This window comes from Carcharhinus amblyrhynchos, chromosome 10, assembly GCF_965287045.1.
Source record: "Carcharhinus amblyrhynchos chromosome 10, sCarAmb.v2.hapA, whole genome shotgun sequence".
Taxonomy (NCBI): Eukaryota; Metazoa; Chordata; class Chondrichthyes; order Carcharhiniformes; family Carcharhinidae; genus Carcharhinus; species Carcharhinus amblyrhynchos.
Window position 1 is genome coordinate 104488958 of NC_137333.1, and position 72089 is coordinate 104561046.

The window sequence follows — 72089 nt, forward strand, 5'->3', positions numbered from 1 at the left end:
CTCCAACCCACTCATGTGCCTGTCTAAGTTACTCTTAAACAACTCTAGCGTGTTTGCCTCCACCACCTTACTTGGCAGAGCATTCCATACCCCCACTACACTCCGTGTGAAAAACCTCCCTCTAATATCTGTGTTGTACCTCTCCCCCCTCACCTTAAGCCCATGGCCCCTCGTACTGTGTGTCTCTAACATAGGAAATAGCTTACCTCTGTTTACTCTATCTATACCCTTCATAATCTTATATACCTCTATTAGATCCCCTCTCAGTCACCGTCTTTCAAGGGAAAAGAGCCCCAATTTGCTCAATCTTTCCTCATAACCCAGTCCTTCCATACCAGGCAACATCCTGGTAAACCTCCTCTGCACTCTCTCCAGAGTCTCCACGTCCTTCCGGTAGTAAGGCGACCAGAACTGGACACAGTACTCTAAATGCGGCCTAATTTTACTTCTCTGTTTGACTGCCTTGAGGATGTATCCTTCTCTGAAAACTGCTGTTTGGATTTCTGTCTATAGGTGTTAAAATCTAGTATCACATGAGCATACTTGTTGTAATGCTAAATAATTCTGAAGAAGAGTGTATGTCTATGGGGTATTGCTTTTAAATTGGAACAACAGAATTGTACTGTCATTTTTAAGTCTTGTAATTGGTAAAAGTTATGTTAATTCTTTTTGATATATTGTAACCGTGTTTTTAAACACCTCCTAGTGAAACACCTTATGCTCACCAATGCCAGAATCAAATGTAGAACTTAGAGTCTGGGCTAATTTCACAAAACACCTCAGAGTTTCTGGCTTAGGTGTCAATATATACTTGCATAAGATTCATTACAAAGCATTGAACAAGCACATAAGAGGATACAAGCTAACGTCTAGGGCAATTATTTCATTTTGCCTTCAAATTGCATTGAAAGCATCACATACAGAATACCTTCCACTGCTTTCTGAAGGAGATTGTTAAATTAATTATTTCAAACAGGTTTAAAAAGATCCGGGGGTAACCAGATTGTAGACCAAAGATTCAGAATGAGATGTGATTTCAAAGTTTAATGACTTAAGTCCTCCAGAAATACTGTAGATGTTGGCATACATGTCAACCATTGATCCTTCAGAATTAATTGTTTATTTACTAGTGTCACAAATAGGCTAACATTAACACTGCAATGAAGCTACTGTGAAAATCCCCTAGTCACCACACTCGAGCGCCTGTTCGGGTACACTGAAGGAGAATTTAGCATGGCCAATGTGCCTCACCAGCATGTCTTTCAGACTGTGGAAGGAAACCAGAGCACCCGGAGGAAACCCACGCAGACACAGGGAGAACATGCAGTCTCCACACAGGCAGCAACCCGAGCCGGGGATCGAACCCGGCTCCCTGGCGCTGTGAAGCAGCAGTGCTAACCACTGTGCCACCGTGCTGCCCTAATTAGGGGTCCACATGAAATTGAACCTCCGGTTTGGTGTGGTTATTTAGCATTTTGAAAGGCCATCAGCATCTAGTATAAAGAGTGAGCCTGTGTTTAAACTCCCACGTATATTTGCTAGACCATCATTATCTCCTACTGGATCCTTTGTGCCCAGTTATAAGAGGTACTAATCAGTAAAACATGCAGTTGCGGGAAGAGAAATTGAGACTGACCACTGTTATGAGTACAGCATGTTGTAGCTGTAAAGGGGGTGTTGACTTGCATACCCCCGATATGACAAAAATGGGTCGACCTATATGTTGGGTTGACCCATTTGCCACAATTTACAGTAATAAAGCTTTTGATTGATAAACTATCAAACTAAGGTCTAAAATACATTTTAATGGGTCGGTGCGCATTAATAAACCTTTTGTTGAGTCAATCTGAGATGTGGACGTTTAATCCAGTTTTAATTCATTCCTGCTTCTGTGTTTGAGAGGTGCATTAAAATGTTAAAGCCCCTTCGCGTGTGTCGAACAGTTCCATTGCAAACACATTGGCCTCAGAAACAAATGGATTTAATGTTCTTTTACACTGAACAATCACTTTATTTGCACTTTTCATATTTCACAAGCAATGTTGCAATTTCAATTCTGTAACACTTTCTGCTTCTGACAAATATTCCATAGATGCTTACAAATAATTTGCAAAGGCCTTTACGGGGATGAACACACGCACAATCCTTTACATGTTGGATTTTCTTTTATCTATGGCAGTATGTTCAGTTCACTGCTACCAGGCTCTGCTGCTGCCTCTTGTTCTCAAACACAATTACATATTGAAGGATACGAGGCTCCTATATGGGTGCCAGTGAGAGGTAAGGTGAGGGTTCTGTCACATTGCTGTCCCAACACACATTACTGTACAGTATCTTTAATATATTTACACTAACACATCTGCATACAGGTAGTGTGCTTGACTGAAAAATAGCAAAATCACACAGCTGTTACAGCACCTACAGAGGCCATTCAGCCCTTTGTGTCTACACTCTCTCTCTGAATGCTGCTTCCCCACCTTCTCCTCATTACTCTGCACATACTTTCTATTCAAATAACAGTCCAATTCTCTTCTGAATGCCTCGATTGAACCTGTCTCCATCACACTCCCAGACAGTACATTCCAGATCCTAACCACTCGCTGTGTGAATCTGTCTCCACCACACTCTCAGACAGTACATTCCAGATCCTAACCACTCACTGTGTGAACCTGTCTCCATCACACTCCCAGACAGTACATTCCAGATCCTAACCACTCGCTGTGTGAATCTGTCTCCACCACACTCTCAGACAGTACATTCCAGATCCTAACCACTCGCTGTGTGAATCTGTCTCCACTACACTCTCATAAGAACATAAGAACATAAGAAATAGGAGCAGGAGTAGGCCATCTAGCCCTTCGAGCCTGCCCCGCCATTCAATAAGATCATGGTTGATCTGTCGTGGCTCAGTTCCACATTCCCGCCCTCTCCCCATAACCCTTAATCCCCTCTCTTATCAAAAACCCATCAACCCGCGTCTTAAAAATATTTAGCGAGGTAGCCTCCACCACTTCAACGGGCAGAGAATTCCAGAGATTCACCACCCTTTGAGTGAAGAAGTTCCTCCTCAACTCCGTTCTAAACTGTCCCCCCTTTATCTTGAGGCTGTGCCCCCTAGTCCTACTGTCCTTTCTGAGCGGGAAGAGTCTCTCCACCTCTATCCTATCCATCCCATTCATCATCTTATACGTCTCAATGAGATCTCCCCTCATTCTTCTAAACTCTAACGAGTACAAGCCTAATTTATTCAGCCTCTCCTCATAGCTCAATCCCCTCAACTCCGGCATCAGCCTAGTAAACCTCCTCTGCACTCCCTCCAAGGCCAAAATATCCTTGCGTAAGTACGGCGCCCAAAACTGCACACAGTACTCCAGCTGCGGCCTCACCAATGCCCTATACAGCCGCAGCAAGACCTCCCTACTTGTATATTCAATCCCCCTCGCTATGAAGGCCAGCATCCCATTTGCCTTCCTGACCACCTGCTGCACCTGCAGGCTGGGTTTTTGCGACTCATGCACAAGGACCCCGAGGTCCCTCTGCACCGTCGCCTGCTGCAGTTTTTCGCCACTTAAGTAATAGTCCTTCCTACCATTATTCCTACCAAAGTGGACCACCTCGCACTTGCCAACATTAAATTCCATTTGCCATTTCCTGGCCCATTCGCCCAGCCTATCTAGATCCTTCTGCAGACTCTCCACACCCTCCGCACAATTTGCCGTTCCACCAATCTTGGTGTCATCAGCAAGTTTCGACACCGTACACTCGGTTCCCTCCTCCAGATCATCTATACAAATGGTAACAGTACATTCCAGATCCTAACCACTCACTGTGTGAATCTGTCTCCGCCACACTCTCAGACAGTACATTCCAGATCCTAACCACTCGCTGTGTGAATCTGTCTCCACCACACTCTCAGACAGTACATTCCAGATCCTAACCACTCACAGTGTGAATCTGTCTCCACCACACTCTCAGACAGTACATTCCAGATCCTAACCACTTGCTGTGTGAAAACGGTTTTTCTCTTGTCACCATTGCTTCTTACACTATCTTAAATCTGTGTCCTCTCATTCTCGATCCTTCCACCAAAGAGAACATAACTTTATCTAATCTGTCTGCTCCTCTCATGATTTTGAACACCTCTATCAAATCTTCATCATTTCCCCAAAGTCCCATCACCTCCATTCTATCTACGTAGCTGAAGTTCCTCATTCCTGGAACTATTCCCCTGAATCTTTCCATGGATGTAATATGTGGTCAGCAAAATAATATACAAAGGGTGAAATCCAAGGAAAATCCTTGTGGGATGTATAAATGGATGCATAAGTAATATCTGCTATTTTCACTTTCATAGGATCATAGAATCCCTATAGTGCAGAAGGAGGCCATTCAGCCCATCAAGTCTGCACCAACTACAATCCCACCCAGGCCCGACCCCCGTAACCCCACGTATTTACCCTGACACTCAGGGTCAATTTAGCATGGCCAATCAATCTAACCTGCACATCTTTGGAGTGTGGGAGGAATCCAGAGGAAACCCACGCAGACATGGGGAGAATGTGCAAACTCCACACATTCAGTCACCCAAGGTGGGAATTGAACCAGGGTCCCTGGTGCTGTGATGCAGCAGTGCTAACCACTGTGCCACCATGCTGCCTGTTTGGTTTGTACGCAGGGCCCAGTCAGCTGGCTTCAATGACCTTCTGACCTCCCACCAGGAAGCTGCCTCCAGTCGCTGGATTCCCGGTTCAGTGGGGAACCCGTCCACCTCTGGGTAAGTTCCAACCTAGTGGTATAACGGTCTTGGTGTGGCCAAAATGGCTATGGTGTGTTGCTGATCCCCACAGAGCAGGGGGTGGATTCCTGTGGCATCCTGCCCCCAGGAAACCCATCTGGACGATGGCACAACACCAGAGAGCCTTTCTGCCCATCCAATGTGCCAGTAAAATCCCACTGCCCAAATTAACTGTCATGCCCATTGCCCTCAGTATCGTGATAGTGTGGGAATCACTCTATAGGTTTGTCCATTTGGAGCCAGGCCAATTCTCATAATTTTTACATGGAATCATAGAATCCCTACAGTGCAGAAAAAGGCCATTCGGCTCATCAAGCCTGTGCTGACAACAGTCCCACCCAAGCCCTACGATGTCGGCATCATTTGCAGAGTCTGACTCCGCTTAATGTGAAGACCTGAATTGGCCAGTGCCTGAGGTCACTGCAGGCAGATTGCTTTTGAGGCAACTTGGGCAGCAGTTGAACGGATTCACGATCTATCCGCCACTCTCCTCCTGCCCAGCCGTTTGAGGAAGCTATTCCTGATCTCCTTGGTCCGCACACCGTAAATGATGGGATTGAAGATGGGTTGAAAAATAGCGAAGGTGACAGCCACCACAAAGTGGAGCTCGGAGGAGAAGATGCTGGGGACCAGGTACATGGTGAACTCAAAGAGTGCGCTGGTGTAGAACAAGATCAGGACGCAGAAGTGGCTGGTGCAGGTGTTGAGGGCTTTGCTTCGGGCCTCCCCATGGCCGGTGTGGAAGGCCACCTTGAAAATCTTGAAGTAGGAGATGATAATGAGGGAACTGTCTGGCAAGGTGATGAGGAAGGACAGCGGGTAGGTGATGGCGTCGCTCACAGTCACGCCGTCACAAGCCAGCTTGGACAGGGAGCCATAATTGCAATAACAATTCTGGATGAAGTTGGAGCCGCAGTAAGTGGCTTGGGTCAGTAACGTCGCCACGGCAACGAAGCACATGGCCCGGAGGAAAATAATCACGGCCACGACCAGGAGAACGTAATGTAGTTTGAGTTTATGGTAATTAAAAGGCTGGCAGATAGCCACGTAACGATCGTAGGCCATGGCTACCAGGAGTGTCGATTCACTCAAAGCCGTGCAATAGACAAAAAACATCTGGGTGACACACGCCTTCAGGGAAATGACCTTGGATTGCGATGAATACATGGCTAAAATCTTGGGGATGGTCACATTGCTGAGGATGATGTCGATGCCAGCAAGCAGGCAGAGGAGGTAATACATGGGACAGCGCAGATTGGTCTCAGTCTTAACCAGGCACATAATGGTGAGGTTGGCTGCGATGATGACCACGTACACCAGCAGAAAGGAGGTGAATATCAGCAGATCGTGACCGTCGCCATTGGGGACACCTTGCAGGAGGAACTCAGTGTGGCTCTGAGCGCTGCCATTCATTTTCACCTTGCTCCAGGGAGACCTGGAAATGGGGATGAACAAGAGGTTGGTTCATTAGTGCGGGTGCACTTCAGCGACCCACTGTGCTGCATCCAGTGGAGAGAAGGTTTGCGCATGTATTTACATGAATGTAGCCGAAACTTCCCAATGTCCTCCCAGGATGATATGGTGACACAGCGGTTGGCATTGCTGCCTCACAGTGCCAGGGACCCAGAGGGTTTGATTCTCGGCTTGGGTCACTGTGTGGAGTTTACACATTCTCCCCATGTCTGCGTGGGTTTCCTGCGGGTGCTCTGGTTTCCTCCCACTGTCTGAAATACGTGCTGGTTAGGTGCATTGGCCATTCCAAATTCTCCCTCAGCGTACCCGCACAGACACCGGAGTGTGGTGTCATAGAGTCTTAGAGGTTTACAGTATGGAAACAAATCAACTTGTCCATGCCGCCCTTTTGTTTTAAAAGCCCTAAGCTAATCCCAATTGCCCACATTTGGCCCATATCCCTCTATACCCATCTTACCTATGTAACTGTCTAAATGCTTTTTAAAAGACAAAATTGTACCCACCTCTACTACTGCCTCTGGCAGTTTGTTCCAGACACTCACCACCCTCTGTGAGAAAAAATTGCCCCTCTGGACCCTTTTGTATCTCTCCTCTCTCACCTTAAACCTACGCCCTCTAGTTTTAGACTCCCCTACCTTTGGGAAAAGATATTGACTATCTAGCTGATCTGTGCCCCTCATTATTTTATAGACCTCTATAAGATCACCCCTCAGCCTCCTACGCTCCAGAGAAAAAAGTTCCAGTCTATCCAGCCTCTCCTTATAACTCTATCCATCAAGTCCCGGTAGCATCCGAGTAAATCTTTCTAGTTTAATAATATCCTTTCTATAATAGGGTGACCAGAACTGTGCACAGTGCAATGGTGTTAATGTAAGCCTAATTGTGACTAATAAATAATCTTTATGTGATTTGGTCTCAATTCCCAAATCAATCTACCAATTCTTCCTTCAGTCTTCGCTATTTTCACACACCATTTATTTTGTTTTAAATTTTTTTTATTAGTATCATAAATAGGCTTACATTACCACTGCAATGACGTTATTGTGAAAATCCCCTAGTCATAGAATCCCTACAGTACAGAAGGAGGCCATTCGGCCCATCAAGTCTGCACCGACCACAATCCCACCCAGCCCCTATTCCCATAACCCCACTTATTCACCCTGATAATCCCCCTGACACTAGGATCAATTTAGCATGGCCAACTAACCTAACCCAAAACATTTTTAGACTGTGGGAGGAAACCAGAGCACCTGGAGGAAACCCACGCAGATACGAGAAGAATTTGCAAACTCCAAACAGTCACCCGAGGTTGGAACTGAACTCTGGTCCCTGGAGTGATTTGATTTTGATTTGATTTATTATTGTCACATGCATTAACATACAGTGAAAAGTATTATTTCTTGCGTGCTATACAGACAAAACACACCATTCGTAGAGAAGGAGAGAGTGCGTAATGTAGTGTTACAGTCATAGCTGGGGTGTAGTGAAAGATCAACTTAATGCAAGGTAAGTCCATTCAAAAATCTAACAGCACCAGGGAAGAAGCTGTTCTTGAGTCAGTTTGTACGTGACTTCAGACTTTTGTATCTTTTTCCTGAAGGAAGAAGGTGGAAGAGAGAATGTTCGGGGTGCGTGGGGTCCTTAATTAAGCTGGCTGCTTTGCCGAGGCAGCAGGAAGTGTAGACAGAGTCAATGGATTGGAGGCTGGTTTGCGTGATGGATTGGGCTACATTCATGACCTTTTGTAGTTCCTTGCAGTCTCGGGCAGAGCAGGAGCCATACCAAGCTGTGATGTAGCCAGAAAGAATGCTTTCTACGGTGCATCTGTAAAAGTTGGTGAGAGTTGTAGCTGACATGCCAAATTTCCTTAGTCTTGTGAAAAAGTAGAAGTGTTGGTGGGCTTCCTCAACTATAGTGTTAGTGTGGGGGGCGGGGATCAGGACAGGTTGTTGGTGATCTAGACATCTAAAAACTTGAAGCTCTTGATTCTTTCTACTTCATCCCCATTGATGTAGACAGAGCTAATCACTGTGCACCGTGCCACACTCTAGCGCCTGTTCGGGTACACTGAGGGAGAATTTAGCATGGCCAATGCGCCTAACCAGCATGTCTTTCAGACTGTGGGAGGAAACTGGAGCACCAGGAGGAAACCCACGCAGACACGGGGAGAATGTGCAGACTTCACACAGATAATGACCCAAGCCAGGAATCAAACCCTGGCACTGTGAGGCAGCAGTGCTGAACACTGTGCCACTCTGCTGTGTTTTGCATTTATATCATGCTTAAAGCTAGGAAAATGTGCCAAGGCATTTTACAAGAGTGTAAATGAAGAAAAATTTGAGCACTGGTTGGTTATCCACTTTGGTAGAAATAATAGTAGGAGGGATTATTATTTAAAAGGCGAAAAGCTGCAGCATGCTACGGTGCAGAGGGACCTGGGGGTCCTTGTGCATGAGTCGCAAAAACCCAGTCTGCAGGTGCAGCAGGTGATCAAGAAGGTGAATGGGATGCCGGCCTTTATAGCGAGGGGGATAGAATATAAAAGCAGGGAAGTCTTGCTGCAACTGTACAGGGTACTGGTGAGGCCGCAGCTGGAGTACTGTGTGCAGTTTTGGTCGCCACACTTGTGAAAGGACCTTTTGGCCTTGGAGGGAGTGCAGAGGAGGTTCACTAGGCTGATACCGGAGATGACGGGGTTGGACTGTGAAGAGAGACTAAATAGACTGGGTCTGTACTCGTTGGAGTTTAGAAGGATGAGGGGGGGATCTTATAGAGACGTACAAGATAATGAAAGGGATGGATAGGATAGAGGTAGAGAGATTCTTCCTGCTCAGAAAGGACAGTAGGACTAGAGGGCACAGCCTCAAGATAAGGGGGGCGGGGGGGCGGGGGGCGCAGTTTAGAACAGAGTTGAGGAGGAACTTCTTCACTCAAAGGGTGGTGAATCTCTGGAATTCTCTGCCTGTTGAAGTGGTGGAGGCTACCTCGCTGAATATATTTAAGACACGGGTAGATAGGTTTCTGATAGACAGGGGAATTAAGGGTTATGGGGAGAAGGCGGGAAAGTGGAACTGATCCACTTCAGATCAGCCATGATCTTATTGAATGGCGGGGCAGGCTCGAAGGGCTAGATGGCCGACTCCTGCTCCTATTTCTTATGTTCTTATGTTCACTGAGCCACAGACAGACATTAAGATAGCTAATTAAAATCTTAGTCAAAACAAAGCTTTAAGGAGCATTCTAAAGGTGGAGAGGGAATTGGAGAGGTGAGAGATTTAGGCAGAAAGTTCTAGAGCTTCTGGGCGAGAGACCAGAAACGGAGCAGCCTCTCAGAGGGTTGCAAGATTTACAGCTCCTCTGCATTCTCAAACCTCATGAAAGTTCTTTTAAGCCTTAATTACCAGAAGACCACCAGATATAGGAGCAGAATTAGGCCACTCAGCCCATTGCTTCTGCTCCACCATTCAATCGTGGCTGATATTATTCTCACCCCCATTCTCCTACCTTCTTCCCTTAATCCTCGATCCCCTTATTGATCAAGAACCTATCTATCTCCGTCTTAAAGACACTCAATGTCTTGACCTCCACAGCCTTCTGTGGCAATGAGTTCCACAGATTCACCACCCTCTGGCTGAAGAGATGCTTCCTCATCTCTGCTTTAAAGGAGCGCCCCTTCACTCTGAGGTTGTGCCCTCGAGTTTTAGTCTCTCTCACAAGTGTTTTTCACTTTAAAACCAGCTTTAAGGGCCAGGAATTTACCACCCCACCTGCCAAGGGAATCGGAGTGGACGAGGGCTGACAATGGTCAGGTCCTTTGATCTTGGGCGGGATTTTATGGTTTTAGGATGAGCAAGGCCGTAAAATCCCACCCAATGAGTAACGATCACGTGGTCTGGACAACCAACCAATACCTCATACGGAGAATGCCTTTAAGGGAGATTCTAGTTAGAAAGAGTGTACAATGGACTCACTCGAAACATGCAGCTAATGAAGCGACCTTGTAAATAAAGCTCATTTGCTCAACTTAAGAAATTTCTGATTGTAAATCTTCACAATGGGTGTTTAAGAAGGCATGAGGAATCCCATCACTTATTAGCTAAAGCAGAGAATAGGGAAATGATGCTGGAAATATATAAAACATTAACTAGATCACCACATAGGAAATGAGGGATGCTTCCAGCAGCCCAGATGACCACGTCTATACAATGTGTGTCCAAATGCAGCTTCTAGCTGCCCACATTTTGGAGCTGAAGCTGCAGGTGGACTCACTGTGGGGCATCTGCAATACTAGCATGTTTCGCGAATTGGTCACACCATAGATGAGGATTACACAGGCAGAAAGGGGAATGGATGAACATCAGGAACAATTAAAGACTCAGGAAAGTAGCACAGGGGTCCCCTGTCTCCTATCATAGTAGCCCCGCCATTCATTTTCCTCCTGCCCTTCCTTCTGAGCAGCGGAGCCACCCGTGGTGCTGTGGGTTTGCCTGATGCTGCTTTCCGCCGAGATGTCATCCCCCCAATAGTATCCAAAGTGGTCCATCATTTGTGAGGGGGATGACATCTCAGGGGAGGATGGCGGTGGCCAGGTTCGCGGCGCCGTGAGTGGTTCTGCTGCTCAGAGGGGTGAGAGGGGGGTGATTGGCAGGGCTACAGAAATAGGGGATTCAATAGTTAGGGGCACAGACGGATGAATTCAAGGCTGACAATGTTGCCTCCCTGGGGCTAGGGTCTGAGAATTGCATGGGGCCTCTTTCGTTGCACTAAATGTTGAAGTTGCAGTGCACAGCAAGCCAGAAAGTATAGAGGACTCCTTTCTTCTCACTGTGATAACAAATTTGTTTGGGAAAATTCCACCCTATATGTTGGAATTAAGCTTGTGTCTCGCTCTCCTAAACTCATGTTGCATCTTTATTGAACCTTAGTGAGGCCGCACTTGGAATATAATGCTCAATTCTGGTCGCCACACGACCAGAAGGGTGTGGAGGCTTTGGAGAGGGTACAGAAAAGACTTACCAGGATGTCGCCTGATACGGAGGGCATTAGCTATGAGGAGAGGTTGGAGAAACTTGGTTTGTTCTCACTGGAACGAGGGAGGTTGAGGGGTGACCTGATAGAAGTCTACAAGATTATGAGAGGCATGGACAGAGTGGATAGCCAGAAGCTTTTTCCCAGGGTGGAAGAGTCAATTACTGGGGGCGTAGGTTTAAGGTGTGAGGGGCTAGGTTTAAAGTAGATGTACGAGGCAGATTTTTTACACAGAGGGTAGGGGTGCCTGGAACTCGTTGCCTGAGTAGGTAGTGGAAGCAGATACGGTAGTAACTTTTAAGGGACGTCTTAACAAATACATGAATAGGATGGGAATAGAGGGATATTGTCCTCGGAAGGGTAGGGGGTTTTAGTTCAGTTGGGCAGCATGGTTGGTGCAGGCTTGGAGGGCCGAAGGGCCTGTTCCTGTGCTGTAATTTTCTTTGTTCTTTGAAACATCCTCTCCCATTACATCCCATCACCCTTCAGGGAGGAGCAGTGGTGTGTCCCTACCTCTGGATCATGGGCTCCAGGTTCGAGTCCAATATCAGGGCTTGTTGGCCATGAAAAGAGCATTCAGAACACGGCTCACCGGGGAGGTCAGAATCCTTTCCCCCACTCGCCCTCGCCCCCCGCCCCATTATTCCCCAAAGGGTAAAAGAACAGTATGGATGGTGAAGATACTGAATGCATGGGACCAATTAAATAGCTCCCTCAAAAATGAAATACTGTGGATGCAGCAGTACCAAAAGAGAACGCTGGAAATATTCCATATCCCCTCAGAGAAACAAAGTTAACGTTTCCGGTTTTAACCTTTCATCTCAGGAGCTGGGAAACATTTGAGATGTGGCAGGTTTGATTTGATTTATTATTGTCACGTGTACTAGTGCACAGTGAAAAGTATTGTTTCTTGCGCGCTATCCAGACAAAGCATACTGCTCATAAAGAAGGAGAGGGTGCAGAATGTAGTGTTACAGTCATAGCTAGGGTGTAGAGAAAGATCAACTTAATGTGAGGTAGGTCCATTCAAAAGTCTGACAGCAGCAGGGAAGAAGCTGTTCTTGAGAGAGGAATTGGCGAATGTTGATTGGGGGAGCGCGTTGGAAGGTAGGTCTGCTGAGGAGCAGTGGAGGATCTTTAAGGAGATCTTTCTTGGTGCTCAGCAGAAATTTATTCCGATGGTTAAAAAGGACCGTAGGAGGAGAGGTAATAAGCCGTGGATAACGAAGGAGGTGAAGGAAAGTGTTAAATTAAAAGCGGATGCGTTTAGAGTAGCTAAGAGTAGTGGGCGAGGAGAGGATTGGGAGAGGTTTAAATGTCAACAAAGATTGACAAAGAAGTTGATAAAGAAGGGTAGGATAAACTATGAAGCTGGGCTAGCACTTAATATAAAAATGGATAGCAAGAGTTTTTATAAATACATAAAAAGGAAGAGGCTGGCTAGGGTGAATGTTGGGCCCTTAGAGGATGAGAGGGAGGACTTAGTGGTAGGGGATGGGGAAATGGCTGAGGCCCTGAATAACTTTTTTGTTTCGGTCTTCACGGAGGAGGACGTGAATAATTTGCCGGGTGTTAGTGATGGAAAGATGGTAGGAGTGGAGGGCCTGAATGACATTGTTGTTACTAGAGAGGTGGTGCGCGACAGACTGGAGGGGCTGATAGTGGACAAGTCCCCAGGACCGGATGGAATGCATCCAAGGGTTCTGAAGGAAATGGCGGAGGTGATAGTGGATGCCTTGGTGATTATTTTCCAAACGTCGCTGGATTCCGGGGAAGTGCCGGAAGATTGGAAAATGGCTAATGTTACGCCATTGTTTAAGAAGGGTGCCAGGCAAAAGGCGGGGAATTATAGGCCAGTTAGTTTAACGTCTGTTGTAGGAAAAATGTTAGAATCTGTGATCAAGGAGAAAATAGCAAGGCATCTTGAGGAGAATTGTTTGGTAGAGCAGACGCAGCACGGTTTCGTTAAGGGGAAGTCATGTCTGACGAATTTATTGGAGTTCTATGAAGATGTGTCTAGGGCAGTGGATAGAGGAGAGCTGGTGGATGTGGTCTTTCTGGATTTTCAGAAGGCGTTTGACAAGGTGCCTCACAAGAGGTTATTGCAGAAGGTCGGGGGCATGGAGTTGGGGGTAGGGTGTTAGCGTGGATAGAGGATTGGTTGTCAAATAGGAGGCAGAGAGTGGGGGTCAATGGGTGCTATTCGGATTGGCGGTTGGTGACTAGTGGAGTGCCCCAGGGGTCGGTGCTGGGGCCTCAGCTATTTACCATTTATATAGATGATCTGGAGGAGGGAACCGAGTGTATGGTGTCGAAATTTGCTGATGACATCAAGATTGGGGGAAAGGCAAATTGTGCGGAGGGTGTGGAGAGTCTGCAGAAGGATCTAGATAGGCTGGGCAAATGGGCCAGGAACTGGCAAATGGAATTTAATGTTGGCAAATGTGAGTTTGTCCACTTTGGTAGGAATAATGGTAGGAAGGATTATTACTTACGTGGCAAAAACTGCAGCATGCGACGGTGCAGAGGGACCTCGGGGTCCTTGTGCATGAGTCGCAAAAACCCAGCCTGCAGGTGCAGCAGGTGGTCAGGAAGGCGAATGGGATGCTGGCCTTCATAGCGAGGGGGATTGAATATAAAAGTAGGGAGGTCTCGCTGCAGCTGTATAGGGCATTGGTGAGGCCGCAGCTGGAGTACTGTGTGCAGTTTTGGGCGCCGCACCTGCGCAAGGATATTTTGGCCCTGGAGGGAGTGCAGAGGAGGTTTACTAGGCTGATACCGGAGTTGAGGGGGTTGAACTATGAGGAGAGGCTGAATAAACTAGGCTTGTACTCATTAGAGTTTAGAAGAACAAAGAACAAAGAACAAAGAACAACCCAGCACGGGAAACAGGCCCTTCGGCCCAACGAGCCCGCGCCGCCGCATCACCCTACACCTATTCTACCCTGCATGTCTACGAATGGAACCCCTAACTTAGCCAGATTCAGGGGAGAATAGTGTCAATTTGGTAAAACCAATCAGCCTAAGAGCACATCTTTGGGGTGTGGGAGGAAACCGGAGCGCCCGGAGGAAACCCACGCATCCACAGGGAGAATGCACAAACTCCCACAGACACAGGCCCAAATCCATGTATCTGCACAGCCAGCAGTGCTAGTCACCGAGCTGTTGTGGCGCCCGTCTACCGGTCCAGGATCAAGCACACACACCGACACGAAGTACTAGGCCACTCCTGGAACCTCCAAGAGTAGCCCACGCACGACCCACCGTGTGCATGCCCCTCGTTTGACAACGAGGTGGACCTCCACCTGCGGAATAAAAGACAAAAACGTTAATCACAAGCCTGCCTTTCCGGTGTCTCCCGAGGTTCTAACCCTTATTTAATAACCCCTACCATAACCCTCCATCCTCGTTTGACTCATGTGCCTATCTAACTGAACCTTAAACGAGTCCAACGTTCCCGCCTCCACCACCCTACTCGGTAGCGCGTTCCATACCCCCACAACTCTCTGCGTAAAGAACCTTCCTCTCATATCCAAATTATATCTCTCCCCCCTCACCCTTAAACCATGACCTCTCGTATTTGTACCCAGTCTAGGGAGCAGTCTCTCACTATTGACTCTATCTATTCCCTTCAGTATCTTATATACCTCTATCATGTCCCCCCTCAATCTCCGTCTTTCCAAGGAGAATAGTCCCAGTTTCTCCAACCTTTCCTCATAACCCAGCCCCTCCATGCCAGGCAACATCCTGGTAAACCTCCTCTGCACCCTTTCCAGAGCCTCCACGTCCTTCCGGTAGTAAGGTGACCAGAACTGGACGCAGTACTCCAAATGCGGTCTAGCCAACGTTCTATACAACTGAAGCATTAGACGGCAGCTTTTATACTCTATACCCCTTCCTATAAAGGCTAGCATTCCATAAGCCTTCCTAACAACCTTCTCCACTTGTGTCGCAACCTTCATGGATTTGTGAACCTGCACTCCCAGGTCCCTCTGTATGTGTATACTCCTAATCTGTCTACCTTTTATCACATAGCTCCTCTCTACATTATTCCTTCCAAAATGCATCACCTCGCATTTGTCAGGATTAAATTCCATCTGCCACCTATCTGCCCAATGCACCAACCTATCTATATCCTGTTGTATCACCTGACAATCCACTTCAGTACCCGCCAACGCTGCCATCTTGGTGTCATCTGCAAACTTGCTGATCACACCACCTACGCCCTCTTCCAAGTCATTTATGTAGACTACAAAGAGGAGAGGTCCCAGTACTGAGCCCTGCGGCACACCACTGGTCACTGGCCTCCAGCCCGACAAGGTCCCCTCCACAACTACCCTCTGTCTCCTATTACCCAGCCAGTTCTCAATCCACCTAGCTACCTGACCTCGTATCCCATGCGCCTTAACATTTTCTACCAGCCTACCATGAGGGACTTTGTCAAATGCCTTACTGAAATCCATATAGATGACATCAACGGCTCTCCCATCGTCAACCGTTTTTGTCACCTCCTCAAAGAATTCCACAAGATTCGTAAGGCAAGACCTCCCTCTAACAAAGCCATGTTGCGTATCCCTAATCAGATCGCAACGCTCCAAATGCTCATACATCCTACCCCTAAGTATTTTTTCCATTAATTTCCCTACCACCGATGTCAAACTCACCGGTCTATAATTTCCAGGGTTATCCCTGCTACCTTTTTTGAACAGCGGTACCACATTTGCTACCCTCCAGTCTTCTGGGACCTCACCTGTGTCCAAAGAAGAGACAAAGATTTGCGCCAGAGGCCCAGCAATTTCATCTTTCACCTCCCTAAGCAGCCTGGGATAAATACCATCAGGCCCCGGAGCTTTATCCGTCCTTACGCTACCTAAAAGCCCTAGCACTTCCTCCCTCGTAATAGATATTTCCTGCAACTGATCCTCAGCTCCCTCCAAGAGACCGCACGATTCCGAACCCCTCTCCTTCGTGAATACCGATGCAAAGTATTCATTCAGGAGCTCCCCCATTCCCTCCGACTCAATACATAACTCCCCACTTTTGTCCCTAAGGGGACCAATTTTCCCTCTAACTACTCTCTTGCTCCTAATATAGGAATAAAATGCCTTTGGATTTTCCTTAATCCTACCAGCCAAAGCCATTTCATGCCCTCTCTTCGCCCTTCTAATTCCCCTTTTTAGCTCCCTCCTACTCTCTCTATATTCCTCCAGCGCACTCTCCGTACCCAGTCGTTTCGACCTAACATACGCCTCCCTCTTCTTCCTGACCAAGTCTTCAATACCCCCTGTAATCCACGGCTCTCTAATCCTACCTTTCCCATCCTTCCGCTTAACCGGAACATACCTCCCCTGCAACCATTTCATTTTGCCCTTAAAAGCCTCCCACTTGCCAACTGTGGACTTGCCAGCTAACAGTCCCTCCCAATCAGTGTCCTGCAGCTCCCTCCTAATCCTGCCATAGTTCGCCTTTCCCCAGTTCAGCACACTCCCGTTCGGCCGGCACTCGTCCCTTTCCATTTTTATCCTAAAGTAGACGGACTTGTGGTCACTGTTAGCCACATGTTCGCCTACCTCTACCTCACCCACCTGCCCTGGCTCGTTTCCCAACACTAAATCCAGTATAGCCCCTCCCCTAGTCGGACTAGTTACATACTGCTCTAGAGACCCTTCCAAAACACATTTCACAAACTCCTCTCCCTCCGTACCCCCAGCTCTAGGCCCCCTCCAATTCACTCCAGGAAGATTAAAGTCACCCACTACAACCACCCTATTCTTCCTGCACCTATCCAAAGTGCCCCTTCCTCCACTGACCTCAGGCTGTTGGGTGGCCTATAATACACCCCTAGCAACGTAATCTCTCCCTTTTTATTCCTCAACTCCACCCACAGTGACTCAATCCCTATCTCTTCTATATTGTCCTCCCTCTGCACTACTGTGATGCTTTCCTTGACTAACAGTGCCACCCCTCCACCTCTCTTCAACCCTCCTCTGTCACACCCAAAACACTTGTACCCAGGAACATTCAGCTGCCAGTCCTGCCCTTCCCTTAACCATGTCTCCGTTACAGCCACCACATCTAACTGCCTCACAAACATCAAGGCCCTAAGCTCATCCGTTTTCCCTGTCACACTCCTAGCATTGAAACAGATACAGTTCAACCCACGAGTGTCCCTCGGAACCTCCTTCTCCCTGATAATTTTCCTTTCACCCGACTCTCTCCCAGCCACATCCCCACCCCCCCTCCTTATTAGTTTAAACCATTCCTAAACACCCCAGCTAACCTCCCCGCTAAGACACTAGTTCCCCTCCCGTTCAAATTCTCCCCACCCCTCCTGTACAATTGCCCTTCTCTCCTAAACACCTCCCAGTGATCCACAAAAGTAAAGCCCTCCACCCTACACCAATCCCTCAACGATGCATTCAGCTGCATGATCTCGTCATTCTTTGCCCTGCTGGTACTGGACAACAACCCAGAGAGTGCCACCCTGGAGGTCCTGCTCTTTAGTTTGGCCCCCAACTCCCTAAATTGCCTACGGACCTCTACCCTACTCCTCCTTCCTATGTCCTCCTCCCCTACGTGTACTATGACCTCAGCCTGTGCCCCCTCCCCTTTCAAAATTCCCTCTACCCTGTCCGTTACATCCTTTACCCCTGCTCCAGGGAGGCAGACAACCATCCTGGAGTCACGCCTCTGTCCACAGAACCTCCTATCAATACCTCGGACCCTCCCATCCCCTACCACTATCACCTTGCCAGCCCCCTTCTGTCCCTCTAAGTCAGTCTCCCCCTCCTGCCTATTTTTCTGTGCCCCTGTCGATGAACCTTGGGGGGCCTCTGGGGAGGCCGGGGGACCCTGACTACTCTTCTTCTTCCTCTTTCCCCTCCTAACAGTCGTCCATCCTCCCTTCTCTTCAGCCCTTGAGACCTCCTCCTGCTCATGGTTCCCAGCCATTATCTCCTCGTTCTCCCTGACTAGAAACGCATCTTCCAGCCGCCCCTCGAGTTGCCTGACCCGGGCCCTCAAGCGCTGCAGTTCTAAACATTTACTGCAGATGTGGACCTTGGGGACACGTGACACCACCAGGAACTCCCACATGTGGCATCTGACGCAACTTACATTCCTCCCTATATTCCCTACCATGTCCCAACCTCCTGTAAGTGCCCAAAGGTAGAATGTGCAACACCCCTTCTCTAAGCTTACTCTCGCCTAAGCCCAGCGAGCCAAAGCCCTTCTCACTCAGTTCCCACTCACTCCGCTGCCCGCTCTATGCTGCTACCCCTTTTTTATACCCCCCGCTCCCCCTTAACGACAATCCCCTGGCCTAACTTCCGGTACGGAAGTAAACTACACTCTAACAAGCCCCGAGAACCGGAAGTACAGAAAAAAAGCGGTTTTCAATTTAAATCAGTCACTCACCACAGCCACAGCCACCAGGTTCAATGCTCCGGAGAACAATGAGGGGAGATCTCATTGAGACGTATAAGATGATGAATGGGATGGATAGGATAGAGGTGGAGAGGCTCTTCCCGCTCAGTAGGACTAGGGGGCACAGCCTCAAGATAAAGGGGGGGCGGTTTAGAACGGAGTTGAGGAGGAACTTCTTCACTCAAAGGGTGGTGAATCTCTGGAATTCTCTGCCCGTTGAAGTGGTGGAGGCTGCCTCACTAAATATTTTTAAGATGCGGGTTGATAGGTTTTTGATAAGCGAGGGGATTAAGGGTTATGGGGAGAGGGCGGGAATGTGGAACTGAGCCACGACAGATCAGCCATGACCTTATTGAATGGCGGGGCAGGCTCAAGGGGCTAGATGGCCTACTCCTGCTCCTATTTCTTATGTTCTTATGTTCTTATTGAGTTGGTTGATGTGTGACTGCCATTAGGATAAGGGAGGTGAGCTCCCGTGGAAGGGAGTAGGGGTGGCATTTTAGCATGAAGTCTATTCTTGGTCTGGGCAGCAGAAAGTTGCTAGTGTTTCTATGTCTGGACACCATGAGGTGTTGGTTAGGAAGCAGACCCCCATCTCCTCTAGCCTTGCCTGAGGCCACTGTGTGGTCCATTCAATGGAATGAATGGACCACACTGTCCGGTGAGGCAGGAGTGAGCCACGTCTCTGTGAAACAGAGCACACGGCAGTTTCTCAGTTCTCTTTGGAAAGTGAGGTTTAGAGGAAGGATAAAGATTGGAAGGGGGCAGAATTTGGGCAGGACCCACAGGGCAGTGTGTACGATCAGGAGTCAAGTCAGGAGAGATTGAATGACCTAAGGTACACTCTTCAGCCTTCTAGACTTAACACTAATTTCAACAATTACAGATCGTAACTTCAGTTTTCCAGGTAGCTTTTGATGGAATTCATCTTCTCCTCCTCCAGACCTGCCTGAAGACGCATAGCAGAAACCTGTGACTTAAAGTTTAAAGTTTATTTATTAATGTCACAAGTAGGCTTACATTAACACTGCAATGAAGTTACTGAGAAAATCCCCTAGTTGCCACACTCCGGCGCTTGTTTGGATACATTGAAGGAGAATTTAGCATGGCCAATGCACCTGACTAGCACGTCTTTCAGAATGTGGGAGGAAACCAGAGCACCCGGAGGAAACCCACACAGACACAAGGAGAATGTGCAGTCTCCACACAGACAGTGATCCCAAGCCGGGAATTGAACCCGGGTCCCTGGCTCTGTGAGGCAGCCGTGCTAACCACTGTGCCATCATTTTGCCCATCTTTGTTCTTGCAATCCAACCAAGGGCTTGTCCAACGCAATGAGAGCCATGATTTCATGCAGTCACAGAGTCATTGAGGTTTACAGCATGGAAACAGGCCCTTCGACCCAACTTGTCCATGCTGCTTTTTTTTAAACCCCTAAGCTAGTCCCAGTTGCCTGCATTTGGTCCATATCCCTCTATACCCATCGTACCCATGTAATTGTCTAAATGCTTTTTAAAAGACTAAATTGTACCCACCGCTACTACTACCTCTGGCAGCTTGTTCCAGACACTCACCACCCTCTGTGTGAAAAAATTGCCCCTCTGGACACTTTTGAATCTCTCCCCTCTCACCTTAAACCTATGCCCTCTAGTTTTAGACTCCCCTACCTTTTGGAAAAGATATTGACTATCTAGCTGATCTGTGCCCCGCATTATTTTTTAGACGTCTATAAGATCACCTCTCAGCCTTCTAAGTGCCAGAGAAAAAAGTCCCAGTCTATCCAGCCTCTCCTTCTAACACAAACTGTCAAGTCCCAGTAGCATCCTAGTAAATCTTTTCTGCAGTCTTTCTAGTTTAGTAACATCCTTTCTATAATTGAGTGACCAGAACTATACACAGTATTCCAAGTGTGGTCTTACCAATGTCTTGTACAACTTCAACCAGACGTCCCAACTCCTGTATTCAATGTTCTGACCAATGAAACCAAGCATGCTGAATGCCTTCTTCACCACTCTGTCCACCTGTGATTCCACTTTCAAGGAGCTACGAACATGTACCCCTAGATCTCTTTGTTCTGTAACTCTCCCCAATGCCCCACCATTAACTGAGTAAGTCCTGCCCTGGTTCAATCTACCAAAATGCATCACCTCGCATTTACCTAAATTAAACTCCATCTGCCATTCGTCAGCCCACTGGCCCAACTGATCAAGATCCTGTTGCAATTGGAGATAACTTTCTTCACCGTCCACTATGTCACCAATCTTGATGTCATCTACAAACTTAATAACGATGCCTCCTATATTATCATCCAAATCATTAATATAAATGACAAATAACAGTGGACCCGGCACTGATCCCTGAGGCACACCGCTGGTCACAGGCCCCCGGCTTGAAAAGTAACCCTCTACAACCACCCTCTGACTTCTGTCATCCAGCCAATTTTGTATCCATTTAAGAAATCTCACCCTGGATCTCGTGAGATTTAACCTTATGCAACAACCTACTACGCGGTACCTTTAATTTTCTCATTTGTTTTATTATCACTCCCCTTTGCCCTGCACCATTACCCCATCCATTATTTAATTTCTCCTGCCCTCCGCCCCACCCCTGACCTCCCCGCTCCCGACTTCCTGAACCTTCTTAATATCTCCATAATATCTCCTGGGGTGGCACAGTGGTTAGCACTGCTGCTTCACAGTGCCAGGGTCTCGGGTTCGATTTCCGGTTTGGGTCACTGTCTGTGTGGAGTTTGCATGTTCTCCCCCAGCCTGCCTGGGTTTCCTCCCACAGTCTGAAAGACATGCTGGTTAGGTGCGTTCACCCGAACAGGTGCCAGAGTGTGGCGACTAGGGGGATTTCACCATGATGTCATTGCGGTGTTAATATAAGCCTACTTGTGACAATAATAAATAAACTTTACTCTTCTTTACATTAAAATCTGTCACATCTCAAGCCAGTTTCCCTCCCCCTCCAGTTCTGATGAAAGATCACAGTCAGGCCTGAAACAAACTCTATTTCTCTCTCCACAGATGCTGCCAGACCTGCTGAGTACTTCCCTGCATATTTTCTTTTTAAATAATAAGTTCATAAGATATAGGAGCAGAATTAGACCATTCGACCCATCGAATCTACTCCACCATTTGACCATGACTGATATGCTCCTCATTCCCATTTTCCTGCCTTCTCCCCTTCACCCATTCCCAATTAAAAATCTGTCTAACTCCTCCTTAAATTATTGGTAGGGGGATTGAATTTAAGAGCCGCAGCGTCATGTTGCAACTGTACAAAACTCTGGTGCGTCCGCACTTGGAGTATTGTGTGCAGTTCTGGTCCCCACATTATAGGAAGGATGTGGAGGCTTTGGAGAGGGTGCAGAGGAGGTTTACCAGGATGTTGCCTGGTATGGAGGGGAGGTCCTATGAGGAGAGACTGAGGGATTTGAGGCTGTTTTCATTAGAAAGAAGGCGGCTAAGAGGGGACCTTATTGAAACATATAAGATGATCAGAGGTTTGGATAGGGTGGACAGTGATAGCCTTTTTCCTCGGATGGAGAAAGCTAGCACGAGGGGGCATGGCTTTAAATTAAGGGGAGGTAGTTATAGGACGGACGTCAGGGGTAGGTTCTTTACCCAGAGGGTGGTGAGGGATTGGAATGCCCTGCCTGCTGCGGTTGTAAATGCGCCTAGTTTGGGGGCGTTTAAGAGATCCGTGGATGGGTTTATGGACGGAAAGGGATTGGTTTAGGTTAGAGGGTCATTGTTTTTTAACTGGTCGGCGCAACATCGTGGGCCGAAGGGCCTGTTCTGCGCTGTAATGTTCTATGTTCTATGTTCACTCTCCCAGCATCCACCGCACTTTGGGGGTGCGAATTCCACAGATTTACAACCCTTTGGGAGAAATTGTTTCTCCTCGACTCTGTTTTAAATTTGCTGCCCCTTACCCTAAGACTATGATCTCTCGTCCTAGAATGTCCCACAAGAGGAAGTATCCGCTCCGTGTCTACTTTATCCAGACTTTCTATCATCTTGTAAACCTCAATCCGATCTCCCCTCATTCTTCCACATTACAGAGAGTATAGGCCTAAACTGTTCAATCTCTCTTTGTATGGCAAACCCCTCATCTCTAGTGAATCAATCTAGTGAACCTCCTCTGAACTGCCTCCAATGCCAATCCATCTTTCCTCAAAATAAGGGGGCCAAAACTGTGCACAATAAACATTTTTAACACTTTTGAGAAAAAAAAGCTAGCATAAGCTTGATGGGCTGAATGGCTTTCTGTGTTGCAGGGTTCCACAAAGAAGCCACGGTTAAAGAATAAATCAAATGGTATTGTACCTGAGAATGGAGAGAAATCGTACTGTCAGATTCAGCAACAGAGTGGACCATCAGAGGCTGAACAAAAAAGGGGACAAGTTTCCTGGAATCTCAGCTCAATGCATTCGCAAAACAATTTTACAAGCGGTTTGCCACTTTGGTTTAAGAGAGGAGGAAATCTTGCCCGGGGAAACCAGCATAGAAACTCCAGAGGCTGGCCCCTCGCTTCACCCAGAGGAAAGGCATGAGTTAAATAAGAATGAAAAGGAAACAGTTGGTGGGATTGTTCAGAGATCTTGGATGGTGCAATGCTACATTGTGCTAAAATAGCCGGATAAAGCGAACGATTACAGCAATCTGAATGGTTCTGAGTTGTGGTCGCATAATCATTGCTTCCAACCCCTTAGAATTCGTTCAACTTCAAATTGTTCAGTCCAAACCATTTGAGATTCTGTAAAAAAAAGGCTAAACCTTTTATCCAGCGTTGTGGAGGGGTGACTGGGTCAAGATAAAGATTGTTTCTAAGGGGGTAAGAATTTAACACGCAACATACATTTGGTCAAGTTTCATTCTGTTCACTCCACAACCCACCCCAAACAGGAAACACCAAAAGCTGGCTTTACCTTGCAGTTTGCGCCTGGATTTGCAAATGGGAATGGTCTTGACCAGTGCTGAAAATGACAGCAGCCACTGTGCGCCCTCGCCAGCTCCACCCTGAAGCCGCAGGGATGGAGTGGGAGATCACACAGAGAACATCCTTCCAGCACTCACTGGCGTTTGATTTTTTCGGTGACCACGCCAGATGGGCTATTTATTTAGTCATTGCAATTACTCGGGAGAGTACACGCAAAGGCTGTGTCTTTTTACGCATGTGGACAGGATTCAGGCGAGATCCATCAAGTGATTGTAGGGGTTGAGTTACGTGGGAGAGGGACTGGCATTGTGTTTTGTTTCCCCCCCCCTCCCCCTCCCGGAGTAGAGCAAGGGGAGATTGAACTGAGGGAGTTTTAGCAAGAGTAAACGAGGAGAAACACACGCAATGGAGTAATCAAAAGATATAGATTTAGCATAATTGTAGAATCCTACAGTGCAGAAGGAAGCCATTCAGTCCATCAAGTCTACACCAACCACAATCCCACCCTATCCCCATCACCCCTTGCATTTAGCTTAGCTAATTCCCCTGTCACGAGGGGCAATTTATCATGGCCATTCCACACAACCTACAGATAAGAACATAAGAACATAAGAAATAAGAGCAGGAGTAGGCCATCTAGCCCTTCAAGCCTGCCCCGCCATTCAATAAGATCATGGCTGATCTGAAGTGGCTCAGTTCCACATTCCCACCCTCTCCCCATAACCCTTAATTCCCCTGTCTATCAGAAACCTATCCACCCGTGACTTAAAAATATTTAGCGAGGCAGCCTCCACCACTTCAACGGGCAGAGAATTCCAAAGATTCACCACCCTTTGAGTGAAGAAGTTCCTCCTCAACTCTGATCTCCCCCTCCCCCCCCCTTATCTTGATCTTGATCTTTGGACTGAGGGAGGAAACTGGAGCGCCCGAAGGAAACCCACCCAGACATGGGGGGAATGTGCAAACTCCACAGACAGTGACCCAAGTCAGGAATCAAACCCGGGTTCCTGGTGCTGTGAGGCAGCAGAGATAACCGCCGTGCCACAGTGCCACCCTGAACATTTTTTTCCCCCTCAATCCTCAAACTCAAGTCAAAGGAGAATTTTTTTTCAAGACAGGTCATACCTCCTAAAGACTGGCAGTTGATGGCCTGTTCTTGGGTCACGTACCAAGAACAGGCCATCAACTGCCAGTCTGAAGAACAGCTTCTTCCCTGCTGCTATCAGACCTTTGAATGGACCTATCTCTCACTAAGATGATTTTTCTCTACACCCTAGCTATGATTGTAACATTACATTCTGCACTCTCTTCTTTCCTTCCCTATAGCTTGCGAGGAACAATACTTTTCACAGTATACTAATACATGACACAATAATAAATCAAACCAAAAAATCTAGTGGTTTTGCCGTTGGACTATTAATCCAGAAACTCAGCTAATATTCTGGAGACAAAAACAGAAAATGCTGGAAAATCTCAGCAGGTCTGACAGATCTCTGGAGAGAGAATGGAACCAATGTTTCAAGTCTGGATGAAACAGAGCTTCATCAGAGCTGTTAATGTTCTGGGGACCCGGGTTTGAATCCCACCATGGTGGGATTTGAATTCAATAAAAGAAATCTGGAATTAAGAATCTGCTGATGACCGTGAAACCATTGTTAATTGTCCGGAAAACCCATCTGGTTCACTAGTGTCCCTTTAGGGAAGGAAATCTGCCGTCCTTACCCGGTCTGACCTACATGTGACTCCAGAGCCACAGCAATGTGGTTGACTCTCAACTGCCCTCTGGTAACTAGGGATGGGCAATAAATGCTGACTCAGCCAGCGACACCCATGTCCCACAAATGAATAAAAAAAGTCAGCATGTCTCAACCATTGCTTGCAAGGGGCAAAGTATAGAGTGTACTCAACCAGCCCATGCCTGCAAAACTCAAAACACAGCGTCCAATATTTGATGTGATTCTGCGATTGGGCAACATTCATTAAATAATCATCATCATGCTAAGAATTATTCCTGGTTTGGGTCACTGTCTGTGTGGCGTCTGCACGTGTTTCCTCCCGCAGTCTGAAAGAAGTGTCGGGTAGGTGCGTTGGCTAAATTCTCCCTCAGTGTACCCGAACAGTGTGGCGAATAGGGGATTTTCACAGTAACTTCACTGCAGTGTTAATGTAAGCCTACTTGTGACACTAATAAATAAGCTTAAGAAGAACATAAATCTTAAATCTGTGTCATCTCGTTCTCAATCCTTCCACCAATAGCAACAATATCCCTCTATCTACTCTATCTAGACACCTCATTATTTGGATGCAATTATTGGCTGTTACTTATGTTATGCAAATGATACTTGTTCAATTAGGGGTTTGGTAATAAGAGATAATATTTTTCCAATAGCCTTGAATTATGTCAATGAAATATTAGAACACTACGATATTTCTCTCATACGCTGAGTGACTGCATGAAGGAGTGTTCCCATTTAATAGATTATTGATGGTAATGTCACAACCACATAAAAGGTGTTTCCATGGGCTAAAGGTTTGTTATGTGGGATAAAGGTAAAATACTGCAGATGCTGGAATCTGAAGCTAAAACACAAACAAAAGAAAAGAATCACTTCTTGGCCTTTTGGCTAAGATCAAGTGTAGTATCAACATGCTGTGCTTGGTTGAAGTCATTAGGTTACATTTCAGCTTCATTTGAAGCAATTTTTAAAAGTGGCATCTCGGCCTTTTGGCTAAGATGCAAATGAGATCAAGCCTTGGAGGAGCTACACCTACTCCAATCAGCTTGGATCATATAGATCAAGCCCAAGATGGGAGGTGAAAGCCCTGTCTTATCAGCTTGGATCGGGAATGTCCCAACTTGTTGGGACTCTGAATTGGAATGAAGTTTAAGAAAAAGAGAAATGGCCTTTTGGCTCAGATCAAATCTGGTCTTAGCCAATGAGGTTAAACTGAGGTTTCATTTGAAGCAATTATTTTAAAGCCATCTGGACATTTTGGCTAAGATGAAGATCAGATCGAGCCCAGGAGGGGGTGTTAATGCCTCATCCTGTCAGCTTGGATCTTGTTGGATTGAGTGGGAGGTATGGCCTATCATGTCAGGATTTTGTCTCTCGTGTGGGAACTCTGATTGGGCCAAATTGGATTTTTTGATTCAGACTAAAAGTACCAAAAAATCCAGAAAATCAGTTTGAGCTGGTGCCAAGGTAAATCCTGGCAAGAGTGAAGCCAAGTTCTTTGGGAACTGGGCGGGCCAATCCTTCATCCCCTTTACTGTTAAGTCAGATGGCCTGAACAAAGAACAACACAGCACGGGAAACAGGCCCTTCGGCCCAACGAGCCTGCGCCGCCATTTTAACATTATGAGTCCCCTCTCCACCCATGACCCTTGTCTATGCTTATGGCATCCCACATTGAGGGAAGACTAATTTAGGGACAATTTGTTAACACCAATCAGCCTAAGAGCACATCTTTGGGGTGTGGAAGGAAGCCGGAGCACCTGGAGAAAACTCACGCAAGCACGGGGAGAATGCGCAAACTCCCACAGACACCGGCCCAAATCCATGTGTCTGCACAGCAAACAGTGATAGTCACTGAGCTGTCGTGTTGCCCAGCATCTGGTCCAGTTTAAGCACACACTAACGACATGAAGCACTCTCGAAACATCCAAGAGCAACCCTTGTATGACCCATCACGTGTATGCCCCTTGTTGGACAACAAGGCGGACAGAATCACCTGTGGATTAAAAGAGAAACTGAAGATGCTGGGGATCTGGTTCCGAGGGAACAGGGCATGTGTTAGAAACTGGAGGGATTAAGTAGCTATAATGAACCAAAAGCTGGGTACTGGGAGCCTCACTCCCTCTCCATTGCAGGTAGGAACATGATCATCAGGTGTGGGCACTCTTGGTGTAGCTGGATGCGTTACAGGTCTTGTCTGTTCCCCAGTCCTGTGCTGTGGAAATTACCCGAGCCACTTTCTGCTTCATTTCGTGGCAAAAAATGGATTGTGTTTTTAGGGGTGTGATGTACAAACCTCTGGATAAAAGGGAAAAAGCTTGGCCAATATCGCTCTGTTCCTGATGGCCCCTTTTGTGTGTGGCTGTATCAAGCTGTGCGTAGATCCTCAGTACACAAACACCAAGGGTCACCATGTACTGAGCTTCTACCTGTCTTTGGGTGCTGTGAAAGATGGGTCTTGCCAAACTGCTGTGGAATGCTCCAAGTAGTTGGACCATGGTGTACCACCCATTCTGCATGGGTAAACTCACCCACAGAAACATCTTTGACCACAAATCCATCAGGCAGTGGTCTGCACGTAATGTCCTGGAGGCCCTACAGGAAACAGAAATGGTGCATCCTGTCGAGTAGTTCCCTGAACAAAATGTCACAGAGGCATTTAGAAGAATGTCTCATTAGCAGAACTTTCAAACAAGCACCTAGACCTGGCCTGGCTGGTGGTGACAAAGGCCCTCCCCGTCAGATCCTTCCTACACATCTGGAGTCTCACCCCATCTACACATTGCCTCGAGGTGCGGAAAGACCACTACCCATCTCCTTGTGAATGGGCCTTGCAAAGAAGATCTGGAAAGAGGTGAAGTGGTTTTTGCCGAATTTCATTCCGAAAAGCTCCATGATGCAGGCCTCTGTGTTCTACGGGATATTCCCAGGGATGCAATACTCTGTGCTCTACAGAATATTCCAAAGGACAGGGACTCTGTGCTCTACGGGCCATTCCCAGGGATGGGGACTCTGTGTTCTTCAGACTGTCCCCAGGGAGACATAACAATTTTCTCAGGATCAGATGAGTCTCAGTTGAGTTTGAGTCTATGAGAATCATTCTCACATCTTACTGTCCTGTGATGCTGGGCAACAGGAGGGAGGTAACATCAGTAATCAAGGACAAATCAGATCCTATATGGTCAGGATGTATATTGTTATTTGGCTGGAGTTAGTGAGATTATTGACTGATTTGTAGTAACGGTTATTGGATTAAGCCCACCAGAAAGATGGGAAAAGATTTGAAAAAAGCACAATTGCCCTTGCAGAGTAATTTTATTTCAGAGTGGTATTGGGTTACCCTGAGTCTATAGCTTGAGTGCTGGGTATTTTATATCACTCTCCCATTCGATGTATTGGTCAAATAAAGTCAGCGCGAAATTGGGGGAAGGCTAATTACAACAATATTGGGCAGGAACTGAATAATATAGATTGGGGCCAGATGTTTGAGGGCAAATCAACATCTGGCACGTGGGAGGCTTTCAAGTGTAAATTGATAGGGATTCAGGACCGGCACAATCCTGTAAGGATGAAGGATAAGTATGGCAAGTTTTGGGAACCTTGGATAACGAGAGACACTGTGAGCCTGGTCAAAGAGAAAAATGAAGCATTTGTCAAAGCTAGGAGGCTGGGAACACACAAAGCAAGTGTGGAATACAAGGAAAGTAGAAAGAAACTTAAGCAAGGAGTAAAAAGGGCTAAAATTTTCTTTGTTCATGTCTTAAAATCAGTACACTGAGTAAAGCCCCTGACAACACACCGTATCAGGAAAAATTTAATTCTATTGGACTTTCTGTAATTTGCAGTTTGAAAAGTTTTTGATCTCAGGCATGGGAATGTATATTATAAATACCAAAAAAAATTACAATTGTACAGAAGCACCTAAGAATGGATCACATCGTGTAGAGACAAATTGACTTTCATTGCATTTCTGCTATTTTCAAGACAAAAGGTTTTGCAATGGGGCATCCCAGTGGCACAGTTGTTAGCACTGCTACCTCACATTGCTGGGGACCCGAGTTCTATTCCTGGCTTGGGTCACTGTCTGTATGAATTCTGCACCATCTCCTTGTGTCTGCACCCTACAGCGCAGAAAGAGGCCCTTCGGCCCATCGAGTCTGCACCGAACACAATCCCACCCAGGCCCTACCCCCTATATTATTACCCACTAATCCCTCTAACCTAAGCATCCCCCTGGACTCGAAGGGGCAATTTCTTAGCAAGGCCAATCAACCTAACCCACACATCTTTGGACTGTGGGAGGAAACTGGAGTACCCGGAGGAAACCCACGCAGACACGAGGAGAATGTGCAAACTCCACACAGACAGTGACCCGAGCTGGGAATCGAACCCAGGCCCCTGGAGCTGTGAAGCAGCAGTGCTAACCACTGTGCTACCGTGCCGCCACATGGATGTCCTCCAGGTGCTCTGGTTTCCTCCTACTGTCCAAAAGACCTGCTGGATCCGAACATTGGCCGTGCTAAATTCTCCCTCAGTGTTCCCGAATAGGTGCTGGAATGTGGCGACTAGGGGATTTTCATGGTAAATTGCAGTGTTAACGTAAGCCTACTTGTGACTAATAAATAAACACTACTTTTGCAAATTGTGCAAATAAAGTATATCTTTGGGATAAGAGTTATAAATAACCCTGCAAATAAGTGCTTAGTCTTAAACAAAATAAAGGTTAGTTTGTTACAAACTTACTGGTAAAAGTTACTGGCTAAATGTGTGGTGTGGCACGGTGGCACAGTGGTTAGCACTACTGCCTCATAGTGCCAGGGACCTGGGTTCGATTCCTGGTCTCAGGTCACTGTCTGTGTGGAGTCTGCACATTCTCCCCGTGTCTGCATGGGTTTCCTCCGGGTGCTCTGGTTTCCTCCCTCAGTTGGAAAGATGCATTGGTTAGATGCATTGGCCGTGCTAACTTCCCCTTCAGTGCACCTGAACAGGCGCCCAAGTGTGATGACTCGGGGATTTTCACAGTAACTTCATTGCAGTGTTAATGTAAGCTTACTTGTGAACTAAAAACTAAACTTAACAAAAAATACAGTTAAAAAGATTAAAATGCAGATCAAGAGAAAGATGAGTTATAGAAAATAGAAGATAGGAGTAGGCCATTCGGCCCTTCGAGCCTGCTCCATCATTCATCACAATCATGGCTGATCATCCAACTCAATAGCCTAATCCTGCTTTCTCCCCATAACCTTCGATCCCATTCGCCCCAAGTGCTATATCCAGCCATCTCTTGAATGTTTTGGTATTAACTACTTCCTGTGGTAATGAATTCCACAGGCTCACCATCCTTTGGGTGAAGAAATGTCTCCTCATCTCCATCCTAAATGGTCTACCCTGAATCCTCAGACTGTGACCCCTGGTTCTGGGCTCCCCCCACCATCGGGAACATCCTCCCTGCATCTACCCTGTCTAACCCTGTTAGAATTTTATAAGTCTCTACGAGATCCCACCTCATTCATCTGAACTCCAGTGAAAATAATCCTAACCCAGTCAATCTCTAGTCAAACCCGGCTCCATGACTCTGAATTCCCTCTGTTTGAAGTGAAGAGTTTGAAACTTTGAGGGGGGGGGGCCAATTTTCCCATCACGACGCACAACTTTTCTGGCGGGTCGGGCTGGGAGATACACATCGTCACCCTTTCTCCGGGAGAACGTGTGTGCATCTCCCAGAGTGACAGAACAGTCAGAGACCAGACCACGCTGGAAACAGGCGGGAAGAGAGGTAAGTAATTTGAATCTTTTTTTAATATGGTTTAAATATGTTTAGCATGCGATTATTGGGAGCTTGCCCAATTGAGTCTCCCAGCCTGCCAAGAGTATTTCATTTACCTTAGCTCCCCACTTTTGGGGAACAAGCGGGAGACCCCGTACTTACGCAAGGATATTTTGGCCTTGGAGGGAGTGCAGAGGAGGTTTACTAGGCTGATACCGGAGTTGAGGGGGTTGAGCTATGAGGAGAGGCTGAATAAACTAGGCTTGTACTCGTTAGAGTTTAGAAGAATGAGGGGAGATCTCATTGAGACGTATAAGATGATGAATGGGATGGATAGGATAGAGGTGGAGAGACTCCTCCCGCTCAGAAAGGATAGTAGGACTAGGGGGCACAGCCTCAAGATAAAGGGGGGACAGTTTAGAACGGAGTTGAGGAGGAACTTCTTCACTCAAAGGGTGGTGAATCCCTGGAATTCTCTGCCCGTTGAAGTGGTGGAGGCTACCTCGCTCAATATTTTTAAGACGCGGGTTGATGGGTTTTTGATAAGAGAGGGGATTAAGGGTTATGGGGAGAGGGCAGGAATGTGGAACTGAGCCACGACAGATCAGCCATGATCTTATTGAATGGGGGGGCAGGCTCAAAGGGCTGGATGGCCTACTCCTGCTCCTATTTCTTATGTTCTTATGTACCCCGTCAGAATGATGTTGAATCTAGCCCTCAATCATTCTGTGTGTATTCACAATTGTATATATTTCCAATCTTTTGTAATTTCTTGCAGTCTTGGGCAGAGCAGGAGCCCATACCAAGCTGTGATAGAACCAGAGAGAATGCTTTCTATGGTGCATCTGTAAAAGTTGGTGAGAGTCATAGCTGACATGCCAAATTTCCATAGTCTCCTGAGAAAGTAGAGGCATTGGTGGGCTTTCTTAACTAGAGTGTCAGCATGGTGGGGTGGGGGACCAGGACAGGTTGTTGATGATCTGGACACCTAAAAACGTGAAGCTCTTGACCCTTTCATTCATCCCCGTTGATGTAGACAGGGGTATGTTCTCCGCTATGCTTCCTGAAGTCGATGATAATCTCAAGAGAACGACAAGAGAATAGTGGCCATTTAATAATGGTGTTCTGTGAAAAGAGGCAAGCCTGTGGAGAAAGCTTGCACATAGTTTCAGTGCAAGACAAGGACACCAAATTGTAAGCTGTTATTTTTCAGACAGGGAGACAAAGGGAGGCTGTCCGAATGACAGATGTGGCCTTCAGATAAATGAAGGGAGGGGGGAGTGTAGAGCGTAGGAATATTTATCTACCAAGGGCTCATTAAGTCAGACATCTGGACATGTGGAGAAGTGATTGAATCCAGAAACCCAGATTCAAGCTGGGATATCAAGGATAGTTTGTAATGAATTCGGTCAGCTAACATGATTAAGTCTTCACGCTGATTGGATATTATAATTAAGCAGGCGCACAATCATAGTGTTCAACAAATGTTTACCAGGCTGATTCCTGGGATGGCAGGTCCGTCAAAAGAGGAGAGACTAAATCGGTTAGGATTATATGCATTGGAGTTTAGAAGCGCGAGAGGGGATCTCATAGAAACTTATAAAATCCTAACAGGGTTAGACAGGGTAGATTCAGAAAGAATGTTCCCGATGGTGGGGGGAGTCCACAACTAGGGAGTCATAGTTTGAGGATAAGGGGTAAGCCTTTTAGAACTGAGGTGAGGAGAAATTTTTTCACCCAAAGGGTGGTGAATGGGTGGAATTCATTCCCACAGAAAGTAGTTGAGGCTCAAATGTTGTCTGATTTTGAGAAGAACTTAGATATAGCTCTTGGGGCTAAAGGGATAGAGTCATAAAGAAGTTTACCGCGTGGAAACAGGCCCTTCGGCCCAACTTTCCATGTTGCCCTTTTTTTTAACTCCACTTTCATGGAGATATGAACATGTTTTCCTAGATCTCTTTGTTCTGTCACCCTCCCCAGTGCCCTACCATTAACTGAGTAAGTCCTACCCTGGTTCAATCTACCAAAATGCATCACCTCGCATTTATCTAAATTAAACTCCACCTGCCATTTGTCAGCCCACTGGCCCAATTGATCAAGGGATATGGGAAGGAAGGGGCATCAGGATATTGAATTCGATGATGCCATAAGCAAAATGAATGGTGGAGCAGGCTCGAAGGGTTGAATGGCCTATTCCAGTTTCTATTTTCTGTGTAACATTTGTATCATATGCATGATGTAGCCGTAGCCAATAGTTGTGAGTGGATTGGGATAACTCCTATACCTTGATTGGTACATGTTAATTGCTTGTAATTGAATTTGAAACTATATCTGTCTGTGTATTCCAGAATTCTGTATTCTGGCTTTCCACTAGTTGGCTCCCAGAGTTCTATAGCTGTAGTATAAACCACTGTTGTGAAAAACTCCATGACTCTATCTGGCTACTCAAAGGGAACAAAGTTGCAAATAAATGAACAGGCAGAACATCAAAGAAAGCCCCACAATATTTTGTAACTGAGAGCCGCTGGTGTTTCTCAAAGCCCCAAAATAACTTAATGTAGCTCTTTTTATAATTCAGAAACACAAAATGGTTTACAAGTTAATTTAGGCGAATCATTTTTCCTCAAAGCAAAGAAGTCAATTAAATTGTAGTCTTCCCGACTTCTGCTGCCTCCGAAGTTAAAGGGGTTTTCACACCTTTCAGAATTAACGGACATCACTGGTGGCGTATTTGCATTTTTAGTGACCCTTTAGGGCCAGCTCTGGAGGTATGAATCTGAAAAGGTTTGAATAAACATAGGAAGGTGTTGACTTGCATTTTAAGCTCATTGTAAAACTTTGAGAACCAAAATCTGCCTTTACAACAGTTGTCATAGAGCCATGTAGTCATAGAGGTTTATAACATGGAAATAGTCCTACAGCCCAACCTGCCCATGCTAGTCCCTCACAAGAGGTTATTGCAGAAGGTCGAGGGACATGGAGTTGGGGATAGGGTGTTAGTGTGGATAGAGGATTGGTTGTCAAATAGGAGGCAGAGAGTGGGGGTCAACGGGTGCTATTCGGATTGGCGGATGGTGACTAGTGGAGTGCCCCAGGGGTCGGTGCTGGGGCCTCAGCTTTTTACCATTTATATAGATGATCTGGAGGAGGGAACCGAGTGCAGGGTGTCGAAATTTGCTGATGACACCAAGATTGGGGGAACGGCAAATTGTGCGGAGGGTGTGGAGAGTCTGCAGAAGGATCTAGATAGGCTGGGCGAATGGGCCAGGAAATGGCAAATGGAATTTAATGTTGGCAAGTGTGAGGTGGTCCACTTTGGTAGGAAGAATGGTAGGAAGGACTATTACTTACGGGGCGAAAAACTGCAGCAGGCGACGGTGCAGAGGGACCTCGGGGTCCTTGTGCATGAGTTGCAAAAACCCAGCTTGCAGGTGCAGCAGGTGGTCAGGAAGGCGAATGGGATGCTGGCCTTCATAGCGAGGGGGATTGAATATAAAAGTAGGGAGGTCTTGCTGCAGCTGTATAGGGCATTGGTGAGGCCGCAGTTGGAGTACTGTGTGCAGTTTTGGGCGCCGCACCTGTGCAAAGATATTTTGGCCTCGGAGGGAGTGCAGAGGAGGTTTACTAGGCTGATACCGGAGTTGAGGGGGTTGAGCTATGAGGAGAGGCTGAATAAACTGGGCTTGTACTCGTTAGAGGGGAGATCTCATTGAGACGTTTAAGATGATGAATGGGATGGATAGGATAGAGGTGGAGAGACTCTTCCCGCTCAAAAAAGACAGTAGGACTAGGGGGCACAGCCTCAAGATAAAAGGGGGGCGGTTTAGAACGGAGTTGAGGAGGAACTTCTTCACTCAAAGGGTGGTGAATCTCTGGAATTCTCTGCCCGTTGAAGTGGTGGAGGCTGCCTCGCTAAATATTTTTAAGATGTGGGTTGATGGGTTTTTGATAAGAGAGGGGATTAAGGGTTATGGGGAGAGGGCGGGAAAGTGGAACTGAGCAGCGACAGATCAGCCATGATCTTATTGAATGGCGGGGCAGGCTCGAAGGGCTGGATGGCCTACTCCTGCTCCTATTTCTTATGTTCTTATGTTCTTATGTCCCAATTACCCGCATTTGGCCCATATCCCTCTGAAACCAATTTACCCAAGAAACTGTCTAAACGCTTTTCAAAAGATAAAATTGTACCCACCTCTAATATTACTTCTGGCAGCTCATTCCAGACACTCATCACCCTCTGTGTGAAAAAAATTTGCCCCTCTGGACCCTTTTGTATCTCTCCCCTCTCACCTTAAACCTATGCTCTCCAGTTTTAGACTCCCCTACCTTTGGGAAAAGATATTGACTATCTAGCTGAGCTATGCCCCTCATTATTTTATAGACCTCTATAAGGTCACCCCTCAGCCTCCTACACTCTAGAGAAAAAAGTCCCAATTCCAGTTCCTGTCCTTAAAATCTGTAATGTAATTACCTGTAATCACTCATTCATGAGAATGGTTAACACCAACATAATCTGAATAAATATAATTTTGTATGCATCATGAACTTTTTTTATTCGTCTCTGGGATAATAGTCCAGTTGACAAAGAGAATTGTATTGCAGAAGGAGACCTTTCAGCCCATCTAGTCTGTACCAACTCTGACAGAGCATCTTACCCAGGCCCTGTCCCCCCATGTATTTATCTCACTAATTCCCCTAATCTGCACATCTTTGGACTGTAGGAGGAAAGCGGAGAACCCGGAGGAAACCCACGCAGGCTTAGGGAGAATGTGCAAACTCCACACAGACAGTGACCTGAGGCTGGAATTGAACCCCAGTCCCTGGCGCTGTGAGGCAGTAGTGCTAACCCACTGTGCCACCGTGCCACACAGACTAAGCCAGCATTTATTGTCCAGCCCTAATTGCCCTTGAGAAGGTGGTGGTCAGCTGCCTTCTTGAACTGCTGCAGTCCATATGGTGTAGGTACACCCACAGTGCTCTTTGGGAAGGGGTTGTTGGATCTTAATCCACGTGTGATGTCAAATGAGGCATTGTGTGGAAGAAGATATGTTTCTGTTTCACTGGCTGCCTTGAGAATAATAAGATCAACAACAGTAATGTGGGTTTAAAGCTGTGGTTTAATGGGTTAATAAGGCCATAAGATATTGGCTGGGAGTCTCCCACCTCACCTGCCATTGAGCCAGAGTGGGTGAGATCTGACAACAGAAAACCTCAATGACCTTGGGTGGGAATTTCTCATCTCACTCAAGGCCGTAAAATCCCATCTATAGGATCAAAAGTAGGCCATCCGGCTCCTCAAGACTGCTCTGTCACTGGATCATGCCTGATAGTTATTTGATTTGATTTATTATTGTCACATGTATTAACATATAGTGAAAAGTATTGTTTCTTGCGTGCTATATCGACAAAGCATACTGTTCATCAAGAAGGAAAGGAGACAGTGTGGAATGTAGTGTTACAATCATAGCTAGGGTGTAGAGAAAGATCAACTTAATTCAAGGTAGGTCCATTCAAGAGACTGATGGCAGCAGGGAAGAAGCTGTTCTTGAGTCGGCTGGTACATGACCTCAGACTTTGGTATCTTTTTCCTGACGGAAGAAGGTGGAAGAGAGTGTAGAACACAAGAGCAGGGATGTACTTCTGAGGCTGTATAAGGTTCTGGTCAGACGCCATTTGGAGTATTGTGTGCAGTTTTGGTCGCCGCACTTGCAGAAGGATATATTGGCCTTGGAGGGAGTGCAGAGGAGGTTCACTAGGCTGATACCAGAGATGAGGGGGTTGGACTATGAAGAGAGACTAAAAAGACTGGGTCTGTGCTCGTTGGAGTTTAGAAGGATGAGGGGGGATCTTATAGAGACGTATAAGATAATGAAGGGGATGGATAGGGTAGAGGTAGAGAGATTCTTCCCGCTTAGAAAGAACAGCAGGACTAGAGGACACAGCCTCAAGATAAGGGGGGGAGGGGCGCAGTTTAGAACAGAGTTGAGGAGGAACTTCATCACTCAAAGGGTGGTGAATCTCCGGAATTCTCTGCCCGTTGAAGTGATGGAGGCTACCTCGCTAAATATATTTAAGACACGGGTAGATAGGTTTTTGGTAGACAAGGGGATTAAGGGTTATGGGGAGAAAGCGGGAAAGTGGAACTGATCCACTTCAGATCAGCCATGATCTCCTTGAATGGCGGGGCAGGCTCGAAGGGCTAGATGGCCTACTCCTGCTCCTATTTCTTATGTTCTTATGTTCTTATGTGTTGGCCTTGGAAAGGGTCCAGAGGATGTTCAAAAGAATGGTCCCTGGAATGAAGAGTTTGTTGTATGAGGAATGGCTGAGGACTCTGGGTCTGTACTCATTGGAGTTTAGAAGGATGAGGGGAGATCTTATTGAAACTTACGGGATACTGCGAGGCTTGGATAGAGTGGATGTGGAGAGGATGCTTCCACTATTAATAGAGGGTAAAGGGACGATCCTTTAAAACAGAGATGAGGAAGAATTTCTTCAGCCAGAGAGCCAGAAAGGGGATCAGGGATTATGGGGAAAAGGCAGGGGAATGGGGATGAGAAAAATATCACCTTGATTGAATGGTGGAGCGGACTCAATGGGCCAAGTAACCTAATTCTGCTCCAATGTCTTATGGTCTTATGCTATGTCTGGAGTACATGGGTTCCTTAATTATACTGGCTGCTGTTCCGAGGCAGCGGGAAGTGTACATTGCTCAACCCATTCACCTGTCTTTTCCCTGTAACCTTTAATCCCCTTACCAGTCAAGAACCTATCTATCTCTGTCTTAAAGACACGCAATGATCTGGCCTCCACAGACTTCTGCAGCAAAGAGTTCCACAGGTTCACCAACCTCTGGCTGAAGAAATTCCTCCTCACCTCGCATCTAAAGGGTTGTTCTTTTACTCTGAGGCTGTGCCCTCGAATCCTAGTCTCTCCTATTAATGTTGAGGAGGTACATTATGCTGGTGACTATAAGGGAAAATTTCTTATGAAAATACAATTCTTAACTGAAACACTTCATATACTTCCAATATTCAGAGAATCCTACAGTGCAGAAGGAGGCCATTTGGCCCATCGGGCCTGCACCAATCACAATCCCACCCAAACCCTATCCCCATAACCCCATGCATTTATCGTGTTAATCTCCCTGACGTTAAAGGGCAATTTTAGCACGGCCAATCGACCTAACCCGCACATCTTTGGACTGTGGGAGGAAACCGGAGCACCCGGAGGAAACCCACGCAGACACGGGGAGGACGTGCAGCTTCCATGCAAGCGGGGGCCGAACTTGGGTCCCTGGCACTGTGAGGGAGCAGTGCTAACCACCGTGCTGCCCCAAATTAGCATCGATAACAATTTATTTATGAGTTATGGAAACTAGTCAGAAAGGAGCTGGGCTGATTACATCTCAGATTTATCTTTCGAATGATGTGCATGGTCAGAGATGATAATTAGTAGGTGTATTACGGAGGGTGGTTTCCCTGGGGGAGTCAGTGACCTCACTCATGCTGCTAGTTTCCTTCCTGGTAATCAGAACTCCCTAAGCTGCCTCTCAGAAGATGCGGCTAATGAATACTCACCCCTTAGTCATCTCTTGTGGTCACTGCCACTATTAGCTGAATCAGTCCACCTCACATTTCCCTCTTGTGGTTACAAACAGCTCCTAATGAGCTAAAACACAGAGAGAAATAAGTACCTGATTTATACCATCTCTGTGACCTGAAATGTCGGAATATTGGAATTTCAGATTGAATGTGTTGACAAGGCTGTTTAATATTGAATGACCACGATGGGGTACACTCAAAATGTTTCACTCTCTCTGATGGTTATTAATGGTTAATGATGCAGGGCATGGTTTCACCGTTTACAGATGCAACTTGCAACTGCAGTTAACAAGGAGGAGACTAACAATGGACTTCAGGAGGGCCTGACCGATGGTGAAATGTACACTCACATACATGACTGATGAAATTTAACAGTGAAATGATGCAAGATCCTAAGATCGCAAGCAATAGGAGCAGCAAAAGGCCATTCGGCCCCTCAAAACTGCTCCGCCATTTGGCTGATCTGATTGTGGATTAACTCCACTTTCCTGCTAGCTCTCCATAGCCCTTGCCTCCCTTAGCGATCAAAAACCCTGTCCAACTCAAATCAGATCGAACTATCAGATCAGCCATGATCTCAGAACATAGAACACTACAGCACAAACAGGGCCTTCGGCCCACAAGTTGCACCGATCATATCCCTACCTACCAGGCCATAGAGCTACCTGTAACTCCCAATCCCATTAAATCCCATGTACTCATCCAGAAGTCTCTTAAAAGACCCCAGCAAGTTCGCCTCCACCACCACCGACGGCAGCCGATTCCACTCACTCACCACCCTCTGAGTGAAAAACTTACCCCTGACATCTCCTCTGTACCTACTCCCCAGCACCTTAAACCTGTGTCCTCTCATAGCGACCATTTCAGCCTGGGAAATAGCCTCCGAGAATCCACCCTATCTATACCTCTCAACATCTTTATAAACCTCTATCAGGTCACCTCTCAACCTTCGTCTCTCCAGGGAGAAGAGACCCAGCTCCCTCAACCTATCTTATTAAATGGTGAAGCAGATTCGAGGGGCTGAATGGCCTATTCTTGCTCCTTGTTCATATGTCCGTACATTCATAACTCAGCCTTGAATACATCCAATGATTCATCCTTCTGAGATGTAATCAGACAAGGGAGGTATGGTGGCACAGTGGTTAGCACTGCTGCCTCACCGCACCAGGGACCCGGGTTTGATTTCAGCCTGTCTGTGTGGAGTTTGCATGTTCTCCCTGTCTCTGCGTGGGTTTCCTCCGGGTGCTCCCGTTTCCTCCCACTGTCCAAAGAGGTGTGGGTTGGATTGATTGGCCGTGCTAAATTGACCCTAGTGCCTGGTGAATTCACAGGGTAAATATGTGGGGTTATGGGAATAGTGCCGGGGTGGGATTGTGGTCGGTGCAGACTTGATGAGTCAAATGGCCTCCTTCTGCACTGTAGGGAGTCTTCACTGCTCTCTGGGGGAGAGAGTTCCAGAGTAGATGACCCTCTGAGAGAAGAACTTCCTCCTCATTTCCATCTTAAGTGGGAAATCCCTTATTTTTAAACTGCGCCCCCAGTTCTAGATTACCAGACGAGGGGATACATCCTCTCAGCACCCGTCCAGTCCCCTCCTAATCTGATATTTTTCAATAAGATCTATTCACTGGAGTTTAGAAGAGTGAGAGGGGGGTCTCATAGAAACTTATAAAATTCTAGCAGGGTTAGACAGGGTAGATTGAGAAAGGATGGTCATAGTTTGAGGATAAGGGGGTAAACCTTTGAGAACTGAGGTGAGGAGAAATCTCTTCACCCAGAGGGTGGTGAATGTGTGGAATTCACTCCCACAGAAAGTAGTTGAGGCCAAAACATTGTGTGATTTCAAGAAGAAATTAGATACAGCTCTTGGGGCTAAAGGGATAAAGGGATATGAGGGGCAGGGAGATCAGGATATTGAATTTGATGATCAGCCATGATCAAAATGAATGGCAGAGCAGGCTTGAAGGGCCGAATGGCCACCTCCTGTTTCTAGTTTCTATGTTAAGGTCACCCTCAGGAGGAACATAGACTAGGTGGTACAGTGTTAAAGGGGATGCAGGAAGGTGGTGGGGGGGAAAGTGTGTACGTAGATATTTGCAGGTCGAGAATATAAAACGGGCATATGTGCCCCGCGTCATTGTCCATCCAGGACTAGATTCCAGCAGCAAGAAGGGTATGCTCAACCCTTATCAAACATAAGGCGAATCCTTAGCTGGAACACCCCACACACCCCAAAAACGTGCTTTTAGATTGATTGGTGTTAATAAATTGTCCTTAAATTGGATCTCCCTTAATCTGGCGCACATATAGTTCCCTAAATTTGCACCCCCTTGACTGTGGAGTCCACGAGATGTAGACGGAAGTCGTAGGTAGGAGAAGGATTGGAATGAGGCACTCGCGGAGTGTTAAAATGGGCGGCGCAGGCTTGTAGGGCCAAAGGGCCTGTTTCCCGTGCTGTGTTGTTCTTTGTTCTTTGAATATTGCCCTATTCTGGGCTATACAACCTCAGGAAGGACATCAAGACCTTGGAGAGAATGCGGAGGAGATTTATTAGATGGTAACATGGATGAGTGACTTCAGTGAATGTGGAAAGACTGGGAAAAGTTGGATAAATTAAATAAGGTTAAGGAGAGATTAGGAAAAGGTTTGGTTACTCAAACAGGGCGCCACGGTGTGGCGACAAGGGGAATTTCACAGTAACTTCATTGCAGTGTTAATGTAAGCCTTATTTGTGACTAATAAATAAACTTTATAATTTTGGCTTTGAAGGAGAGATTTGGGGTGGCATGGTGGCACAGTGGCTTAGCACTGCTGCCTCCCAGCGCCAGGGACCCAGGTTCGATTCTTGGCTTGGGTCACTGTCTGTGCGGAGTCTGCACGTTCCCCCTGTGTCTCCAGTTTCCTCCCACAGTCCAAAACACGTGCTGGTAAGGAGCATTGACCATGCTAAATTCTCCCTTAGCGTACCTGAACAGGCGCCGGAGTGTGGTGACCAGGGCCTGCGTGTGATTGTGATCAGTGCCAGCTCGATGGGCCAAATGGCCTTCTTCCGCAGTGTAAGGATTCTATGATTTTCATAGTAACTTCTTTGCAGCGTTAATGTAAGCCTACTTGTGACACTAATAAATATAAAGGAGAAATTCTTTCTCATGGTAAAGGTTCAGTTCTCGGAGGATTCCGATTTAAGGAGACTGGCAAAAGAACCATCAGGGAAATGAAGACACATTTTTTTCAGCAAAAAGATATTGCAACCCGCAATACACTGGCTAAAAGAGTGTTGGAAACACAGTGAATAGCAACTTTCAAAAGAAAATTGAATATATACTTGAAAGGTAAGACTGCCAGGGTTATGGGGAAAGAGTAGAGTAAGGGGAACTGGTGCTTTCAAAGAGCTGTCACAAGCATAATGGGCTGAATGGCCTCCTGCTGTTGTATATCATCAATGGTTCTATGCAAGTGTATTCAAACAAATCCCACCTCATTCACTACATAACATTACAGGGACTGAAATCAAAAAATTAGCCTCTTTAGTTTGAGATATAACTTTCTTTTCCCCATGAGATACGCAGTCCTGGTGATGATAAGGATTTAATGGGTTTTCCAGGGATAGCTTTGAATCCCTCATCGTTCTTCGCAACTCACAGCTAATTAGGTACATTTTTGTTGCTTTTAATGAGATGGAATGCAGTTCAGGTATTGTTTGTAATCAGTGAAATTGTTATCCGACTGTTAATGACGTCTTGTGGGGTTTATACACAAAGGAAGGTTTCTCCACAGCATTGTTAACCAGTATACAGTATCTTTGTTTGTGACCTGTGTACAGGACCAAAGGGAATCTCTACGATGCTGCGTCCTTCGCCTGCACAATGAGTCAGAAAGCAAACTGGTCAACTCTGTAAAAGCGAGTGCGGCACGGTGGCACAGTGGTTAGCACTGCTGCCTCAAAGCGCCAGAGACATGGGTTCAATTCTGGTCCTTGGGCGACTGACTGTGGTGATCGGTGGGGTTGTGGGGGAGTCTGCTGCCTCTCTGCATGTGATTGGTGGGGGTGGGAAGGGGGGAGGGGCCCATGATCGATCTGGATAGCAGACGGGTGGGGGGATAAGGGGGTCAGTAACATTGTGGGGGTGGGGCAATGTCGGTGGAAGCTGGGGGGGGGGAGCGATGCGGCAGGGGAACGTTTTTCTATCTTCATTTTTCTGCGCATGCGCAGTTGGAGATTGGAGCTACAGCGTTTCAGGAACGTTAGCACCCTGGCTGGTGCAGCGCGACTCGGAATCGCTGCTATCCTTTCAGGCAGAGTGTGTATGAGGGTGCCTGAGAATGGATCGAAAAGTCGGATCTGAAACACTCCCAGATTCAAGTCCCCCCAGCACTTAGAGTGAAGAAGGTTAAATAGGGCCCCCTGTTTTACTTTCTGTAAATACCTTGAAACAAAAATTATTCTATCTGATTTGATATCCATCCATTTCCCAACTTCCCAAACCAGGGAGAGGGGGGCAGTGAGAAGTCCCAAAAGATTGTTCCAGGCAAAAGGTAAAAGCCAGGGGACAGGTATAGGACTGAAATAAGTTAAAGAATAGAGTAATAGGTTCCAAATTCATGGAAAAGTTTCAGGGAGCAGACTTTAAGTCAAATTTAAGCCACAAGATGTGCTCTGAAGATCCAAGAGGGCACACAAAGGATGGTGACTTTGCATTGTGGGCCACTGGGGCAGAGGTACCCCTTCAGAGGGGTAGTATTCTGCTTGGCACAGCCAACGATCGGAGATTTTACATGGAAAGTGAAGCCTGGAGGTTCTCGGAGAAACACAGTAAGAAGTCTCACAACACCAGGTTAAAGTCCAGCCAGTTTATTTACCCCAGTCCAACGCCGGCATCTCCACATCATGGTTCTCGGAGATCGAGGGAAGAAAAATCTCGGAGGGTGAGATTGAAATCCTGCGAATTGGGTCACTGTTAAAGATGTCTAAGACGCAGTGAGGTTTGAAGAGAATTCCAAGGTGTGATCTTCAAATGTGTTGGTTGGAAACTCTGGTGAGAAAGGTGAAGAGTCGGTGAGAGAGGTTGGCTTACAATGTGACAAATGTCTGCCTGGGTTTTGTTTTGGAAAATCCATATAATCGATTTTGGTCACATCCGTCAACTATTGTGTAGTGGGGTGTGTCCCACCACAGTTCAACTATTAATTCATAGATACACACTTACCCTGAATGTTAGCGTTACAATCCCAACTGATAGCACTATTGTACAGTCAGATCCCAGAATAGAACCATGGCTCAGTTGACCTTAATCTGTATTTTGTTTTAGTTGGGACGTCTTGTTGAAGTTGTACAAGACGCTGATAAAGTCACTCTTGGAATACTGTGTACAGCTCTGGCCACCCTATTATAGTTCTGGTCACCCTATTTAGGTTTCTGATAGACAGGGGAATTAAGGGTTATGGGGAGAAAGCGGGGAAGTGGAACTGATCCACTTCAGATCAGCCATGATCTTATTGAACGGTGGGGCAGGCCCGAAGGGCTAGATGGCCTACTCCTGCTCCTATTTCTTATGTTCTTATGTAGAAAGAATATTATTAAACTAGAAAGAGTGCAGAAAAGATTGATTAGGATGCTACCAGGACTTGATGATTTGAGTCATGAGGAGAGGCTGGATAGACTGGGACTCTTTTCCCTGGAGTGTAGGAGACTTAAGGATGGCAGCAGTACTAACCGCTGTGCCACCATGCCTGCCAGGGCTGAGAGATTTCAGGGGCTGGATTATCGCAATCCGCACTGGGTGTCCGGTCCTCAGTGTGTCCCGCAGCGCTGGATTTCTAGTGTTGTCTGCACTGGAAATAGGTGCAGAGTTGTATTAGGCATGGAAAGGAGAATGCAGATCTAATTTGACAGAGTTTTAGGTGCAATAGTAAAAATATAATCTGCAATAAGAGTACATTGTGCAGATGCTATGTAATAATGTTTCTTAAAAAACCTGCATCAGGTATCAAAACTTGCATTTGCAAAACATATCCAGATTGCATTTCATTTTGTATAAACTGACTTTGCCTCTTGTAGGTATTTAGAGAGACAAATAGCAATTGAATTCAGAGAAATGTATCTTCAGACTTCACAGGAGAACAAATTGCTCCCAGTGGTCGCAGAACTTGGTGACCAATTAGCTGCTGCCAATTAGTGCATTCGCTGTGGGGTAATCACTGTCCCAACTGGACAAGGTTTAATTAGCGGCTGCCCTGTATCTGGAGCTCCCGCGGAGTCCTGCCTGCTCAATGGAGGGTTTGCCCACCTCAGTGAATTCACAATAGTTGTAAAAATAACTGGACTGGTTTTGTGTTGTTTTTCCAGCGTTGCGATCATGATTATATTCTGTGGTGTACTAATTTTTTTAAATCACATCTGGCTAACCTGACACAAAAGATTGTTGCTCAGTTGTTAATAAATATTAGCAGTTGATAATATTAACACATTAAACCGGCCTCCCATCCAGTGACTCAGTCTACACTTCCCGCTGCCTCGGCAAAGCAGCCAGCATAATCAAGGACCCCACACACCCCGGACATTCTCTCTTCCACCATCTCCTGTTAGGAAGAAGATACAAAAGTCTGAGGTCACGCACCAACTGATTCAAGAACAGCTTCTTCCCTGCTGCTGTCAGACTTTTGAATGGACCTACCTCGCATTAAGTTGATTTTTCTCTACACACTAGTTATGACGGTAACACTACATTCTGCACTCTCTCCTTTCCTTCTTTATGAATAGTATGCTTTGTCTGTCTAACGTGCAAGAACCAATACTTTTTATTGTATACTAATACATGTGACACAATAAATCAAATCAAAATCAAAATATTGTTAGGAGGCCAGGAATCTCTTTATTTAGCTTTTGATACATATCAATTATCTGAGATTTTAACAATGTCTGGTCCACTTTGCCGCAAATCTCAACACAGACGCGACATCTCGCCAGAGTTGGGAAGTGAGATTCTCGTGACATTGTTTTAGTAGATTTGGCCTAAAAACCCAGCGATGCATCCAGAGAGATTCTGGGGATGATTCTCCCATCCAGCTACCTCCAGTTTTTAGCACAATGGCCTGGGAGATTTCAGCGGGGTTGGATTAGCGCAATCCGCACTGGGTGTCCAGCCCCAAGCGCCTCTCCCAGCGCCAGATTTCTGGCAGTGTCTGTTCCACGCTGGAAAAAGGAGTGGAGCTGCATTCGGCATGCAGAGAAACAAGCAAATCTAATTTGAGGAAAGGCTGAGGGACTTGAGGTTATTTTCATTGGAGAGAAGAAGGTTACGAGGTGACCTAATTGAGGCGTACAAGATGATCAGAGGATTGGGTAGGGTGGACAGTGAGAGCCTTTTTCCTCGGATGGTGATGGCTAACACGAGGGGACATAGCTTTAAATTGAGGGGTGGTAATTATAGAACGGATGTCAGAGGTAGGTTCTTTACTCAGAGGGTGTGGAATGCCCTGCCTGCAGCAGTTGTGGACTCGCCAACTTTAAGGGCGTTCAAATGGTCAGTGGATAGGCATATGGACAGCATTGGAATAGTTTAGGTTAGAGGGTCATTAGATTGGTTCCACTGGTCGGTGCAACATCGAGGGCCGAAGGGCCTGTACTGTGCTGGAATGTTCTATGTTCTATGTTAAATATCATTAACGGGTCTGGAACTGAAGTCTCTGGACCCGCTAGTCTCTCCCCCACCCTGTCATTAGTTGTTCATTGGGGATTACAGTAGCTCCCCACTTTTAGGGAGTAGTGGCCCAAACCCACTGGATTGAAGGGGGGCTATCGAAGCCCCCCAGGAGTGGGGTGGCACATGCATGGTGTCCCCTGGGCATTGGCACTTTGGCAATGCCAGTCTGGGCCCCTTGCCACTGCCCAAAGGGCAAAACGCCAATGCCCAGGGAGCACCTTGGCACTGTCCATCAGGCATGGGGCAGCCCCAAGAGGGTGGGGCCTAATGGGGATGGGGTCTGGGGCTTGGGGCCTCAGTAGAGGTAGGAGTTGGAGGTCTCGCAGCCAGTCTGCACACAGATCGCCAGCAGAGGGAGGGAGGCCAGCAACTGGGGCTGGCCATTGGGGTGGTGGGGTTTCGGCCTGCCGGGAGAGAGGGGGACGCAGGGTCAGGGGTGTTGAATGGGAGATAGGGGCTGCAGGGAGGGGGCAGTGATCGAGGCGGGCTGGCCCGGGAATGTTCGGGGGGGGGCCAGCGATCAGGCCATGGGGGTTGGAGGGCCAGCACGGCAGGGGCCGTGGGGCTGACCAGCAATCAGAGGCCAGCAGACATTGCGTATGTGTCATTCTCGGTGCTGACAGACCAACTCATGCACAATGCCCCGCTCAGCGCCATGCTGCCAGCCTCTCCAGCGGGCATAAGCCCTACCCCTGATTTATCACACGATTCACATTGGTGACCTCTGCATTGCACAGAGTGCGAGAGATTCTTCTCTGAACTCCCACTGAAAAAAAGCATGAATTAATCCAGTTTTCATAAGAACATAAGAAATAGGAGCAGGAATAGGCCATCTAGCCCTTCGAGCCTGCCCCGCCATTCAATAAGATCATGGCTGATCTGAAGTGGATCAGTTCCACTTTCCCGCTTTCTCTCTATAACCATTTTCCATTCTCCCCATTTTCACACAAATTCAACATTTAGAATTTTTAAAACTCACTATTGCATCTGCTTCCATTACAAAGAACAAAGAACAAAGAACAAAGAACAACACAGCACGGGAAACAGGCCCTTCGGCCCAACGAGCCCGCGCCGCCGTCCTACTGTCTCAGTGACCTATTCATGATTTTAGTCTACGCCTAACGTGCGAGGATCAGGGAGGTCCAATTTAGGGACAATTTAGTACCCAATCAATCAGCCTAAAAGCACATCTTTGGGGGATGTGGGAGGAAACCGGAGCACCCGGAGGAAACCCACGCAACCACGGGGAGAACGTGCAAACTCCCACAGACACAGGCCCAAATCCATGTGTCCGCACAGCAACAGAGATAGTCTCTGAGCTGTCATGTTGCCCTCGAGATGGTCCAGTTTAAGCACACTAACGACATGAAGCAATAGGCAACTCCCGAAGCAACATCCAAGAGCAGCCCACTACAACCTGCCGCCTGCATGCCCCTTGCTGGACTTAAATGCCTGTGGAGACAAAAAAATTCATTATTAAACAGGCAAAGACTAACATTCCTGAGGCAAAACGTATTCCCAAGCCTACAATGTTCAGTAAGGCCTACTATATCCCCCTATATGTAGCCCGCTCATATGGCTGTCTAAGTGACTCTTAAACAACCCTAGCGTGCCTGCTTCCACCACCTTACTCGGCAGTGCATTCCACACCCCCACTACCCTTTGCGTGAAAAACTGCCCTCTAATATTTGTCTTATACCTAGCCCCCCTCACCCTAAGCCCGTGACCCCTCGTTCTATCCATTTCTAGTAGCGGAAAAAGCTTACCACCATTTACTCTATCTATCCCCTTCATAATCTTATAAACCTCTATTAGATCCCCCCTCAGCCGACGTCTCTCAAGGGAAAACAGCCCAAGTTCATTCAATCTTTCCTCGTAAGACAGCCCTTCCATACCAGGCAACATCCTGGTAAATCTCCTCTGCACTCTCTCCAGGATCTCTACATCCTTCCGGTAGTACGGCGACCAGAACTGGACGCAGTACTCCAAGTGAGGCCTAACCAACGTTCTATACAACTGCAACATCAGACTCCTACTCTTATATTCTATACCCCTTCCTATGAAGGCTAACATACCATACGCTTTCCTCATCACATTCTGCACCTGCACCGACACCTTCAGGGACTTGTGCACTTGCACCCCCAGGTCTCTCTGCGTATCTATACTCCGGATAGTTCTACCTTTTATCGTATAACTCCCCTCCACATTATTCCGGCCAAAGTGCATCACCTCGCATTTCTCCGGATTAAATTCCATTTGCCATCTATCTGCCCAATCTACCAGCCTGTCTATGTCCTGTTGCATTGCCAGGCACTGCTCCTCAGTACCCGCCAATCCAACCATCTTAGTGTCATCAGCAAATTTGCTGATCACACCACCTACCCCCTCTTCCAAGTCATTAATATATACCACAAATAGAAGAGGTCCAAGTACCGAGCCCTGCGGCACACCACTGGTGACAGGCCTCCAATTGGAAAAGGAGCCTTCCACTACTACTCGCTGTCTCCTCCTCCCAAGCCAGTTCTCCACCCATCTACATTACCTCTCCAGGCAGCGAGTTCCAGGCACCCACCACCCTCTGTTTAAAAAAACTTGCCTCGTACAGCTCCTTTAAAACTTGCCCCTCGCACCTTAAACCTGTGTCCCCGAGTAAGTGACTCTTCCACCCTGAGAAAAAGCTTCTGACTATCCACTCTGTCCATGGTTTGTAGACTTCTATCAGGTCACCCCTCAACTTCCGTCGCTCCAGTGAGAACAAACCAAGTGGAACTCATCTGATTACCTTGAATTTTTCTAAATGTCTTGTTATAACATCTTTAATAATGACTTCTAATATTTGGCCAAACCAAGTCTGTCAAGGCAGCCTTGAGGAGGAGTTCATAGAACATACCCGCAATAGTTTCCTTGGACTGTGTATAATGGAACCTACAAGGGAGCAAGCTATCCTAGATCTGGTTCTGCCTAATGAGATGGGAATAATTAATGATCTTCCAATTAGGGATCCTCTTGGAAGAAGTGATCGCAATACAATTGAAGGTAAAAATGAGAAGGTAAAATCCAATACCAGTGTCTTGTGCTTAAACAAAGAAGACTACAAAGGGATGAGGGAGGAGTTGGCTAAAGCAGACTGGGAGCCAACACTTTGGTGGGACAATTGAGGAACAGTGGGGGACTTTAAAAGTGATCTTTCACAGCGCTCAGCAAAAGTATATACCAGTGATAAGGAAGGACTGTAGAAAAAGAGATAATCAGCCATGGATATCTAAGGAAATAAAGGAGGGTATCAAATTGAAAGAAAATGCGTACAAAAGTGGCAAAGATGAGTGGGAAACAGGCTATAAAGAAGAGTAAGATTGATTATGAGAGTTAATTAGCTCAGAATATAAAAACAGATTGCAAAAATTTCTACAAATATATAAAATGAAAAAAGTGGCGAAAGTAAACATTGGTCCTTTAGAGGATGAGAAGGGGGATGTAATAACTGGAAATGAGAAAATGGCTGAGGCATTGAACAGGTATTTTGTGTCGGTCTTCACAGATAACACAGAAGACACAAATAACATGGCAAAAATTGATGAGAGGAAGGTTATGGCAGGTGAGAACCTAGAAACTATCATTATCATGAAAGAGGTAGTGTCGGGCAAGTTAATGGGATTAAAGGTAGGCAAGTCTCCTGGTGCTGATGGTACTGAAAGGTACTGAAAGGTACCCAGGGTACTGAAAGAGATGGTGGGTGAAATAGAAAATGCACCAGTGGAAATTTACCAAAATTTGTTGGACTCTGGGGTGGTTCCTGCAGATTAGAAAATAGCAAATGTGATGCCACTGATTAAAAAAGGAGGTAGACAAAAGACAGGTAACTATAGGCCGGTTAGCTTAAACTCCAGTAGTAGGGAAAATGTTTGAATCTATCATCAAGGAAGAAGCAGCGAGACATCTGATATAAATTGTCCCATTGATAAGGCACAACATGGGTTCATGAAGGGCAGGTCATGTTTGACTAATTTGGTGGAATTCTTTGAGAACATTACATGTGCAGTGGACAATGGGGAACCTGTGGATGTGGTGTGTCTGGATTTCCAGAGGACATTTGACAAGGTGCCGCACCAAAGACTGCTGCATAAGATAAAGGTGCACAGTGTTATGGGTAATGTATTAGCATGGATAGAGGATTGGTTAACTAACAGAAAGCAAAGAGTGGGGGTAAATGGGTGTTTTTCTGCTTGGCCATCAGTGACTAGTGATGTGCCTCAGGGATCAGTGTTGGGACCTCAATTGTTCACGATTTACAGAGATGATTTGGAGCTGGGGACCAAGCACAATGTGTCAAAATTCACAGATGACACTAAGATGAGTGGAAGATGAGTGTGCAGAGGATACTGAAAGTCTGTAAAGGGATATAGATCATCAAAGTGAGTGGGCAATGGAGTACAATAATAGTAAATGTGAGGTCATCCATTTTGGTCAGAATAACAGCAAAATGGATTATTATTTAAATGGTAAAAAATAGCAGCATGCTGCTGTGCAGAGGGACCTGGGTGTCCTTGTGCAGGAATCTCAAGGAGTTGGTTTGCAGGTGCAGCAGGTAATTAAGAAGGCAAATGGAGTTTTGTCCTTCATTGCTATAGGGATGGAGTTTAAAAACAGCGAGGTTATGTTGCAGCTGTATAAGGTGCTGGTGAGGCCACACTTGTGCACAGTTTTGGTTTCCTTATTTGAGAAAGGATATACTGGCACTGGAGGGGGTGCAGAGGAGATTCACTAGGTTGATTCTAGAGTTGAGAGGGTTGGCTCTGAAGAGAGATTGAGTAGACTGGCACTATATTCATTGGAATTCAGAAGAATGAGGGGAGATCTTAGAGAAACATATAAGATTATGCAGGGAATAGATAAGATAGAAGCAGGGAAGCTGTTTCCACTGGTGGGTGAAATTAAAACCAGGGGGCATGGCCTCAAAATAAGTGGGAGCAGATTTAGGACTGAGTTGAGGAGGAATATCTTCACCCAAAGGGTTGTGAATCTGTGGAATTCCCTGCCCAGTGAAGCAGTTAAGGTTACCTCATTGAATGTTTATAAGGCAAAGATTTTGAACAGTGAAGGAGTTAAGGGTTATGGTGAGCGGGCGGGTAAGTGGAGCTGAGTCCATGAAAAGATCAGCCATGATCTTATTGAATGGCGGAGCAGGGTCGAGGGGCCAGGTGGCCGACTCCTGCTCCTAGTTTTTATATGTTCTTATTTTCTCTATGACAGATGTTAAGCTAACTGGCCTGTAGTTTCCCAGTTTTTCTCTTCCTCCATTTTTGAATAGAGCTATAGAGTCATAAAGGTTTATACTATGGAAACAGGCTCTTTGGACCAACTATTCCATGCTGTTCTTTTTTTAAACCACTAAGCTAGTCCCAATTGCCCACATTTGGCCCACATCCCTAGATACCCATCTCACCCATGTAACTGTCCAAACACATTTTAAAAGACAAAATTGTACCAGCCTCTACTACTATATCTGGCAACTTGTTCCAGAGACTCACCACCCTCTGTGTGAAAAAATTGCCCCTGGACACTTTTGTATCTCTCCCCTCTCACCTTAAACCTATGCCCTCTAGTTTTAGACTCCCCTACATTTGGGAAAAGATATTGTCTATCCAGCTGATCTGTGCCCCCTACTATTTTATAGACCCACAGATCGACCCACAGCCTCCTACGCTCCAGAGGAAAAAGTCTCAATCTATCCAGCCTCTCCTTATAACTTAATCCATCAAGCCCCCTAGTAAATCTTTTTTGCACTCTTTCTAGTTTAATAATATCCTTTCTATAATAGGGTGACCAGAACTGTACACAGTATTCCAAGTGTGGCCTTACTAATGTCTTGTACAGCTTCAACAAGAATGGCATTTGCTATTTTAATAAATTAAGATTAAAATAGGCCTCCTGTTGCATATTCTACATTGTTTCAGCATCCACAACCTTAAATAGTATTTAAGAGTACCTTCAATTATTATATGTTTATAAATAGTTGGATCCTTACATAATCAGTGCTGTGTTGGGATTCAATCCCCAGAATAACACATCACCTAAAATAAATATAGCCTGGACAAGTAGCTGAAGAGAATCAAATGCTTTAATGACCTGAGCTTTGATGAGCTCCCAGACATAATTCCTTCGGAGTTCCTTATTGTGCTGGTGGCAAGTGTTACAGGTAACTGAACAGTGATAACTGTGCCAATTCTGTCTCTCTCCCTCTTCCTGTTTTTACATACTCATTCTTGGGATGTGGGCATTTATTGCCCATCTCAAGATGTCCTCACCCAGGTTTTTGCAGCAAGCTGGCTGTTGAAGATCAGCTATATGTTATGACAAGAGAAAGCCAGCTTGTCGATGGCCAGCAACGCCTGAATCTGCCCCAGAGGCTACTGTATTTGTGCGTTTTGTTTTCAACGTCAATTACAATTCTATCCCTTGGATGTCTAGTACGGGTCACTTCACAGTAAAATTCTTCAAAGATAAAAGCTGGACTGATTTCTCTCTTCTATAAAATACTGGGAGAATGTGATTTATTTTACAGAGGTGCGATTCACAGGTGCTCTGATTCGACTGAAGTAGCTGCTTTGTGCTTTGTCTCTCGCTCTCAGTTCCTTTCAGTGGGAAACTGAGGAGAAACTTCTTTTACCCAGACAGTGGGCAGAATGTGGAACTGAGACATCTGTGAGCAGAATTGGGCGAAAGATATCAGAGAGAAATGATTTGCAGTTGATGTTGATGCGTTAGGGTGGGAGGAGAGTGCTATGGACCAGGAATCCGTGCATCAACCTGTTTCCCTGCTAAAGAGACCAAGACCCGAACCTCCTGGTCAGTGTTAGGAGTGCTGTTTCCAGCACAGATCGGACCAGGTGGCAGGTAGGTGAGATGGGATGCCAGGTTCAGTCAGTGTGTGGGAGAAGGGGGATACAGAGGTGGGGTGTCAGGGTGGGTATTCGGGGCTCAGTCTTTTTTTTTACTCATCTGTGGGACATGGGCATCGCTGCGTTCGATTCCTGGCTTGGGTCCACTGTTTGTGCGGAGGTTGCATGTTCTCCGCTTGCCTGCGTGTGTTTCCTCCAGGTGCTCCCACAGTCCAAAGATGGGAGTTAGGTTGGTTGGCTGTGCTAAATTGACCCGCAGTGTCCAAGGTTATGTGGATTAGCCATGGGGAATGTGTGGGTATATGGAGATAGGGCAGGAATTGGTCCTGAGTTAGATGGTCTTTTGGAAAGTTGGTACAGATAGGCCAATTGGCCTCCTTCTGAAAACTGTCAGCATTCTATGGTTTTATGGATTCTGTGGATGGGGATGGATCACTCGCAAAGTCAGCATTTACGCTCTGTCCCTAAAGTTCTTTGGGAAGGTGGTGATGGGCCATACTCTGGAACAATTGTAGTCTCTGTGCATAGGTACACCCACTGTGCTGTTAGGGAGGGAGCTCCAGGATTTTGACCCAGTGACGGTGTAGGAATGGTGATATATTTCCAAATCAGGATGGTGAGTGACTTGGAGGGGAACTTCCAGGTGGTGGCATTCCCAGGTATTTGCTGCCTTATTGATGGTAGCATGACCTTGGGTTTGGAAGGTGCTGTCTATGGAAAAGCACAAGGAATGTTATATGGAATTGAATTGTTTTATGACCACTTTTTCCCGGAAGTTTTTTTAACTATCAGATTACTAATTAAACCTGCCCTATTGTGCAATACTGGATCTAAAATAACTTGTCCCTGGTACAATGTAGTGTTGCAAGAATATTCTACAAACTCATCTCCCAGGCAACTTGCCAATTGAATTTGCCCTGTCGATATAAAGATTAAAGTTCTCCCTCAATTATCACATTGCTTTTGATATGAGCACTGATTTAATTATAGCTACTATCTGGGTGCCATAGTGGTTAACACTTCTGCCTCACAGTGCCAGGGACCTGTTGAACTGAAACTCGGGTCACTGCCTGTGTGGAGTTTGCACATTGCCCCCGTGTCTGCATGGGTTTCTTCTGGGCACTCGGTTTCCTCCCACAATCTAAAGAGGTGCGGGATAGCTGATTGGCCATGCTAAATTCACCCAAGTGTCAGGAGGATTAGCAGGGTAAATATGTGGGGAATAAGGCTTGGGTGGGATTGTGATCGGTGCAGTCTTAACGGGCTGAATGGCCCCCTTCTGCACTGCAGGGATTCTATGGTTTCTATACCTCGGCTAATGATGACACTGCTGTCTCATGGTGCCAGGGACCTGGGTTTGATTCCCGATTTGGGTCACTGTCTGTGTGGAGTCTGCACATCCTCCCCGTATCTCTGTGGCTTTCCTCCCGTTTCCTCCCACACTCCAAAGATGTGCGGGTGAGGTTGACTGGCCATGCTAAATTGACCCAAGTGTCAGGGGGATTAGGAGGGTAAATATGTGGGATTATGGGAATAAGGCTTGGGTGGGATAGCACTCGGTGCAGAGTCAATGGGCCCAATGGCCTCCTTCTGCACTGTAGGGTTTCAATGATTCTCTCGGGGATTCTATAAGCTACACTGAAGGAACAGCAAAATATTTCCAAATCAGGGTGATGTGTGCCATAGAGGGAAACTCAATGCCCCAACTCACTAAGATAATGAAGCATGTCCACTGTTCAGCTCTCTCACACCATCCCTTCGAGTTTGTAACACAATAATTTTAAACAAAAGCCAATAATTACCTGCAGAAAAATAGCCAGAAATGCTAATATTGATATTTCTGTTGCAACTATATTTTCTTTCCTGCTGTACACTCAAATTCCCAATGGAAATTGCCTTGAGATTTTCTAACCAGATAAACGAAATGTTCATTTGTGATTGCTGCATTTAAGCGAATGTTTGTTCAGTGCTAATCTAGTAGTTTCCTGATTGTTTTCCTTTAATTACAAGTGGGTAATGTACACCGATGAAACCTCCCACTCAGAAAAACAAACACTTCAAAGAACACAAGGTCCCCTGCTTGCTCTGTTCGAGGTTTGGGGTACTGGTACCAGCACACACACAGGAACTGCGTCACGTAACTGCTACTTGAAATGGTGTTCCCTGAAAACAAGGCAACACAGTTCTGATGGGAGCTTACTTTACATTTGTTCTCAGACCACGGGGTTCACCAGCAAGAGGTGAATCCCTGGATGCCCTTGAGGAGGTAGTGTGAGTTCCCCACAGTCTTTGTGAAGAGGGAGTTCCAGTATTCTCGCCCCGTAAACATGAATGAGAGCTTTCCCGTTGGGCAGCATGGTGGCACAGTGGTTAGCACTGCTGTCTCACAGCGCCAAGGATCCGGGTTCGATTCCAGCTTTGGGTTACTCTCTGTGTGGAGTCTGCATGTTCTCCCCATGTCTGTGTGGGTTTCCTCCAAGTGCTCCAGTCTCCACCCAAAGATGTGTAGGTTAGGTTGATTGGCTCTGCAAATCTGCCCCTTCGTGTCCCAGGTTTTTTGGGTTAAGGGGATTCCCATGACAGGCGGGACAGGAAAACCCCGCTTTTTGTGTCTATTTTATCAAAACTATTCAAAGATCTCTCTTTGTTCACCTTTCAGCCTTCAGTTCTCAAGAGAAAGGAGACCCAGCCTAGAGCCCAGCCTCTCATAGAATCCCCACAGTGCAGAAGGAGGCCATTTGGCCCATCGAGTCTGCACCGACTCTCTGACACAGCATCATACACAGGCCCAGCCCCCCGGCCTATTCCTGTAACCCCAATATTTAGCCCACAAATCCCCCTAAACCTACACGTTTTGAGACACTAAGCAGCAATCTGTGTCATTTATTGCAAGGGAAAATCCCTGGATAGGTATACCCTGTAAGAAGTCTCACAACACCAGGCTAAAGTCCAACAGGTTTATTTGGTAGCACATAAACCTGTTGGACTTTAGCCTGGTGTTGTGAGACTTCTTACTGTGTTTACCCCAGTCCATCGCCGGCAACCCCACATCATAGATATACCCTGGCCTACTTGACATTATCCTTCCCCTTTTTATGCACTTTTCTCCAGTGCCGCTGTGTCTTATTTATAGCACGGTGACCAGAACTGAATGTTTCATTCAAAATGTGGTCAGACTGAGGTTCAATACAAAGTTGATATAACTTCCCCATTCATTTGATCATTGTTCCTATCAAGTGGCTTCAGACAGTTCGCAATGTTAAAGGTGCTATCTGGAGGCAAGCAGTTATTATTGGCTACAGTCATTGGCCTCTTAGGGCTGGTTGTTTCTCACTTTGCACCGTCCAGTAACTCAGGTTTAAGCTTTTGATAGGACAGTGATTTGACGATGCCACGGTGGCACAGTTGTTAGCACTGCTGCCTCACAGCGCCAGGGTTCAATCCCAGTCTCGGGTGACTGTCTGGATGGACTGTGCGCATTCTCTCCGTGTCTGTGTGGGTTTCCTCTGGGTGTTCCGGTTTCCTCCCACACTCCAAAGATGCGAGGGTTAGCTTGATTTGTTGGGGTAAGTTGCCCCTTAGCATCAGGGTAAATACGTGGGGTGTTTTTATTCATTCATGGGACATGGGCATGGCCAGCATTTATTGCCCATCCCTAGTTGCCCTTCTTCAGAGGGGCAATTGAGGGTCAACCACATTGCTGTGCCTCTAGAGTCACATGTTGGCCACACCAGGTAAGGTCAGAAGATTTCCTTCTCTGAAGGACATTAGTGAACCAGACGGGTTTTTCCAACAATCAACAATAGTTCCACGGTGATCATTAGATTCTTAATTCCAAATCTTTTTATTGGATTCAAATTCCTCCATGTGCCATGGCGGGATTCGAACCTGGGTCCCCAGAGCATTAGCTGAATTTCTGGATGAATAGTTTAGCGATAATACCACTAGGCCATCACCTAGTGGGGGTTATGAGGATAGAATTTGGTGGGATTGTTGTTGGTGCAGGCTCAATGTGCCAGATGGTCTCCACCTGCACTGTAGGGGGTTCTACCAACTTTGTTAGTTCTTGATGCCCTATGGTCTCATTCGCACTGTCTGACTTTTATTCCCCTTTGTCTCTGTAGATGGTAAGGCCACATGGCAGACACCAACCACAATGGCTCCCTTCACGATGAATTCATCCTGCTCGGATTCCCAGGATTCGAAGGGTCTGAAAGTCTCCTCTCTGCTCCATTCCTTCTGGTCTACTTTGTAACGTTGATAGCAAACTCTGGCATTGTGCTGGTGATCGTTCTGGACCGGAGTTTGCATGACCCCATGTACACCCTCATATGCTGCCTGTCGGTTGTGGATATCATCATCAGCTCCATTGTGGTCCCCAAGATGCTGCTCAGCTTCCTGTTCAACCTGAAGGCCGTTTCCTTAGCCGGATGCCTGGCCCAGATGTTCCTCGTTCACTTTTGGTCCTCTGTGGAATCCACCCTGCTCTTGCTGATGGCTATCGACCGCTTTGTGGCGATTTGTAACCCCCTGCGCTACCCTGCGATTATTACAAATACAACCCTGCTTAAACTGGGTGCCCTTTCTCTCATTCGGAATGGGGTGGCCATGTTCATTCTCATCATCCTGGCCTCCCCACTCCCATTCTGCAAGTCCAACATCATTTCCCACTGTTATTGCGAGCATATGGCCCTGGTGGAGTTAGCTTGCACTGACACGACCCTGAACAGTGCCATGGGTTTGCTATTTGCCTGTGCAATAATTGGCTTTGACAGTATCTGTGTCCTCTTGTCCTACTGCAGGATAGTCAGCACCGTTGTAAAAATCCCCTCGGCGGAGTCCCGTCGCAAAGCGTTTCACACTTGCTGCACCCACTTGCTGGTGATCGCGTTCTGTTACCTGACTGCCTTGTTCTCGTTCCTGACCTATCGCGTGGGGCAAGTTCCGGCGGATATCCGAGTGTCGCTGTCTGTCATGTACCTCATACTGCCCTCAATGGCCAACCCCATCATATACGGGATGAGGACCAAAGAGATAAGGGAACGGCTCCTGAGAAGGTTTGGAGGACGAGGGGTTAAAACCAGAGTCCAGGTCGTGGCCTCTGTAACTCGCTGAGGAGATAAGGTTGCTGCTTGCACCTTGGGGAACAGTATTTATACTGTCACAATGTGGCAGCTAGTTCATTAATGTTATGTACGATTCTGCAGTTAGACAGCACTTTGAGTGCGTTAATAACTACACTGAAAACCAATTTAACATAATTATTAGGCAGCACTTTCTGAACACCCTGAGTGCGTTAATAACTACACTAACAACCAATGTAAGATAATCATTGGGCAGCACTTTCTGAACACCCTGAGTGTGTTAATAACTACACTAACAACCAATGTAAGATAATCATTGGGCAGCACTTTCTGAACCTCCCTGAGTGCGTTAATAACTACACTAACAACCAATGTAAGATAATCATTGGGCAGCACTTTCTGAACCTACCTGAGTGCGTTAATAACTACACTAACAACCAATGTAAGATAATCATTGGGCAGCACTTTCTGAACCTCCCTGAGTGCGTTAATAACTACACCAACAACCAATTTGGTATTATTAGTCAAGCTCATAACATGGCACATTTACGCAGTTAGAAATGACATTGAATCAGACACAGAAACCCAATCTCATCATAGAATCCCTACAGTGCAGAAGGAGGCCATTCAGCCCATCGAGTCTACACTGACCACAATCCCACCCAAGCCCTATCCCCGTAGTCCCACATATTTACCCTGCTAATCCCCTGACTCTAGGGTCAATTTCGCACGGCCAATCCACCTAACCCGCACATCTTTGGCGTGTGGGGTGAACACCGGAGCGCTCGGAGGAAACCCACACAGACGCGAGGAAAATGTGCAAACTCCACACAGATAGCAAAGCGAGGCTGGAATCGAACCTGAGTCCCCAGCACTGTGAGGTGGCAGTACTAACTACTGGCCACCACCCCCCCCACCCCACAACCCCCCACCCCCGCTGCTAATTGAACTAATAAATAACCTCAAAATTTAATTCTATCAAACTGATTTGAATACGGTGTACATTTTTTGGCCCCTTATTTAATGAAAGATATATTACCATTGGAGGCAGTTTAGAGATGATTTATTAGAATGATCCCAGGTTTGGAGGGACTGCCTTATGAGGAAAAATTAAACAGGTTGGGTCTGTCCATCGCTCAGATATGATTGAAACTACAGGAGATTCTTAGAGGGGTTAAGCAGGATATGGGTGGTACGGTGACACCGTGGTTAGCACGGCTGCCTCACAGCACTTGGGTCCCAGGTTCAATTCCGGCTTTGGGTCACTGTCTGTGTGGAGTCTGCATGTTCTCCCCATGTCTGTGTGGGTTTCCTCCGTGTGCTCCAGTTTCCTCCCACAGTCCAAAGATGGGCGGGTTAGGTGGATTGGCCATGCTAAATTGACCCTAGGTCTGGGGGGTGGGGGTGGTTACAGGAAGAGGGCTTGGGTGGGATTGTGGTTAGTACAGGCTTGGTGGGCCGAATGGCTTCCTTCTGTACTGTAGGGATTCTATTCCATGAAATGCTGGGAGGATGTTTCCACTCATCAGAGAGTGTTGGACCAGATGGCGTAATCATAGAAGCTGGAGGAGGCCATTTGGCCCCTCGAGCCTACTCTGCCATTCATTTGGATCATAGCTGATCATCAAATTCAATATCCTGATCCCTCTTCTCCCTCGATCCCTTTAGCCCCAAGAGCTATATTTAATTTCTTCTTGAAATCAGGCAACATTTTGGCCTCAACTACATTTGGTGGTGGCCACAACTCTACAAACTAAAGGCATATACTCCAGCCTGGTGCCCTTTTTGAATCACCCAGAGCTTGGGGAACATTTTGAGCTGTTGCTTGCTCTATAGCAACACCTTGACGAATCAGAGTTGATTTGTATGAACGCGGCAATCTTGCATTTGTTCTGATGAGTGCAAGGTGAAAAACTTCAAGAGCATCTCCCCCTTTTCAACAATCCTCACATTCTGTACTACCAAACAACGTAGAAAGTAAGAGCAGGAATAGGCCATTCAGCCCTTTGAGTCTGCTCCACCCTGCTGACCCATTAACTGAACGCAACTCCCACATTCTCCCCATTCCCCATGGCACCTTTAGGGTCTAGAAATCTATCGGTGTGATTGGTTGACTGGTTGTATTGAGGTTGGTGACGACACAAACTATTTCATTACTTTTGGAATGTAGCAATTTTTGGAATGGAATTTGCTGTGATACATACCATGGGTTTTGTACCTAAATTAACACTTCATTTAAAGCTTTGAACTGTTTATAAATCTTTAGTTTGTTCAATGATCCAGAAAGATATTTGGATCTGGACTCTTCAAACTGAGTCAATGCACGGAATCGAAAACAGAAAATGCTAGAAAATCTCAGCAGATCGGACATTGAGTCTGGATGACCCATCGTCAGAGCCAGGGTCGATTCCTGATTTTTCAAAATTAGCTGGATTATACTTCCCACTGCCTGCCTGTGGTGGGATTTGAACTCACATCCCCAGAACTTAAGCCTGGGCCTCCGGATAATGAGGCCTGTGACATTCCCACTGCAACACAGTCTCTGGACACCTGGAAGGACAATGGAAGCAAATACAATTATAACTTCCAAATGAAAATTGAATAAATAAATGAGGCGGGAGGTGGCACAGTGGTTAGCACTGTGGCCTCACAGCACTAGGGACCTGGGTTCGATCCCCGGCTCGGGTCGCTGTCTGTGTGGAGTCTGCATGTTCTCCCCGTGTCTGCGTGGGTTTCCTCCGGGTGCTCCGGTTTCCTCCCACAGTCCAAAGATGTGTGCGTTAGGTGGATTGGCCGTGGTATGTTGTCCCTTAGTGTCAGGGGGACTAGCTAGGGTAAATACATGGGATTATGAGGATCGGGCTTGAGTGGGATTGTGGTGGGTGCAGACTCGATGGGCCGAATGGCCTCATTCTGCAATGTCGGATTTTATGAGTTTACAGGACTATGGGGAAACGGAGAGCAGAGGGTGGCACTAATTGGACAGCTCTTTCAAAAAGCCCAACACAGGCACAATGAGCCAAAAGGCCTCCTCCTTCTTTGTAAGGTTCTACCATCCTGACGACCACGGGAATCAGAGTGGACGAGGGGCGGACAATGGGAAGGTCCATGGACCTCAGCTGGGATTTTACGGTTTTGGGATGAATGGGGCCATGAAATCCAGCCGTGACCCACTCCGTCCCTCACTCCCTCCGTCCCTTCCCACGCCCTCACTTCCTCCCTCACTCCCTTTCCAACTCCCCGTGTCCCTTCCTCCTTTCTTCCCCGCCTCCTTCCCTTCCTCCCTCCCTCTCTCCCCGCCTCCCTCCCCGCCTCCTTCCCTTCCTCTCTCCCTCCCTCCCTTCCAGCTTTCCCTCCGTCCCCACACATTCTCTCCCCACCCACACCCCCTCTCCCTCCCCGCCTACCTCCCTCTGCCTCCACCTCCCTCTCTTCCTCCCTCCCTCCCTCACCCCTCCCCCCCCGCTTCCCTCCGTCCCCACACATTCTCTCCCCGCCCACGCCCCTCTCCCTCCTCACCCCCTCCTCCCTCCCTGCTTCCTCTCCACCTCCCTCTCTTCCTCCCTCCCCATTCCCTCCCCCGCTTCCTCCCTCTCAGTCCCTCTTCCCTCCCTCCCTCCTTCCTTCCTCCCTTGTCACCACTCCCTCTCCCCTCTCCCTTTCCCCCTCCCCTCTTCCCTCCTCCCTCTCTGTGCCAAATGCCAAGCTCCCATGATGTGCACCATTTTTATTTGCTTGCAGTGAAGCCCAAATACTTCCCTAACTGGGGACAGGAGCTCTTAATTATCATCTTAAGGCGTGACCTCCGTTCCAACACAGTCCCAACAGGGACGCAACGGAACTGAGGAATTGAGGTCTAAACCTCAAATTTAGATTTTAGGTTTAGATAGCCAAAAACAAATAATCTACTCAGGGGAATGAGAAGTCTGTTTGTGTAACAGAAGGTTTGAAGTCACTGGACAGTTTGTGGCTGATTTTGGTAACAGTTTCTGAGGTTATTGAAGCAGAATTGAGCCTGAATACATGACAGCGTTTGAGCAGCAGTTGAGGACAGTTGATGACAGTGTGCAATGACCAAGTGTAACGTGCTAAGGTGTAGATTTTAGCGTTCGCAGCTGAGCAAACACAGACACTAACAATGTAAACTAACAACAGAAAGTGCTGGAAAATCTCCGCAGCCTCTGTGGCAAGAGAGAGATACGGAGTTAACGTTCTGAGTCTGGATGACGCAAGAACATAAGAACATAAGAAATAGGTGCAGGAGTTGGCCATCTAGCCCTTCGAGCCTGCCCCGCCATTCAATAAGATCATGGCTGATCTGAAGTGGATCAGTTCCATTTTCCTGCTTTCTCCCCATAACGCTTAATTCCCCTGTCTAACAGAAACCTATCTACCCGTGACTTAAATATATTTAGCGAGGTAGCCTCCACCACTTCAACAGGCAGAGAATTCCAGAGAATCACCACCCTTTGAGTGAAGAAGTTCCTCCTCAACTCTGATCTAAACTGCTCTGATCTAAACCCCCTTATCTTGAGGCTGTGTCCTCTAGTCCTGCTATCCTTTCTAAGCGGAAAGAATCTCTCTACCTCGTTCTACCTCTCTACCAGTTCTCCAGAGCTCAGTCAGTCTGGACCTCGCCCGCGACTGGGATTTTCCAGTCCCACTGCACTGAGTGGAGTTTTGACTGAGCGCCCAATTCTCCATTCTCGCTGGCAGACTGGTGGGGACGTATGAGTTTGGGGAATCCTGCCCTGGAACTGTTTAAAGTTGATTTAATAGTATCACAAGTAGGCTTACATTAACACTGCAATGAAGCTACAGTGAAAATCCCCAAGTCGCCACACTCTGGCGCCTGTTTGGGTGCACTGAGGGAGAGTTTAGCACGGCCAACGCACATAACCAGCATGTCTTTTGGACTGTGGGAAGAAACCAGTGCACCTGGAGGAAACCCAGGCAGACATGGGGAGAACGTGCAGACTCCGCACAGACAAGTCTCCCCTCAGCCTTCTTTGTTCCAAGGCAAATAATCCCAGCCTATCCAATCTCTCCTTATGCCCATCAATCCTCTAATCATAAAACAATCACAAAAGATTGAGAGGGTCATTTGATACCCCGGACACGAGGGTCTCCTTATACCTCGTTGGTTTGGAAAGACCTGGGTCATCCAATTAAATTAACCTTATTATATTCCTGCACCACCTGTGATCTTCCAGCAGGGGACGATGTTGGTTCAACTTCTGTAGGCCAGGAAGCTGCCAGAACATAACTAACTTTCTCCTTTTAAATATCAGCAACTTATTTTTATGCAGAAATGATTATAATTATGCAATTCTTTTATCATTTTATACTTTATTTTTAATGATTGCCAAGAGCAGTGGCACAGTGGTATTGTCACAGGACCAGCACTCCAGAGACCGTGAGCAAGAATTTGGGGCCCCAGGTTCAAATCCCACCACGGCAGATGAAGAAACTTGAATTCAATAAAAACCTGGAATTAAAAGTCTAATGATGACCATGAAAACGGTACAGTGGTGAGCACTGCTGCCTCACAGCGTCAGGGACCCGGGTTCAATTCCAGCCTTGGGCCACTGTCTGTGCGGAGAATGCATGTTCTCCTTGTGTTTGCATGGGTTTCTTCCGGGTGCTCCGGTTTCCTCCCACACTCCAAAGATGCGCTAGTTAATCGGATTGGCTGTGCTAAATTGCCCCAGCGCTGCCAAAGGGTCATCTAGACTCGAAACGTTGGCTTTATTCTCTCCCCACAGATGCTGTCAGATCTGCCGAGATTTTCCAGCATTTTTTGTTCTTACTTCAGATTCCAGCATCCGCAGTATTTTGCTTTTATCTAAATTGCCCCTTAGAGACAGGGGGGATTAGCAGGGTGGGGATGCAAGGATAGGGCCTGGGTGGGATTGTGATCAGAGTTGGTTGCAGGAATCGATGGGCCAAATGGCCTCCTTCTGCACTGCAGAGATTCTATGATTCAATGAAATCCTTGTTGATTGTTGTAAAAACCCATCTGGTTCACTAATGCCCCCTGGGGGAGGAAATCTACTGTCCTCGCCTGGCCTGGCCTACATGTGACTCCAGAGCCACAGCAAAGAGAGTTGCCAGGGAGACACATGGAGATGTGGCAAGGGAATGGTGTCTGTATAGTGGGGCGAAAATAATGACTTGCTTCTCCCCAGAACTTAATTGGAGGAAATTTCCATTTGTCCAATACTGAGTGTTGGTCAAGAAGTCTTGACAAGTGGAGAGACATTGGAGGGATTGGGAGAGGTGGAGAGAGGGGGAGCTGCCAATGTACATGCAGAATCTGATGCTGTGTCACTGAGGGGGGCTGCGAGTGGGTGGGGAATCGGAGGGGCCAAGGATGGATCCTTGGGGAACACTGTAAGAAGCCTCACAATACCAGGTTAAAATCCAACAGGTTTATCTGGTAGCACAAACCACCAGCTTATGGAGCGCTGCTCCTTCATCAGGTGAGTGGGAGTTCTGTCACAACCATATAAAGGTGTCTTTATATGTCCTGTTTGTGAACAGAACATATAAAGGAGACATGCCTTATGAGGATAGGTTGAGGGAGCTGGGTCTCTTCTCCCTGGAGAGACGAAGGTTGAGAGGTGACCTGATAGAGGTTTATAAAATGTTGAGAGGTATAGATAGGGTGGATTCTCGGAGGCTATTTCCCAGGGCTGAAATGGTCGCTACGAGAGGACACAGGTTTAAGGTGCTGGGGAGCAGGTACAGAGGAGATGTTAGGGGTAAGTTTTTCACTCAGAGGGTGGTGAGTGAGTGGAATCGGCTGCTGTCGGTGGTGGTAGAGGCAAACTCGCTGGGGTCTTTTAAAAGACTTCTGGATGAGTATGTGGGATCTAATGGGATTGGGAGTTACAGATAGTTCTATGGCCTGGTAGGTATGGATGTGATTGGCGCAACTTGTGGGCCGAAGGGCCTGTTTGTGCTGTAGTGTTCTATGTAGAAAACATGTATTGGTATACAGGGTTGCTTGTGCACCATACAGACAAAGCATACCGTTCATAGAGAATCACCTGATGAAGGGACAGTGCTCCGAAAGCTCATGATTCCAAATAAAGCTGTTGGACTTCAAAACCGAAAGAGAAAATGTTGGAGAATCTCAGCAGGTCTGGCAGCATCTGTAAGGAGAGAAAAGAGCTGATGTTTCAAGTCCAGACGACCCTTTGTCAAAGCTTCTGGACTTTAACCTGGTGCTGTGAAAATTCTTACTGTTCATAAAGAAGGAAAGGAGAGAGTGCAGAAGGTAGTGTTACAGCCATAGCTAGGATGTGGAGAAAGATCTACTTAATGCGAGGTAGGTCCATTCAAAAGTCTGATGGCAGCAGGGAAGAAGCTGTTCTCGAGTCGGTTGGTACGTGACCTCAGACTTTTGCATCTTTTTCCTGGAAGAGAGAATGTGCGGGATGCGTGGGGCTCTTAATTATGCTGGTTGCTTTTCCAAGGCAGCGGGAGGTGTAGACAGAGTCAATGGATGGGAGGTTGGTGTACGTGATGGACTGGGCTACATTCACGACCCTTTGTAGTTTCTTGCGGTCTTTGGCAGAGCACATACCAAGCTGTGATACAACTCGAAAGAATGGCCTTTATAAATCGGAGTATCGAGTATGAAAGTTGGAGTGTTATGGTAAGGTTATATAAGGCATTGGTGAGGCTGAATTTAGAGTATTGTGTACAGTTTTGGTCACCTAGTTACAGGAAGGATGTAAATAAGATTGAAAGAGTGCAGAGAAGGTTCACGAGGATGTTGCCAGGACTTGAGAAGCTGAGTTACAGAGAGAGATTGAATAGGTTAGGACTTTATTCCCTGGAGAATGAGGGGAGATTTGATAGAGGTGTATAAGATTTTGATGGGTATAGATAGAGTGAATGCAAGCAGGCTTTTTCCACTGAGGCTAGAGGAGAAAAAAAACCAAAGGGCATGGGTTAAGGGTGAAAGGGGGAAAAGTTTAAAGGGAATATTAGGGGGGGCTTCTTCACACAGAGAGTGGTGGGAGTGTGGAATGAGCTGCCGGATAAAGTGGTAAATGCGGGGTCACTTTTAACATTTAAAAAAAACTTGTACGGGTTCATGGTTGAGAGGGATATGGTCCAAGTGCAGGTCGGTGGGACTGGACAAAAAATGGTTCGGCACAGACAAGAAGGGCCAAAAGGCCTGTTTCCAAACTGTAATTTTCTATGGTTCTAATGCTTTCTAGGTACGGGGGCTGAAAGCTAATTGGAGGGATTCAAATATGGAGTTATGGGGAAGATGGGATGGATTCGAAAGGATTTACATGGAGATTGGCGAGGACGGGAAAGTTGAAGATGGCACCAGCTTGCAAGGATGGAGGGGGTAAACGGTGGGCTCTTTGAGAAGAGGATTGATGATGGCAGGATTGAAGGAGACGCTGGCAGCATCTGAGGAGAGGGAGCCATTAACAATAACAGCTAACATGGGGAGTGGGCAGGAAAGGCAGGATGTCAGTGAGAATAGCTGTTCGGTGAGAATAATGCTGAGGGAGCAAAGCTGGGTCTCGTTAATTAAATCGATTTGAAGAGGACATTAACAGAGAGAGAAGCGGAGACTAGAGAAAGATGCATGTTCAGGTCCAGAGCTGGGAGGGGGTGGGGGGGGGGAGGATCCATAGCTGAAGTTATAAGAACATAAGAAATAGGAGCAGGAGTCGGCCATCTAGCCCTTCGAACCTGCCCCACCATTCAGTAAGATCATGGCTGATATGAAGTGGATCAGTTCCACTTTCCCACTTTCTCCCCATAACCCTTAATCCCCCTGCCTATCAGAAATCTATCTACCCGTGACTTAGATATATTCAACAAGGCAGCCTCCACCACTTCAGCGGGCAGAGAATTCCAGAGATTCACCACCCTTTGAGTGAAGAAGTTCCTCCTCAACTCCGTTCTAAACTGCCCCCCCACTTTATTTTGAGGCTGTGCCCTCTAGTCCTACTATCCTTGGAGAGAATCTCTCTACCTCTACCCTATCCATCCCCTTCATTATCTTATATGTCTCTATAAGATCCCCCCTCATCCTTCTAAACTCCGAGTATGTGAGTTACATGACAAACAACGAGTACAAGTTACATGATAAACAATGACAAAGAACAACCCAGCACGGGAAACAGGCCCTTCGGCCCAACGAGCCCGCGCCGCCGCATCGCCCTACACCTATTCTACCCTGCATGTCTACGAATGGGACCCTACTCAGTCAGATTCAGGGAAGAAATAGTGTCAATTTGGTGGAAACCAATTAGCCTAAGAGCACATCTTTGGGGTGTGGGAGGAAACCGGAGCGCCCGGAGGAAACCCACGCAACCACAGGGAGAATGCGCAAACTCCCACAGACACAGGCCCAAATCCATGTATCTGCACAGCTAGCAGTGCTAGTCACTGAGCTGTTGCGGTGCCCGTCTATCGGTCCAGGATCAAGCACACACACCGACATGAAGTACTAGGCCACTCCTGGACTTCCAAGAGCAGCCCACGCACAACCTGCCGTGTGCATGCCCCTCGCTTGACACGAGGTGGACCTCCACCTGTGGAATAAAGACAAAACATATTAGTTATACAGCCTGCCCTTCCGGTGTCTCCCGAGGTTTACCCTATTTAATAGCCCCTACCATATCCCTCCATTCCCGTTTCACTCATATGCCTATCTAACTGCATCTTAAACGAGTCCAACGTGCCTGCCTCCACCACCCTACTCGGTAGCGCATTCCAGACCCCCACAACTCTCTGTGTAAAGAACCTTCCTCTTACCTCCAAATTATACCTCCCCCCCCTCACCCTTAATTGATGACCTCTTGTGTTCGTACCCAGTCTAGGGAGCAGTCTCTCACTATTAACTCTATCTATTCCCTTCAGTATCTTATATACCTCTATCATGTCCCCTCTCAATCTCCTTCTTTCCAAGGAGAATAGCCCCAGTCTCTTCAGTCTCTCCTCGTAACCCAGTCCCCCCATGCCAGGCAACATCCTGGTAAACCTCCTCTGCACCCTTTCCAGAGACTCCACGTCCTTCCGGTAATAAGGTGACCAGAACTGGACGCAGTACTCCAAATGCGGTCTAACCAACGTTCTGTATAACTGAAGCATTAGACGGCAGCTTTTATACTCTAAGCCCCTTCCTATAAAGGCTAACATCCCATAAGCCTTCCTAACAACGTTCTCCACTTGTGACACAACCTTCATGGATTTGTGGACCTGCACTCCCAGGTCTCTCTGTACATCTATACTCCTAATCGGCCTACCTTTTATCACATAACTCCTCTCTGCATTATTCCTTCCAAAATGCATCACCTCGCATTTGTCAGGATTAAATGCCATCTGCCACCTATCTGCCCACTGCACCAACCTATCTATATCCTGTTGTATCACCTGACAATCCAGTTCTGTACCCGCCAACCCTGCCATCTTGGTGTCATCAGCAAACTTGAGTTATTAGAATCCCTACAGTGCAGAAGGAGGCCATTTGGCCCATTGAGTCTGCACCAACCACAATCCCCAGCCAGGCCCTATCCCCATACATTTACCCTAGCTAGTTCCCCCTGACACTAAGGGGCGATTTAGCATGGCCAATCCACCTAACCTGCACACCTATTGATTGTGGGAAGAAACCGGAGCACCCAGAGGTCACAGCGATCAATCTCTTATTAATGAGTTTACAACAGATCCAAACATGAGATGAGGAAAACTCCCGGTGGTGGAGAGCTTTGGGAAGCGTCAGCCGCAAGCCAGCTGTTCCTCCTTGCACAATATAATCATCGCGTGTAACTTACAAACTTACTGCTGTCCCTATCCGAGACTGGAGCTTCATTAGCAGAAAAAACACCCGATTATTTTTTTCTAACTGATTAGAATATTTTAGGGTTTCCGACCCTCTGAGATTGTCCTGGAGTCTCCGTGGAATCGAAAATTTAACCTTCTGGTCGCTGCCAGGAATATCTCCTTCCACAACACGGCATGGCAAGGTAGCACAGCGGGTTAGCACTGCTGCTTCACAGCTCCAGAGTCCTGGGTTCGATTCTCGGCTCGGGTCACTGTCTGAGTGGAGTTTGCACATTCTCCTCGTGTCTGCGTGGGTTTCCTCCGGGTGCTCCGGTTTCCTCCCACAGTCCAAAGATGTGCGGGTTAGGTTGATTAGCCTTGCTAAGAAATTGCCCCTTAGTGTCCAGGGATGCGTAGGTTAGAGGGGATTAGTGGGTGTAATATGTAGGGGTGTGGGGGGTAGGGTCTGGGTGGGATTGTGTCTGGTGCAGACTTGATGGGCCGAAGGGCCTCTTTCTGCACTGTAGGGTTCTATGGTTCTGTGGTAACAACTGAAAATGCTGGAAAATCTCAGCTGGTCTGACTGTGGGGACAGAATGGAACCAGCGTTTCAAGTCTAGATGACCCTTCGTCAGAGCTGAGATAATGTTGGCTACGAGGAGAGATTGAATAAACCCAAATTGTTTTCCCTGGGATGACGGAGGTTGAGGGGAGACCTGATGAGAGATCTATAAAATTACGAGAGGGATAGACAGGGTGGATAGTCAGAGGCTTTCCCCCAGGGTGGAAGTGTCAATTACAAATAGGCACAGGTTCAAGGGGAAAAGTTTAAGGGGGATGAGCGGAGGAAGTTTTTCAGAGAGTGGCGGGTGCCTGGAACTCGCTGCCAGAGGAGGGGGTGGAAACAGACACATTGGCAACATACAAGTGGCATCTGGATGGGTACATGAATAGGGAGGAGATAGAGGGACATGGCCCAAGTAAAGGTAGTAGGTTTTTTTAAGATTAGTTAGGACATCGTGTTTGGCATTGGCCTGAAGGGCCTGTTCCTGTGCTGTACTTTTCTTTGTTCTTTGAATAGGCCATTTGGCCCTTTGAGACTGCCCCGCCATTCATTATGATCATCACCGATCATCGAATTCAATATCCTGACTCCCCTCCCCCCTTCCTCCCATATCCCTCGATCCCTTTAGCCCCAAGAGCGATATCTAATTCCTTCTTGAAATCAGACAACGTTTTGGCCTCAACTACTTTCTGTGGGAGTGAATTCCACACATTCACCACCCTCTGGGTGAAGAAATTTCTCCTCACCTCAGTTCTAAAAGGTTTACCCCTTATCCTCAAACTATGACCCCTAGTTCTGGACTCCCCCACCATTGGGAACATTCTTTCTGAATCTACCCTGTCTAAGCCTATTAGAATTTTATAAGTTTCTATGAGATCCCCTCTCACTCATCTAAACTCCAGTGAATATAATCCTAACCAACTTAGTCTTTCCTCATAAATTCTACCCATTCCCCCAGACCCTGTGGGAAAAGGAGATGGTGGATCCTGTTACATAAGAACCTAAGAACATAAGAAATAGGAGCAGGATTAGGCCATCTAGCCCTTTGAGCCTGCCCTGCCATTCAATAAGATCATGGCTGATCTGAAGTGGATCAGTTCCACTTTCCCGCTTTCTCTCCATAACCCTTAATTCCCTTGCCTACCAAAAACCTATCTACCCGTGACTTAAATATATTTAGCGAGGTAGCCTCCACCACTTCAACGGGCAGAGAATTCCAGAGATTCATGACCCTTTGAGTGAAGAAGTTCCTCCTCAACTCTGTTCTAAACTGCCCCCCCTTTTATCTTGAGGCTGTGCTCTCTAATCCTACTGTCCTTTCTGAGCAGGAAGAACCTCTCAACCTATCCATCCCCTTCATCATCTTATACGTCTCTATAAGATCCCCCCTCATCCTTCTAAACTCCAATGAGTACAGACCCAGTCTATTTAGTTTCTTTTCATAGTTCAACCCCATCAACTCTGGTATCAGCCTAGTGAACCTCCTCTGCACTCCCTCCAAGGCCAAAATATCCTTGCGCAAGTGCGGCGACCAAAACTGCACGCAGTACTCCAGCTGCGGAGTACTGTTGGATGGTTACCTGAGGAAACTGTCAAAATTATTTGGCAGACTGCCTCATTGAGGGGAACATTTGAACAAGCACCAAGCTGTAGCTTGGCTAGTGATGAGATAGGCCCTCCCTCCCTCTCATATCCTTGAAAGTCTCACCTCCCCCGCACTTTGCCCTTGAGGCGGCAATGTGCGAAAGAGACATTTGCCCACAACCCTCTGGAATGTTCCTTTGCGATAAAGGCCTGGAAGGAACTGCAATTGTTTTTGTTGAGATTCATCCCCAGTGGTTCTGTGACACAGATCTGCGTTCTACGGGCTGTTCCCAGGGACGGGGACTCTGTGCTCTACGGGCTGTTCCCAGGGACAGGGACTCTGTGCTCTACGGGCTGTTCCCAGGGACAGGGTCTCTGTGCTCTACGGGCTGTTCCCAGGGACGGGGACTCTGTGCTCTACGGGCTGTTCCCAGGGACGGGGACTCTGTGCTCTGTGGGCTGTTCCCAGGGACGGGGACTCTGTGCTCTGTGGGCTGTTCCCAGGGACGGGGACTCTGTGCTCTGTGGGCTGTTCCCAGGGACGGGGACTCTGTGCTCTACGGGCTGTTCCCAGGGACAGGGTCTCTGTGCTCTACGGGCTGTTCCCAGGGACGGGGACTCTGTGCTCTGTGGGCTGTTCCCAGGGACGGGGACTCTGTGCTCTGTGGGCTGTTCC

The 72089-nt window shown here is 46.9% G+C and overlaps 2 protein-coding genes and 1 non-coding gene across 3 annotated transcripts; 2 read left to right on the top strand and 1 right to left on the bottom strand.

The window, feature by feature from the left end:
* Positions 1-5123: 5123 nt before the first annotated feature.
* On the bottom strand, positions 5124-6211 carry LOC145349454 (olfactory receptor 52E2-like). The gene has a single exon (XM_080197996.1). The coding sequence runs from the start codon at positions 6206-6208 to the stop codon at positions 5264-5266; it is 945 nt and encodes a 314-aa protein (XP_080054122.1). The 5' UTR covers positions 6209-6211; the 3' UTR covers positions 5124-5263.
* Positions 6212-26272: 20061 nt separating this feature from the next.
* Positions 26273-26461, top strand: LOC145349586 (U2 spliceosomal RNA). The gene has a single exon (XR_013888104.1). It is a non-coding gene; the product is annotated as a U2 spliceosomal RNA (small nuclear RNA).
* A 31053-nt stretch (positions 26462-57514) lies between these two features.
* LOC145349318 (olfactory receptor 52D1-like) lies at positions 57515-58492 on the top strand. The gene has a single exon (XM_080197818.1). It carries the CDS (start codon positions 57515-57517, stop codon positions 58490-58492), a length of 978 nt encoding a protein of 325 aa, XP_080053944.1.
* Positions 58493-72089: the final 13597 nt, after the last annotated feature.

Coding starts and splice junctions, on each gene's coding strand:
- LOC145349454 (XM_080197996.1), bottom strand. CDS start 6,208: ATGAATGGCAGCGCTCAGAGCCACACTGAGTTCCTCCTGCAAGGTGTC.
- LOC145349318 (XM_080197818.1), top strand. CDS start 57,515: ATGGCAGACACCAACCACAATGGCTCCCTTCACGATGAATTCATCCTG.